The following is a 71,562-nucleotide window of genomic DNA, read 5'->3' as shown; positions in this document are numbered from 1 at the left end:
AACACGATGATTCAGACCAGAGCACTGACACTGGTACTGCATGATGAAGAAAATATCAATCCTTATTTACACTGCACCAGTTTGTATGTGGGCTCATTTCTGGGGTGTATAATCATTCTGTGAATTCTCATTACAGATATATTTCCATGTAGCCATATTACAGAACTGCTCTATCCCCCAAAGAGATACTCCAACCCCTGTAACCGCTGGTCTATTCACCACTGCCTTTTTAAAAAAAATTTCAGTACTGCTATATACATGGGATCATATAGTGACTGTAGCTTTAAAAAAATGAGTGTTAAACATTATGTGTAAGTTTTCATGATTCAAGACAGAGAGTATAGAGAGTAAAAATGAACATATACTACATAGCTTCTAGAAGGTTCTGTTGGATAACATGGCAACCTTTAAAAGAGGAAGTTCATATTGAATATGCCTATATTGGATATGAATTTACAACATCATGCAAACAATCCCTGCAAGTTCTCATTTTGTATAACCAATATTTTATACCCACTAAACAACTCTAGCCCCCTGGCAACTAACATTCTATCTTATTTTTCTCTAAGTTTTGCTACTTTGGGTATATCATATATGTGAAGGTTATATCTTCTCTGGATTGTTTTTTTCACTTAGCATAATTTTTTTTTGCTTTTTTTGGGTCACACCCGGGGATGCACAGGGGTTACTCCTGGCTTATGCACTCAGGAATTACTCCTGGTGGTGCTCGGGGGACCATATGGGATGCTGGGAATTGAACCCGGGTAGGCCGCATGCAAGGCTAACGCCCTACTCGCTGTGCTATCGCTCCAGCCCTAGCATGATATTTTAAAGGTATATCTATTTGTAGCATGTGTCAGAATTGCTTTTCTTATTTTTACTTGTGTTTGTTTGCTTTTGGGCCACATCTTACTGTGCTCAGGGCTTACTCCTGGCTCTGCACTCAGGAATCACTCCTCATTGGCTCAGAGGGATGTATGGGATACCAGGAATCAAACCTATTCAGCTATGTGCAAGGCAAGTGCCCTACCCACTGTGTTATTGCTCCATCCCTGCTTTAGGGTTTCTTTCCTTTCTATGGCTGAATAATATTCATAGATATATTATATATATTGCACTGTGCTTATCCATTTGGCCATCAATGAACACTGAGGTTGCTTTCACTATTTGGGTACTCTGAAAAAATTGCTATGCACATTGTGTTCGCATATCTCTGAGACCATGCTTTAGGTTTTGTTCACTTTTGTTTATTTTTAATTTTTAAAAGTTGTCTCCTTGATTTAAACACCGTGGTTTACAGTGCTGTTCATGATGTATTTGTCACAAGCATTTAATATTTCAGCACTAATCTCACCACCAGTGTGACCTTCCCTTTACCATTATCCCCATTTTCCAACCCCTGCCCAACCCAGATAGGCACAAAATAATTTATTTTATATTGCTTGTTACAACTAAATGGCTCATGCAATTATCAAAAAATATTGTAGTTACAGAAAATTTATGAAAATTGTTATATCTCACCAAGGGGTCATTAAGTTCTTGTCTGAGAGTTTACTGATCTGTTGTTGCTACTTGAACCTTTGTGTTAATGTTTTTGTTTATTAGCTTCTATTTTTCTTTTCCATCTGATTAGGTGTGTCCCCATAGGGATCTCAGTATTGTAGAGTTTGGAGGTATTGTGGGTTGCAAATATGATCCATGTGCTCCAGAAACTCCAGAATATTTGACTGGGAAGTGAGTTTATATTGTGGTAGTGGTGGAATGTAGGTGTGGTTGTTGGGGCTTCTGGAAGTACAGAGGGGTTAGGAGAGGTTGTTTGTCCCCCAATTTGAGAAGAACCCAGAGTTCTCAGCCTAGAGACCGGTGTACCTGAAGTTTCTGGCAGTTTGGCTTTTCTGCAGAGCTTAGTCATGAGGCAGTGGAGTCAGAGCTGGCAGCAGCTGTGGGAATGTGAGTGTGACTGCTGGGGCTTTGTCAGGGCTGGAATTCAGCTTGCCCCCTCCTTCCCAAAGGCACCCCAGAGTTTTCAGCCAGGAAGCTGTGGTCTCAGTGAATTTCTGTGGCTAGTTGATCTTCTCCAAGATGTAATCATGAATCTGTAAAGCTGAGGTCCTACTTTAGTTTATTTTGAATATCCATCCATAAATGAAATTGTTGGGTTGTATGGAAGATCAAGTTTTAGGTACTGCAATTCTGTTTTCCACTGTACATTTCCATTTTATGTTTCCACCAACTGCAAAGGATTATACAACCTCATAAACACATTGTTGTAATTATTATATTTTATTATTATTGCTAGTAGCTGTCCTCATGGTTCTTTACTCTTGTGGTCTAGGTTTGCATTACCTTAATGATTAACGATGTCGAACGTTTTATTATGTGGTGGTTCCAAAGCCTGAACTTTGAACACAGATTGATTTATTATTCTTATAATAATAATAATAATAATAATAATAATAATTAGTTTTGTTTTTGGGGCCACACCTGGTGGTGCTGCTGCTGCACGGAAGTCCTGAGTATACAAGGTTGCTGGGCTGACTTTGTCTTTTATTATAAACTAGTGATCCTTTATAGCTGCCATCTATGTGCCAGGAAACCTACCAGATGCTTCTATCATGTTATTTCTGATGCTCACACTCATTTCTCACATTAAAAATTTCTTCTAAGGAGAGATAGTACAGTGGCTGAGGTGCTTTCTTTGCACGCAGCCAACCTGATTTCAACCCCCTAGCTCCCCCCAATATGGTTCCTTGAGCCCAGCCAGGAGTGATCCCTAAGTGCAGAGCCAGGAATAATCCTTGATCACTGCTGGGCATGGCTGAAAAACCAATTACCCCAAATTTCTTTCAAGCACAAGAAAGGTGCTCCACCTCATTACTGAGTGACTCATCTCATGGTTTAGTAGCTAACAATAGGAACATTCAGAATTTTCCTTGAGGTCATCTAGGGTCCTTTGCCTTGCCTCTTTGTCTTTAGTTAGTCTCGTGTTCCCCCTCCTTTCTTTCTGTTACTCTCTCTAAATGGGGGTATGTTCTGTGGTGAATCCCCAAGTGCTCTGTGTCCCCCTACTTTGTTGGAGGGAGAGGAACATTCACTGCAGGCAGTGAAGTGGGTAGATTGGAAGATGTGCTCATCCAGGGCTCCCAAGTAGAGATGCTCTGAGATCTGCCCACTCTCAGATGGGTAGACTACTTAGTTGCTGATGTGGGGAGCTGGGTACCCTGCTTCCCGTCCCCCAAAGCCTGTTGTAGGGATCATGTACCTTCCTATTACAGTTTGGTTGTTCCACGTAGAGAGCTGGAGAAAGCCATCTCAAATGTGGGCTGCTTTGCCTGTTGAGGCAGCAACACAAATATTTTGATGGCTCAGCCCGGGGTCACTGCAACTTCCTCCTTTCCTGCCCACTTGTCCCTCTTGCTCAGGCTCCAGCAGCTCGCTGACTGATTCCAGCTCAGCTCTCTCCATCAGCGTCCAGCAAGCTCCTGCCCATGGGTTGTGAGAGAGATGGTTTTCAAGCATGGAGGCAGGGTGAGGGGATGTCACTAGGGATTGGTCACAGTGAGGAGCCATTCCAACCCTGGGCCTGATGAGAATATTTCTGTAGCCAGAGGGTGTGATCTCTTGAAGAGGGAGACTGGACAGGCCCACGGTCTTGGGATAGGGACCAGCTGCATTGTCCCTGGGAGAGAGCCCGAGGAAATAATGTCCCTGCCTTCTTTTCCCACTCCTCTCCCAGCCTGCTCTCCATGGCCTGAACAGAAGTCAGAGTGCATGGGAGTCTAGCCATGCAGTGCAGAGGGCTGAAGGTGGAGTGTGGATGCTGGAGAGGGACCCCTGGATACCACATCGCACCCTGTTCCTCTGGTGCTCTGTGGACATGGCTCTGATCCACTGTTCCTGTCTTTCCTGTCCCCCTGCTGTTCTGACATGGCGTGGAAGATTTGACCCAAGTCAGGCCTCCCCAGGCCAATTTGAAGGTGTGTGGTTGGGGGAAAAATAGAGATCAGCTTCGGAAAAGGACATGAGAGTTCAGAGAAATGCTGAGCAGACTTACAAGAGCCTCTGGGGCACCTCTCTCCTGTCCTTGGCACCTATCAAGGCTGTCTACTCCCGGGGCTTTGTTGCTTTCTAGAGTTCTGACTTGGTCCAGCCCTTTCCTCGCCATCAACATGGTTATCCATTACCCACAGAAACTCCCCGGCTTTCATTCACATCTGAGTCTAGACAAAACTTGCCAGAGGTGGTCCTGGGCCAAAGGATGCCATTTCTTCTGCCTCATAGAGTGTCATGATGGGGCCTGTGAGCTGGAACCTGTAGGGCAGAGGAGACCCCAGCTGCCCTGTAGGGCTGGCTTGTTGCGATGCTGGAGAGATGGGATATTGCTTGGTTTTTTGCTTCTCTGTGGTCAATCCTTTGGAGAAGGGACAGTGGTGGGCAAGGGCTTGGCAGTGGAGGGGGAGAAGAGGTGGGTATCTGAAAACCAGTCGGGCTGCTGGTTGCTCTGTGATGCCTTTGTTTCCCCAGGGATTCTCTTCACTCTCCCTAATTTTTGTATTTGGATCACCACAGTTGTGGGAGGAATTAGGAGCAGATGTGAGATTGACACAAATTCAAAAAATTATTGTTACTCTCTAAGCATCTGGCATGGTCTGGGAAATGCAAACATGATTTGAGTAAAAGGAATTTCATTTTGGGTCCTGGGTGTAGTTCTGGGACTGAGCACCTGTCTTGCAGGCATAAGGCCCTGAGTTCGATACCCAGTACTGCTCCTCATGCTGCTATTTCCACACAAAGTGGATGATTTCCTGCATTGCAGTCAAATACATGGGCACTGCAGTCCAAATTTTCAATACCCAAACACCCATATCAAACAGCAACAAAGGAGTAGCAGAAAATTTCAGTGGAAATTTTGTAAGTAAATATCGGCCCCCCTTCTATCTTCCCTTCCACCATCTCCTGTCCTCCCCTTTTCTCTCTCTCTTCCTTACTTCTCCCTCAGTTCCTTTTCTTCTTGCCTCCCTCCATTCCTCCTTTTAAAAATTCTTTGTATCAAGATTTTTTTTTATTTTGCTTTTTGGGTTACACCCAGCAATGCACAGGGGTTACTCCTGGATCTGCAGTCAGGAATTACTTCTGGCAGTGCTCGGGGGACCTTATGGGATGCTGGGAATCAAACCCGGGTTGGCCATGTGCAAGGCAAATGCCCTACCTGCTGTGCTATAGATCCAGCCCCTGTATCAAGACTTCTGAGGTGGCAGTCCTCTCCACCTCTGAGACCCATTTGTTACCTCCACTTGGAGCCCACATGGTAGGTATCATCTCAAAGAATCCTCAATTCCCTTCCCTAGAGTTTAGGCTGCACTTGCATACTCATGCTAATGAACAGAAATTTGGGAATGTGGCTCCCCAGATGAGACTGTGAAAAGAATGAGGTTTCCTTCTTGGGGAATCCCACTTGAGGGTGTGGGGAGGAAGCCCTGTGCTACTGTGAGGCAGTTCTTTGGGGAAGCCACTTGGGAAGGAACTGAGGACAGATTCAAATGAGTCAGTAATCAAAGGGGACCCAGGCACTTCCCACCCTAATGAAGCTCTCCATGGGCATCCCTTAATGTTTAGCCTGAACCGCTAGCTAATGTCTGTTCCACACCCGAGGAGCAGGGACCCACTTGGATATATCTGAAAACCCTTTTCCAATGGTGTTCAGATGCAGCCACAGTGCAGGCCACCAGTCTGATAAGAAGGACACCTCATGGGACACCAGAGATATCAGCCTGACCATGTCCAATGCCTGGCATTGAGGAACGAGGGTGAAATGCTGTTTTAAGCTGCTAAATTTGGGGATACTTTTAAATACAAAAATGGTAAGGGAGATGCGTTAAAACATGGAAAGGAGGGACTGACCCTGGGAATAAGTTAACAGTGGGGTTGGCTGGAAAAAGGTGCTTCTCTGGCTGCCCTCCCCCACGATCCCCCCCGCCCAAGGCTGGGGCCTTGACCCACAGTCTCACAATCTTGGAGTAGTTATCAGCTTGAGCTCAAGGCGAAGGTTTGAGGGATAATCATGGAGGACTTCATTGAGGCTGGGGAGCCCGGGGTCCCTTTGCCTTTTCTTATTGACTGAGCACAAAGTCTATTTTATTAATAATACATGCCTGGTGGTGATGTATGTGAATGAATGTTCATCTCCCAAGTCTAATTGTTCTGTCGGGCATCCCTCCCATAGATTTATCATTGCATCTCTGTTCTTTATTTAGTCGTTTTATTGCCAGTGATTAGTAATGGCATCAGTTGGAGTCCCTCTTTATGGGCAAAATTCATCTCTGTTTACTAGTTGGATGAATCTGGAATGAGAAGGCTTGTTGGGGTAGGAGCCTGGTCCCCCGCCAATGCCTCTGCTGCTGCTTCAGCTGCCCCCACTTCTGGCTGGGCCTCAGATGCCCTTGCAGGCTGAGCTGTGCCTCAATGCCCTCCAGAGGCAGGACTGGGCAAGTGGCTTCGTGCATGTTCCCTCCACCCGCACCCCTACCTCAGAGCCCCTAATTTGGGGAACTCAGGATCGTCATGCCACAAGCTTCCCTTCCTGGCCCACAGCCCAACATCATCTCCTAATGCTGCCTTCTTAGGGGACTTTTGTAGAACAGGACTGGGGGGTGGTTGCCATTAGCTGCTGCATGGTGCAGTCTCCACCCTCCCTGCCACAAATCTCCGCTCCCCGCCCCCCCCCCCCCCCCCCCCCCGCAACTCTATCACTGCTGCCTGTCCAGGCAGAGTTGCAGCTTTCTGCCTTAGAGTGAATCTGATCTTCCTTTGCAGCATTCTTTGATATTGGCTATGTCTTCGAGCCTGGCCTGTAGCAATAAAGCCAAGACCGTGGTCTAAGGCCTGGGGTACTCATCCCTTCACCCCTTCGTAACTTGCCTAGACTCAGTACATCTTTCCTGCTCCCAGTTAATTTTTAAGCAACGACCACAGCTATGAAGTGAACCACTCCTGTTCAGGCAGAGAAGGTGGGAGGAGGGCTGTTGGCGTGAGCAGGCTGGCAGCGAGGGGTTACGTGGGGAGGCGCATATTTCTGTGGGTGACTGGAATGACCTCTGCTTGGGAGAGGAAGAAGGAGGAGGAGCGAGGCAGGGGCGCTTCCAGCAGACTCCCCATCTGGCTTCTGATTACCTCTCAGGACCATACCTCAGTGCTCTCAGGTCACGTACCCTGGCCGGGCTCTCCTATGAGGGGTTGCAGAACCGGTGAAGCTGTGATTGGAACCCAGCTCCGTTCATGCGCACACTATACAGTATAAAACTCTTATCTTTTCTTCAACTCTTCAACGGAACAGAGATGAGAGTCATAGTCTTTCGGGGGACCTGAAAAGTGAACTCAGCCCTTTGAAGTAATGAGGAAGCTATTTTAGCCTTTCTTCCTGCTCACTCAGCTTCCCTGCCATGCAGCCCCGCCCTCCCCCTGTGCCCCGGCATGTTCCTCCTTTAACCCAAGCATAGACTCTTCCTCTTCCTCTTTCCTTGGAGAACTGTGGAATATTATGGAGAGCAAAAATATTTCATTGTTGTCGTAGTGTACTGTTGAGTGATGGATCACCTCAAAATTAGTAGCATGAGACATTGATGTCTTGTTTTCAAATTTTTAAAATTTTATTTAGTTCGATTGACTATCTGAGTGGTATTTGGGGGCCTCCCCTAACAGTACAGCCTGATGGGTCTGTGCTTAGGCCAACAGTGCTTGGGCCCACCACGGCCATGCCTGGTGGTATGTGGGTAGCATGGGCATGCAGTGTCAGGTTCAAACAGGGTACCATGTACATGCTAGGCCTCTTCTCTTCCGTTTGAGCTTGTATTGCATGCATGTCGCAGGAACACTTTATCATCTCCTACTGGCTTTAGTGGGTCAAGAAGTTGCTTACAGCTTGGCTCTGGCTCTGGGTGTCTCCTGTGGTTGCCCTGACACTGTGAGGGCTGAGACACAGTGTGTCCCCTGGTGGGGGGAGGGGTGCTACCTGAGCCAGCCCTCCTGCAGGCTCAGGATTCCTCCTCATCAGCTGCTTGCTCCCCCCTCACCACATGGTGGTCTCAGGCTCCTTGGCCACCCTGGGCTCCAGAACGCCCCCAGAGTGAGAGCTGGATAAAAGCTGTGTCACCTGTCTTGACTCAGCCACACAGGCTTATTCTTCGCAGAGAGCCAGAGAATCCTCTTGACTCGTGGCTCATGCCTGAGCCCTGGACACTGTCCCAGAGACAGGACTCTGCTGGCCAGCAGCGAACAGTGTCTCTGGTTGGGCTCCTGGAGGCCCTATCACTCCCACCTTGCCAGCTCTCTTACCCTCTGGGATTGCCACGAAGGAGGACACACCTGCCTCCTCTACCCCTAGTTAAGCTCCATTCACTTTGTTGTCTGAATTGAACTCCCTGCCAGTCCCCCAGTCTAGGAATTATCTTTTATTAAACCTAGGCTGCCCTGCCTGTGGAGGGCTTTGGGGCAGTGCAGCCGGGTTGGGGTGCCTGGGTACTGGCAGTCCTGAACTCTGGCAGGCTGACTCCCACAGCATTTTACCAGCTGGGGACAGTACAAGGAGCCCAGTGAACGGCCACTAAAAGGTGGCAGGCAGGACCCCCCGAACTCCTGGCCCAGACTCTTGATTAATTGGGCCTTTTATCATTATGAAATGTGCCTGTTTAAATTTTTTGTTCTAAATCAGAGTCACTGGGGTCGCCTGCAGTAAGGCCCCTCCTGGAGTCTTTGTCAACCCCAAGATGGCTATTGTCAGGGGAGCCAGGAGGCTGAATCATTTGTGGGGACTAGGCAAGGGGACAAGGCTCACTCACCCGCTAAACCTCATCACTATTCTTCGAGACTGGGATCTAGATAATCTCCTTTCGAAAGATGAAGATGCCAGAGTTGGGTCTCCTGAGGCTTCCCAGGAGGAGGAGTCTATGTGGGAGCAAGCTTAGCCCTGGAGACCTCCCAGATCTCTGGGTCAGCCTTGGGGGTCCCCAGGACCATGGGGCCTGATTAACACTGCATCCTTGGGTCCTAGCACTGAATTGCCACCTAGTTAGTCAAGTATTGCTGGGCATGGCCCTGAGGCCCCTGAGCATCACTTGGGAAGCCCCCATCTCCTTCACAAAGGAGAGCCTGAGGGTCAGAGTAGCCTACTCAAACCATGAGTAATGCCCACAGTGGGGGACTGTGAACCCAGGTAACCCCTTTAAGGCCTGGATCTTAGTTCCTCTTGGGGGATTGTTCTCAGTAGTGTCTGTAAGGTGCCTGTGTAGGGTGGGAGCAGTTGATTGTCTGGCATGCTTTGGTCACAGGGCCTCAGGGCTCTCCTTCTGGGCGTTGGCAGGGCACTTAGATGTTGTCTTAGACCTTTCAAATGGGAAGTCCATGTAAATGCAGTTCTAAAAGACATTCTGACTCAGTTTCAATACACTCCTGCATAGCTGGCCTGCACTCTGAGTAAATAAAGGCTTGATGTTTACAGCTGATGTGGAATTTCATTATGTATGTAGCAAGTAGACTGTTAGCACCAAGTTAGAGTCTCACACCCAGCATGCCAGAATTCCCATTGCTCTGTGTTCTGGCTAACACTCAGGAGCGGGTAAGACTCATTGCTTCGTCAATCTGATGGGTAGGCAATGCCATTTCATTTGACTTTGATTTGCTTTGTGTGCGTTAGAGCTCTGTGATTTGGAACATTGGCATTTCAGATTGCTATGTCTCTTGATTAATTGGGTTTTTCATCACTATGAAAGACGTCTATTTATTTTTGTGTCTTAAACCTAATTTGATGGATATTAATATGGTAAATTCACTTTTTACTTTTTTTCTTGAAAATTTTGTTTTCATGTCTTTATTTCAAAAATTGATTTATCATTGACTTATAATGTTATAGTATTTTGGGGTATAACTATCCCCCTCTGTGTGTGTCTAGTACTCTCTAACCATCCTCAAAGTTAAAGTGCCACCCAACCCCCAAAAGCCCCTCCACCTATTTCTCTTTTCTTCCCTTTACTCCAGTAACTGTCATAGCTTTTAACCCAATATTGAAATTAGCTTTGTTGTTTCTGAGAAATTTGTTGCATTCGTCACTTATAGTCCATACATGAGTGAAACCATCAGGTAATTATCTTTCAATTCCTATCTTATTTCACTTAGCCTTAGCACAATCATTTTATGTTCCATCCATTTTGGCACAAAAGACTTATTATCTTTCTTAATGGCAGGGTAGTTCCACTGAGTATATGTATTAATTTTCTTTCTTTGTTCGGTTTCCTGGGTGAGGGAATTAGGCCATACCTGGCAGTGCTAAGGGCATATTCCCAGCTCTGCACTCGACTTTGGGGACCAGATGAGGTACTGGGGATTGAACTAGGGTCAACCACATGCATGGTAATGTCTTACCCACTGTTTTATTGCTCTGCCCTTTATCTTATTTTTTTACTTAGAAAGATTTTTTGGGGAAGGCTGGAGGTTGGTCATTGGGCTATACTTGGCTATATTGGGGGTTATTCTTGGCTCTCTGCTTAGGGGTGAACCTTGGTAGTGCTTGAGTATCATATGTGGTTCTAGAAATTGAACCAGGGGTCGGTCTCAGGTAAAACATGTGTGCACTTTATCATTAAACCACATCTGTTTTTTAAAAACATTTACTTTTAAAAATGTAATTATTCTGCCTTAGGTTATATGGTTATAATAGTGATAATGCTTATGGTTTTGAGATATATAGTCATGGCACCTCACTACCAAAGTGCCTAAAACCCTTCACCAATTCAAAAATCTTTTCTTTACCCCATGTTTGACATTGTCAGTCTACACAGTTCTACATCTGTACCTCTGTAGCTATGTCCATACCTATTCGTTCACCTTCTATTTGCCTATCTAGATATTTTACTAACATAGAATTTGGTTTTGGGGAATAAATATCTAGAAATGGGATTTTTCAGTCATATGCCAAGTGTGTATTTATGTATATTTAAAGGGATTCAGAACAGCCCAAGTATTTTCCAAAGCATTTTGTATTCACTACCAGTGCTGAGCATGGGTGTCTTGTCTGTTCAGCAGCTCTTAGTTTGCCTTTTTATATTAGTCATTACAACAGGTGTGTGGAGATACCTAGTTCTCATCTTTGCATTTTCCTAGTGACTAATCAAGTTTTTCTCTTTGCATGTGTCCCTTTTGCTCTTTCCATAACTTCTTTAGTAATGTGTATTAAAATCTTTTACCAGTTTTTAAAAATTGAATTGCTTTCTCATTTTTTGGGGAAATTGAGCATGCAAGTAATTTGTCAGGTGTGCATTTTTTTGTGAATATTCCCCCTCTCCTTATTTTATTTATTCATTTTTTAATCTAGCCCACTACTAAGGTGATGCCTGGTAGAAGGTTTGGCCTAGATTCTGTGTCTTGGAAAGGATTTCCATCCACATTCAACTAACTGTGTGAGCTCTGAGAATGGTTTCGTTTATAATTTATAGTAATGCTTTTCACAGTATTGGTCATTTGCTCTCAAACAGATGCATATCATTACTCATCCATGCACCTGAGGGAACCCTTTTGGAGATTTTCTGAGTTTTCTAATGTACATGCCCTCCTGGCCAGTATTCTGCCATGAGAAGTTTTTATTTCCTGTTTTTTTTCCCAATCTCTAAGCTTTATCTTTACAAAGTGAGACCATCAGTCTATCTGGATCCCCCTTCCCTGATAATAATTTCCAGAGAAGCAGAAAAATTGGTAGGATTCACCTTGTTTTTTTCCTTCAGGATCCTTTTCCCAATCAACTTGTCTAATCAACTTGTTTTCTGTCAAAAAATTTCTATTGCTATGTGAGGATGCAGATGAAATATGCTTTTTACAATTTGTAGCTTTCATCACAGTGATGAAGCATTTGGTAAATTCAGTTACCAGTTTCTCATCCACAGTAAGAAAACTCTTAATTTAAAGAAAGATGACCAAGGTGCATGGTCACCTTTGATGACACATCTCATAAGGTTAGCTAGAGCCCCTGTGAGAGTATGCTGAGCTTTACACTGGACCTAGAAAATCTCACCATCTTGGAACGATTCTTTCCTTTAGCATCTTCTGTCAACAATGCTGGAGAACCAAGATTGGATTCAAATACATTGCAGTCATTTGTTGTTAACGTTTATTTTTGGTTTGGGGGGCCATACCCAGCTGTGATTGGTGAGTCCTGGTTTTTTTACTCAGGTGTGACCCCTTGTGGTGCTTCAGGGGACCATATATGGTCCAGGGATTCCAACCCAGGTGAGCTACAAGGAAGGCAAGCACTATAACCTCTGTTCTCACTCCATACTAGTGTAGTTGTTTCTGGAGGACAAATAATATTTTCTCTTCCTTCTTCCCTCTTGTCTTCTAGAGTCTACACTGTCGTCTCCAGCTTACTCACCTGACCTCCATTCAGAGTGTAAGAGGGAGAGGTTTCTCTGAGGCTTGGGTGGACTGGCTCCTGCAGAAGACAGTACTCTGGGCAGAGTGCAGTTAGTGTATTCTGAACAAATGTCTTAATTGGCATTAACTCATTTTAAGGAGTTATATTCGCAAGAACATGATGAAAGAGGCTATTGGAACTTTAGGGGATATTTGAAAAAATTTCAGTGACTGATTTCACTTCCTAAGAATCTTTGGTATCACCCTATTTCATAAATGTATAGAAAAATTAATTGAACTGTGAAGATGCCAAGTGATGTTCACCTTCCTCTAGAACTTTCAAAAGTTATTCTATGCTTCATAATATTTAAATTATAGTTTGAAAAATGATATTTTTGGACCACACCCAGTGGTGCTCAGGACTTTCTCCTGAATCTGAGCTCAAGGGTGACTTCTAGTGAACTCAAGGGACCCTCTGTGGTGTTGGGGATTGAACCTGGGTCAGCTGTATGCAAGGCAAGCACTTTATGTGCCATAGTATTGCTCCGGCACCTCAGATTCTACATTTAGAGTTAAATCTGGATGTGTGGACACCTCAGGTGGTGGTGCTATTTCTATTTTAGATTCATTTTCCTGGAAAAAATATTTTTCCATCTAGTAAAATTATAACTAACATTAGATAGCTTCATTGGATCAAGGGGAAATGAGGAAAATCATAACCAGTTTAATAGAATCTTCTTGTCCAGAAGGAGACCCTTGATTTTTTTTTAGTTGACTTTAGAGTTAAAAACCTTATCTATGCTAAACTGGCTTTCACACTTGGAAAAAAAACCAGGAACTTTTAAAGAAGACTGATATGATGCTTAGTCTCTCTGTGACAATTAATGTGGAATTCAGGTGAGTGCACCACATTTATTTAATACAATTTGCCTAATGGATTCTCATTTCATCACCACTAATAATTTGGTTCAAACTTGTTTTTTTGGATGCCATGAGTACTGGGCACAACTTTTGGCCTCCTTTTGTTGGCAAGCATGGGATATTTAATAAAAGAATATCAGTTAAATGTGAATGTGATCTTCTGGTTTACATCAGGGGATATCTGTTCTTGGACATCCATCAGGTTTCTGAGACCCCATTTGGGGGGCTCACCACACAGCTGCCTATCACTCGGGGCTAGGGGAGCAGAATGACCTCTCTGACTTGGATTAGGGTAGTTTTTTCCCATGTGGTGCCAACAACATGGTTAGGAAAATGAGAAATTAGATCAAAATGTAATTAGCTGTTCTCCAAAAAAAGTTTCTTATTTGCTGGCACCGACCCTGTAATCTGAATGAGAATGTTACTGAGTTTAGTGATGCTTACCTGTTTCCTACCTTGGCCCTGGCACAGTATTTGCCATAGGAGATGCAGTTCTTAAGTATGTTGGCAAGACCACTCTGTCTAAAACTGACCATTGTGTGGGTGAGGGAGACAGACAATGAAATAGGGCAACCACAATTGCCATGATGGGGAAGCTCACTGTGTTGGAGACTCAGAGAGCCAGTTATGTGGTCAGGAATGTGAGTTTGGGACTGCCTGCTAGGAGACAGGGTGTCCAAGGAGGAATGCTGGAAGGTACAGAGGAGTTAGTCAAGGCCTGGTAAAATTTGGATCTGGAGATGTTACCCAACACAAGTCTGCTAGGAGAGGGTAAGGGCCCAGTGATAAGGTTGAACACGGGGAACTGTTTAGAAATCCAGAATCTCAACCCATATTCTGATAGGCTGCCCCAGTGATTTGTTTGCATGTTAAACTTGAAAACAGGGTTCTATTCGCCTGGAAAAGAGGAAATTTAAGGGAGATGCATCAATTTCTTCATGTATCTGTAGCATCACTCTGTTCAGGGGAAGAGACTTAGGAGTCTAGGCAGGAGAGTTGCAGAGGGGTTGGTTGATACACACTCACTAGGAAAGGCACAGCTAGGGCCATGGATAATTCAAGTGGGAGAGAACAGAGGTAGCGCATGTGAGGTTCTCATTTTGATTCCCCCTACCACATGGCCTCCCAAACACCATGGGAGTGGCCCTGGTGACCCCAGAGCATTATTGAAGGGGTCCTGTACCCTGTATCCCCAGGACCACTGGGAAAACTCTTTGAAAAATAAAGAAAAGAAAAAGTTTTACTTTTTCTGAGATGGGCTAGAGAGATAGCTCAATGGGCAAGTGTGTGCTTTGCCTATGGAAGGTCTAGGTTCAATCCCCTGCACAGTATGGTCCCCTGAGTGCCACCAGGAGTGCTCCCTAAGCATAGAACTGGTAGTTACCCTTGAGTACTGCTAGTATGTCCAAACAAAAACCAAATTAAACTCCAAAACCCAAATCAAGACCAACACCCTCCCCCCAACTTTTTTTTAAAAGGTAGAAAAAGGAGAGAGAAAGGTATGTCTAATGATCACACTCTGTAGGAGTGAGTGATGACTGGGTGTGACCATCACTGGAGATGTAAAATTGAAGTGGATGTTTCTGCCCTGAGATGGGATGATTCAATGTCTAATGGGACCTACCTGCCTCTTTTGAGATCCCAGTGAAGAATTTCCACCGAGAAGTGAGAAAGACCTGAGTTTCTGGCTGGACCCTCACTTTACTGTGGGATCTGCCTTCTCAGCTTAGTATCTATGTTTCCCTTCCAGTGACATATGACTAAGAGGATGCCTCTCAGAGATGCGTTGTGAGGACTGAGACAGGTTCAAAGCCCCCCACTTAAAGATTGACACACCACACTTGGTCTGTACTTTGATCTCTTGGTACTTTACTGCTAAACAGCCTTATGATGTCTATTTTCTTGAGATATTATAATTCATTCCTCTTCCCTAGTGGACACTGAGAAGGGACATAACTCATAGAAAAAGGGTCAGTGAACTCAACAGAGGACATAGACATGGCCTTTACCTATAACTTTGCAGATGGCATGTTTTTGCAATTCTTATTCCCATCATATTCACTGCAATGATAGAAAGAGTGGTTTTCTGGGTACCTCAGATGAGTAGAATACAAGTGCAGAAACCATAAGGACATATAAAAAATAAAAGCTATTCTGGAAAGCAATAATGCTTCCAATCTTAAAATAATTGTTTATAAATAATTAGCTAAATCAATGTGCTCTGATAGGATGAGATGAATCTATAAGCTAAATTTATGTTTAATAAATGTCATCCTTATTTAGTAAACATACTAATACTGGGACATGAGGGCATAGAACAGCACACTACATTTGATGAACTGGAACGATAGCACAAGGGGTAGAGCATTTGCCTTGCATATGGCGGACCCGGGTTCGATTCCTCCATCCCTCTTGGAGAGCTCTTCAAGCTACTGAGAGTATTCTGCTCGCACGGCAGAGTCTGGCAATTTCCTTGTGGTGTATTTGATTGCCCAAAACAGTAACAACAAGTCTCACAATGGAGACGTTACTGGTGCCCACTCGAGCAAATCGATGAACAATGGGAGAACAGTGCTACCAATACTGGGAAAATTCTAGCTTCTTCATAAGCTGATGTGTTACTTTTTATTTCCTGACTTTAGTCGCATTCCATGTCCTTTGGGAAGCACTCCTTTCCCTCCATGCTGAAAAAAATGGACCTCAGGCTAACTTATGGATAATAACCTACAGTACTGCAGGGGATTGCAATTGTTTTCTTCTCTTTGGGTTTTAATTTCTAGGTGTAGATACCAGTTGTTATTATTACTATTATTATTGTTATTGTTATTATTATTATTGTTTTTTGGATACACACAGCTGTGCTTAGCACTTACTCCTGGCTCTGCACTCAGGGATCACTCCTAATGGGATCAGGGATTATGCAGGGCCTCAGGGATAGAAACTGGGTCAGCCAGGTGCAAGGCAAGTGTCTTGCTTGCTGTACATTTGCTTTGAACTGAGACTAGATCTTATTATTGTGGTATCTTCAGTCCCCAGTGAAGTGCCTGGCACAGAGAAGGAAATCTGAAAATGTTAGTAAAAGAAAGGGAGGGAGGAGTAAAAGAAGGAAAGGGTAGAAGAGGGGGATAAAAGAAGAGAAGAAGAGTGTGAGGGGAGGGAGGCGTGTATAAATGGTCCCCCTCTTTCCAGGGACAAACAAAAAATCATTTGCAAATGAGTTGGTCTTCACTGACTTTTGCCTCTAGAGTCATTTCCTGTTTCTTAGGGACCTAGGCACTGTGCTGTAAGTAACTCAGAACTTCATTCTGAGTAGCTGGGGACCAGGTGACTAAGGATCCTCACTTTCAAATGTGAGTGGATGAAACTTTCCTCCAGACACTCTGCTGCTCTTTTGCATTCACAGGGACTAAGCATCCTGGGAAGTTGACCTTGAGCTCCAAATATCTCTCTGATCTTTTCAGCTCTTTCAAGAGCTCTGCTTATGTTGCTTAAAGATAGAGATTGCTGTTTCCCCAAACACAAACCCTCCTTAAGCAAAACTATATTTTTCCTTGTGGGGGCCTGGCTAGTGTAATCCTGACTGTGTGTGTTGTGAGGGTTTGTGTGTTTGTTGTTGTTGTTGCTTGTTTTTACTTATTATGATTATTTGCTCTCACTCAGGGGTGCTCAGGGCTTAACCCTGGCTCTATGCTTAGAAATTACTCCTGCCTTGGGGTGGGCTTGGGCTGCTGGGAATCAAACCTGAGTTGGTCACATGCAAAGCAAGTAGACTATAAACTGTACTATCTCTCCACTCCTTCCTGAGTTTCTTTTCTGCAAGAATAGACAACAAATTGCAGAACCCGGAAGGAGGGGAGGACTCTCAGGAGCTCCTAGGCTCCCTGGACTTCACTGGCAAGGTTGCAGTGAGCCAAGCTTGGTCATGCCAGTGCGTAGTAGCACCACCTCCAGTTCTGTGCTCCTTACTCACTCTGCCGGCCACATAAGGTGGAGTCTGCATCCCTCTGCCCATTACACTACAAGGTTTGCTTGGCAGTTGGCAGATTCCCCTTCCAACACGCAGCTGCCCTCAGCGGGGTCTGCCCACAGGCTCTCGCTGCTCTCAGATGGACAGAGGGGCTTCTTGCATCCCATTTCACAAACTAAAGCATCTCTTTTCCTCTAATTCTCATAGATGTGAGGACGATGCAATTCCCCTTGACAAGCGGCACAGGTACCAGTTGCTAAATGGGCACACTTTCCCAGTTTATCCTTGAGAGCAGGCTGGGCCACCTCCCCCTTGCCATTGCTCTCTGGGCTAGTGAGAGGCTGGGGCTGGGGTGGAGGCAAGAGGAGTCAGGAGGCCACTGCAGGTGGGAGGCCCCTCGCGGTCAGGAGCTGATAGAGACCTGGTGGGCACACAGCCCTTCATGCAGAGATCCACCCATGCAATAGGAGAAAGACAGGAGCCGGGCACAGAATGACACCTGCACACTTGTTCACCTTTTGAAAGGTAGCCTTTCCTTTATCAGAAAAGAGCCTTCAGAGGAAAGTTTCCTCCAGTAAAGAAAAACCCATTCTCTTGGCCTAAAGGTTTCTGTAGAACTGCCTTGGGGGAACCATGCTCATGTCTACTGGAGGTGGTGGTGAAGCTGAGACTGGCCCCCAGGCCTGCCTGAGGCAGGTGTGTGGACCGGGTAGGGCTTAACTCAGGATTTCTGGGGGCTTCCGTAGGATGTTTGCTCATGGTGCCAGAAGTCTGTTGAGATGGAGGTGGGGGTGGGGAGAGGGCAGAAAATGCACAGCCCTTAGGAATGATGGGGGTGGGGATCTACCCTGGTAGCAGCGCCAGAGAAGGACTGGGGGGAAGTGGTGCTGGGTGGGTAGGGGTGGGGCAGAATCCAGCATTGTAGGGATGGGTTGAAGGGGTGAAGAAGGGACCAGTCATGCAAGCAGCACCTTTCTATGGGCGGGAGCCCTGAAGGTGGGAGTGTTCTTAGTGCCCCCACCTTCTTTGAGGCTTTGGGGGTATTAGAGGTCTGAGTAGGTCTCATGTGTGCTTATAGAAGGGATTCTGGAGGAGGAGGAAGTAAGCTTGCTAGGGTCACAGAGGACGGGGAGAGTTTGTGAGCTCTGGTACTCAGGAAATGCTGCCATCTGTGGCAAAGTCCTCCAGGTCATTGGTGGAGATGATGCTCAGGTTCCCAGCATCCCCTCCCACCTCCTCTGGGCCCCTGGGAGGCCCATCTGGGCACCTTCCCCCTGCAGAGGACTGGGCAGGATCGCCATGGGGTTCTGTGCTGGGCTGCAAGCCAGCGTGAGAGATCCTGTGGGGCCCAGGGCAGGCCCCCTCAGTGGCCAGAGGGCCCTGCCTGAGGAAGGTGGGGGCGGAGAGCTGCGAAGAGCAGCGCACGGGGGTCAAGGCTGTCACAGGCAGGGCCTGGAAGCCGGGGTACAGCACATAGGGAGCAGCGAGTGTATCTGGTGGGGTTGGCTCGGGAGAACCCCCCTCAGAAGAGGGGATGGGGACCCTGACGTATTTGCCCGTCTCTGGGTCGTAGAAGGTTTTCATTTTCACCTGGAGAGGCAGGTCGAAGAGAAAATATTCTCCCGACTGGGGGTCTTGGAGGAGCTTCTGAGTGGCTGGGTAAGGGGGCAGAGGGGTTAGGGACTGGGCCGCCCCAGGCTGGCCCCTGATGATGGGCTCCGAGAAGGCGGACACGGAGTGCCGGTGCACAGGAGGTGGCAGCGAGCGGACAGCTGGGAACCGGGGCCTTGGTCGGTCTCCTGGGCATAGTGGCCTCTCCTCCCGGCTGGCCCTGTCCTCGCAGGTTTCCCCATGCTTCTCCTGCATCTGGTCGAGCTTTCTCCTCTTGCTGGCCAGCTTCTTTGCCCGCCGCAGGGCCTTCTCTGTCTTGGGTGGCACTGCAGGGGGTTTGTTGGCTGCCCTCTCCTGCGGAGCGGTGGGTTCGGCTTTCTCGGGGAGACTGGTAGGCAAATCCAGCAGGGAGGTCCTTGGAGAGACTGTCCTGAGCTCTTCCACGTATGGCTCAACTTGGGGGTCACAGCCCGGCTCCCAGGTGAGGGCATGGGTCAGGTCCTCCCTGCGGGTGAGCCGTGCTGGGCCGGGGCTGGCCCAGGGGGTCTGCTCACTGGGGCCTTGGGAAGGGTCATCCCAAAGGCTGCACGAGGCAGGGGAGCAGGCGTTGCTCTCATCCAGGGAGCTGGCATTGGGGGACGCTGCCATCTCACTGGATACCAGTCTTCGCCCCTGTGACCCTGCTCTGGGCGTGGGCAAAAGGTGGCACTTGAAATCTTGTGTCTCTTCTTCTATGCAGGTTCCCAGGTGCTGAAGAGTAGACTGGTACTCAAGGTCACCTTTGGGCAAAGCAATGGTGGGGATGCTCCTGGTAGTGTCTGGCACCCCTTCTGTGGACCTGCTCTGGTCCTCACGCACCCCAATTCTATGAGTATCCTCTGGTGGTAGCCTCATCCCTTTGCTCTCTACCAGGAATGGAGGGGATGGGACATCGTCCTTTGGAGCTGGGTCCGTCCCGGCTGTACTGGGCCCCTGCCTCTGATCCTCATAGTTCTGGTACCTTGAGAATGGGCTTCGCACGCCTGCAGGTGTCATCTGCTTCTCTGGGGCACACAGACCAGCATCCTCACCCCGGCCTGGTCTTGGTGATCTCCTTTCCTTGTGACCCCCACTGCTGCCAAGCGGGTCCTCTGTGGACACAGTCCTCAGGAGTGGCAGCATAATGGGCTTAATCACTGGCGTGGCTCTGAGGGTGTTGTCCTTGATTGCAAACAGCAGGTGCTTACTTGAAGCAGCAGACGTTGATGGGGTAGGGACTTTGGCAGGTGGCAGGGTGGTGTCCTTACTTCCCCTCTTCCAACTGCCTCTGAAGTCGGCTTCCTCCCCTGATACCTTCCCGGGGCTGCCTCCAGACAAACTTTCCCTTTCTCTTTGCATCATATCCCTGCCCTGGCTGAGTTCCTCTGTGCATGCAGTTCCATCCTCCAACGCACCCTCCTGTAGCTCCTCTTCCTCCTTCCCACTGCCGCCTGAACCTACCTCATCCATCCCATCTTCCTGCTGACTCTCGACAAACCACACTTTCTGCTGATCCTCAAAGGATGCGAAGGACTGATCAGAGGAGCTGGTGCTGAACTTGGCCTTAGTTTTCAGGCCTGGCATGAAATCAGACTGGGTGTCGCTGTAGAAGACATCTTCCTCCTCGGGAGAGAGGGGCCCCGGGGAGAATTTCTGGCTGAAGTTGGGATTCTGAAGTCTTGCTTCCTCTCTCTGGGATTCTGTCTCTTGAGAGATAGACCTCAAGCATCCGTTCTCTTGTTGGCTGGGGGTCTTCCAATTCTCTGCTGCAGTCCTGAACATGGGTTGCTCACTACAGCCAAGCTGCAGTGACAGGCGCTTCCTGGGGCTTTGCTCCCTGCTGTCCAAACCCCAGCCGGAAGTGGTGGCTCCCACATCCGGTTCTCCATCGGAGTCATCCTTCTCAGAGCTGTTTCTGTCGGCAGTCTCACCGTTGACACAGAGGGGGTGCTGGGCCGGAGCTGGAGAAGAACTGGCAGTTAGGTGGTGGTCTGCTGAGGCAGCACAGGGCTCGGCCGGAGGGTCCTTCTGGGGACCAGTGTGTGGCACGGAGGGGGTGTCAGCTGCTCTGCCCCTCTCCTGCTCACCCAGACTGTCTTCAAGGCCATTAGGCAGGAGGACTCCATTGCTCATGGGCTCTTGCTGGCCCCTGGGCCTCTCCTCGAGGCCTTTTGAGAGAGGCGAGGGGCTGTATGTGCTCTTCACACACTTGCGCACGTCCTTGAGGATGAACAGCAGGCTCGGGGCTCTGGGCTTGTAGTTGTCCTGGGACTGATTCTCTTCGGGCTCCTTCTCTTCGTATCCATTTAGCTGTCCTGGTGGCGAGGGCAGGGGCTCCACCAGTCGGTTCTCGGCGGGCTCCAAGACATGCTTGGTGGGGATGATGGGGGTCAGAAGCTTACTGATATTAAAGGGGTGGTGGTAGTGATCCTGGGGCTCCCCGGGTATGTCCAGTGTGCCATTTTCTGGGAAGCACCCCTGGGGATTGTGCTTTGTATACAAGGCTGAGTCTCGTCTGTTATTGGTTTGCTGTTGCCTCTGATCGTCAGTGTCCTGTTGGCTGTCTCTCCCCCGAGGCCGGCCTCTGCCTGGCTTTGGTTTCCTCCAGGGAGCCTGAGTTGGCTTCCGTGGAGGGTCAGGCTGAGTGTCGGGAGCGTTCCCTTCTGGAGCAAATATCTGAGTTCCAGGATCCCTGGCGCCCCAGGGCCCAGATGTGGCAAGTGTGTCTCCTGTCAGCCTCTTCTCCTCCTGACCACAGCTGGCCCGCACTTGGCAGGGAGATACTCTCAGCTCAGGGCCATTGTGCTCACTTAGCAAGGATGTGTCCTCTGAGCATTGAGGGCCTTTGCTGTCAGATACAGTGTCAGTCACATCCTTTCTCTCCAGCAGCCGGGGCTGTCGTGCATTCCATGACTCGAAGGCACTGTTTTCACTGTGCAGAAAGGTCCCTTTGGGAACCCGGGTAGCTTCTCCTGGGACTGGTTGGTGGGGCGGAGGAGGGAAATTGCACTCGAATGAGCTGGTGGCATCCTCCGGAGCAGGGAGAAAGCTGCTGGAGCTGTGAGCGGCTGCTTCCTGGTGACTAGGGGTCTCCTGCTCTCCCAGATTCCTGCCGGGCTGAAGGCTATTGTGATGAGGGCCGGAGACTTCGGCAGGAACCCTCCGGACCGTCAGAAAGGCAGAATCAAAGCAGAAGTTGACACTGCTTTCTGGAAGTGGGGCGAATTTCGGGGGATGTTTGAAAGCTGGAGGCTTGCAGGTAGAAGGTCTACCTTCAGAGTGCTGGCTCTCGGCGCTGTCAAAAGATTTAATTAATGAGGAGACTTTGGAAATCGGCCTGTTGCTGTTCCTCAGGCCGGAAACGGGCACCTCGAGTCTCCTCTGGCCTGGCGTCAGAGGGGGGCTGCTCTTGGGATACCTTTCCTCCCCTTGCACGTACTTGGGCTGCTGTTGGAGTGTGGCCGCCCAGCCCGTGTGCTCCGTGCCCTGCGCGGGTAACTGGCTCCAGAGGCCACTTTTCCTCTGGGTGTGGCTCACGGTGCCCTGGTGAACATTCCCGAACACCTGGCGTGTGATGTCGGGGGACAGGGCCAGATCCGAGTCCTGGAAGGATGTGTCCTCTGAGATGCACAAGCTCCGGAAGGCCCGGTCGGTGAGGCTGCTCACTTCCCTGTCTGCATCGTCCAGCACGCTGCCGATACTGGAGGTGTCACTGAACCCATCTGTTCCCTTCTTATTCCCCTGCATGGTCTCAGCGGTGTCTCCGGTCAGCAAGTGGGTGTGGGTGCGGGTGCTTCTGGGTGGTGATTTCACTCTCTTCACACAAATTAGAGTTTCCTGTTGATCAGATGCAATTGCAAACTGGGATTTTATTTTATTTTTTCCCTCTGCAAAAGGAAGAGTGCAAGGTATAAACAGGATATTCAATTCAGCAGTCCCAAATAGGAGCTTATAGGCTGGTTCAGACTGGTACCTTGGTGCTTGTGATGGGTAATTTTGTGTCAACTTGGCTCAGCTAAGATGCCCAGTTTTTGGTGCAATGCCAGTCTAGAGGTCGTTATGATGGTATTCTTAAGATACATTAGTATTATAGTCAGTGAAGACTGAGGAAAGCAGATAACAAATCTCCAAATCTCAGAAGGCTGAGAAGAAGGAATTCAGCCTCTGACCTTTGGGCTGGAGCTGGGTTATCAGCTCCTCCCTGAGCTTTCTTTCAGTCTGTCCTGCAGACTGGCCAGTCCCTTAACATAATTTTTTTTTATTTTGGGAGGGGTCCAGGACGTGGTTTGGGGCCATACCTGGCAATGTTTAGGAGTTATTCTTGATTCGGTGCTCAGGAATCACTCCTGGCAGTGCTCATGACAATATGTAGGGTGCTGGGGATTCAAATCAGGGTTGACCTCATTTAAGGCAAGTGCCTTATCTCTTAAATTGTATCACTGGCCCCCAAATAAATATCTTGCTATAGATCTACATCTATTGGTTTCTTTCCACTAGAGAAGCTTGATCAATATTCAGACTTGTCTAGAGCTTGTCATGTTCTTGCAAGCTCTCCCAGAATATTTCCTGGGGTAAGCCAGGTTAAACCCTCAGAATGCCAGAGGGTTTTCTCTGTGGTCCTGAGCATGGTCTGCAATGGAGTTTACTTACTTTTTTGGTGTCTATCTTCTTGTTAGACTTGGGAGCTTGCTCTCTGATCATCCCAGGCCCACCCCAAGACGGCATAGTGCCCCAGAACCTGCATCTTTAAGTCTCTGGTTTGTCCTTGGGTGTGACCAATGGGTGGAGGTGTTTACTGGAGTCTGGAGGGTAGGATGGGAAAGCAGCTCTGGTATTTCTGCCTCTCCCTGTGCTTGGCTATGGTGTGGGCTCTGGGCACATCGTGGTCCCTGGTGTCTTACTCTTACTGGGCCAGAAATACTGTTCTTGCCTTTTAGACCATGGGAAGAGGACTCCCCTTCTCCCAAGAGTCTATAGGCCTGGGTTACTCTAACTCTAAAGCTGCCTTTGTTACATTTCTCTCTCTCTCTCTCTCTCTCTCTCCATATATATATATATGTACATATATATGTGTGTATATGACAAAAACTACAACAAAACAGTGAAATACACATGACATAACCTTTACTAGTTCTTGCCAATTTTCTCATGCACAGTTCTGAAACGTTACATATAATCATATTGTGGTGCAACCCTTACCACTGTTCATCTCCAGAACTCTTTCATCTTCCCAAACTGAAACTGTGCCACTGAGCCACTTCACATTTCCTCTTTCCTCAAGTTCTTGTAACCAGCTGACTAATGCTAGAAACTGCCTATGAATGCAGATATACAGTAATTGTCTTTCTGTAACTTGTTTATTCATGCAAATGGTGTCCTCATTATTCATCTTGGTTGTAATTTTTTTCTCAATTTAAAGGCCGAATAATTGTTTATTCTAGGGTTAGATCAATGTGGGTCTATAATAGTTTATTCTGAGTTTAGAATGCAGCGTAGGTGGCTTACACTTTTGTATTATCATTAATTATCTTGCTTTGACCAGCTTCAAGGAACTGTCTGAAATTTTGCTTTTAATTCTTTTGGAATATACCCAGAAATTAAATAGCTGGATCATGTGAAAATTATTATTTTTTGGCAAGGGGCACACATGGCGGTGCTCAGGGCTTACTCCTGGCCCTTTGCTCAGGGATCACTCTTGGCTGTGCTTGGGGGACCTCATGTGGTGTCAGGGATTGAACTGGGGTTAGCCACATGCAAGGAAAGTGCTTTAGCCCTGTATTATTTCTCTGGCCCATAATACTATTTTTAATATTTAGAGGAAACCCCACACTGAATCTATAGCCATTTTATTCGATCACATTCCTATCAATAGAATATTAGAACAAGAACTCCACATTCTTGTAGAAACTTACTGTTTATTCCCTTGGAGATTTCCAAAAGTTTTTACCCCTATTGATGATATTTGGATCTTTTCTGAGGATGCTGCTTTCTTCTGGACCCACCACAACTGAGGAACATAAATGAGTGCCTGGAAGGATAGACAATGGGATTTTCATTTCCAATCTCTTGAGCGTCGCACTCCAACTAGTTTCCAGTGAGTTTTTGATTCAGTAACAGGCAGGCTTATTTTATCTTTTTATTTATTTATTTTTTTGTGGGTGGTTTGGACCACATTTAATAGTTCTTGGGATTTACTCTGCATCTATGCTCAGGAATTGCTCCCAGAAGTGGTCGGAGACTCATACTTGGTGCCAGAAATTTGAACCCAAGTTGACCACATTCAAGGCAAGTACTTTAACTTCTGTATCTCTCTGGCCATTATTGGCAGTGCAGAATCCAAGGTCTCACACAAGAAAAGCAGTATCCTACTTTTGAGCCACATCTGAGTCCTGTTTGGCTAGCTTATTTTCATGAACAAAAGAACTAAGCTTGGACTTTTGTAGGAAGAAAAGGAGCCTCCTTCTAGCAAACTAAGGAAGGTATTAATGAGTAAAGCTGTATTTCTATAGTTCTTGACCCTCCCTTGGAAATCATAGTTGCTGCCTCCCCAGAAAACACCTACCTTTTGGATGGCCACAAGAAAAGGCAGAGAGTCAGCTTCAACCCTTCCGCCCAGCCTATCTCATTCCCTTCCTCAGCATCTTGCCTTCCCTGTTCTCCCAGCTGCCCACCAGAAGTCGTGAAAGCAGATATGCATGTCCTCAGAGTCACATTTGGGAGGCCATTACTACTCATTGGTGGGGAAGCATTGGGTGTTTGATAAGTTCTTTCCTCTCTCATCCAAGGAAAGATCCTGCCTGCACTCTGAGGCTGTCCTTTCTTCCTGCTGTGAACACAGACAGGAGCCTGAGTGTGCTTGATAGCCAGGGCTGCCCTAATTTGTTATCTCACAGTTCTGGAGGCTGCAAATTTCAAACCAAGGTGTTGGCAGGGCTGGTTATGTTCAAGGGTGGGCCTCTCTCTGGCTTGCAGCTGGCTGCCTTCTCCTTCTTCCTCTAAAATATACTTTATCCTGTGTTTCTATGCTCATATTTTCCCTCTTTTTAGGGACAACCTTCCTATTGAGTAGTGTCTGCCTTAAGGACCTTTTCTTAACTAATGACATCTGTAGTCTTTCAATATAAGCTCCCAGGCTGAGGTCCAGCAGACTAAAGGTTTAACAGATCAATGTGGGGGACATATAGTTACACTCATAACTCTAAGCTTCTTCCCTGCAACCCTAAGGAGCAAGTAACAGCTGGAAGCCAATCAACTCAGAATGGACAGGATGGGCCCAGATCCTAGATACTGTTGCTGAGCATGGATCCTGTGAGCAATGACCTTCTCTGGGATCTGGGTGATTGAGATGGGGGTGGGGCTTCCCTTAACAACAGTCAGTCAGGTTTCCTATATCTGAGGTCCACTCACCAATAAAATAAAATCTGGTACCCCGAATATAGAGGATTTTACTTTTGCTTAAATGGCAAGTTCTCAGTCCTATTGGGGTTCCTATAGTTCAATATCAATATAAAAATAGGGTAACTGAATACTAAATTTGGTCCTAGAGTTAAGGAAACAGTCTCCAGTCCTTTAAATATTCATGCTGATTAAAAGATATTTTATTTTTCAAACAAACAAAAACACCCTCTTAGTAAAGAAACAAACAGAAATGTTAAGTTTGGGGAAATTTACTTTCTCTATGTGATGGAGTTGAAGGTCAAGATGCAGAATGCAGATATGAGATCAGATCAGATCCATTGAACCCTTTTATCTGGAGTGATGGACGTGAAGATGGAAGCACCCCTGAGCATTCTTTCTAGAAGTGGTACCTTCTCACTTTCCCCTTTGCCTGGGCTTAGCCTTTACTTGAGTACACAAGAAATCCAATTTTATTTTGATCCATTTCTGCTTAATTTGTCCAGTTTCTGTTTTGAGTGGCAAAAAAACCCTACCCTTATCTTGGGTTTACCTTGTAATTCCAAATAGTAAAGGATAGTCATTGCTATTCAGAATATTCAAACAAATTAATACACAAACACCAAACAAAAATAAACAAAACCAATACATTCTCCTGCAAGAAAAAGAAAGACTTCATTTTGCTAGCTTGTTCTGATAATTTGTTAATGCCTAATTTTATTTACTTGGGTTCAAATAGGGCAGTCATGAACTTTGCTCCACTCCCAACCCTCTTCCTGCGACTCACTGGAATCTTTCAGCATAAGAGTTAGTGACTGATGGTATTAGTCTGTTGAGTCTGTTTCATACCTCTTACAGCAGCAGTGGGGACTGTAGGTTCCTGCTTCTCTGGGTTTTAGGATCTGTGGTTTTAAAGCTTATTTTCATGCTCACACTTTCTCTTATTTCTGCACATCTGGAAAGAAGAAGAGTACTTTTAGCAGCTGGTGAGAAAACAGAATGGTTGAGATATTTGCCTTGCATGCACTGACCTGGATCTGATCCTTAGCACTGCATACAGCTCCCTGAGGTCTTCCAGGGCTTGCTCTGAGCACAGAACCAGGAATAGCCCATGAGCACAACCAGATATGGCCCCACAAACTTCCCTACTTTAGCCACAAAATAAAAGAAAAAATACTTTCAGGGGAACCCAATGGATCCAAGGATTAAACACATGCTTAGTGCAAAGTCTGTCTTTAAATCTCAGAAATATAATTGGTATACAAAAAAATCTTTAATCCACACATGCTCAATAAGATTATAAACACAGGCTTTTTTTTTTTTTGCTTTTTGGGTCACACCCAGCGATGCTCAGGGGTTACTCCTGGCTCATGCACTCAGGAATTGCTCTTGGCGGTGCTCGGGGGACCATAGGGGGTGCTGGGAATCGAACCTGTGTCGGCCATGTTTGCTGTGTGCAAGGCAAATGCCCTATCAGCTGTGCTATCACTCCAGCCCCAACACAGGCATTTTTTTTTTGAAAAGGCTCAATTTATATTCTTTCCAATATTCATTAATTTATCTCTGGTCTAAGAAATAACAGGAGCCTATTTTAAACCATTGGGATTTCTAGAGTGGCCCATCTGTAAATTATTATTTATAAATCAAATCTGAACAAAGGCCCTTTTCCAGTGTGAATTAATAAGTCATACTTTGTACCAAGGAGAGCTGGAGTGCTGAATTTGAATCATTTCAGCAGGTCAGAGCAACATTGTTTGATTTATTATTGACAGATGACTTGACAATCTATTCAGACAGCTAAAATACCCAGAAACTTTTAAACATTTAAACTTTTCTGCTTAAAAGAAAAGTTTAAGAGTGCTCAGAATCAAGTATAAAAGTTAATAAAAATAGTTATTTACTGAACATAAGTCCACTACGCAAAATTTAAATGCAGATTACTGAAATTTCAGTATCCATATCCAAAAGGATTTCAGACATTCTTAGTTTGCAACTCCTCCATATCAATCTAGCGTATGGAAGTTCATTAGGAATCACTCCTATTTATGGTGTACTTGTTTTTGGGAGCCCTTTGAGACACTTTGTGTCCACAACATCCCGTGCCTGTCTGACTCTCAGGTTGTCCTCAAGTCCCCTTGGCAATATTGGGTTTTCCTTTTCCATACTTTGTGCTGGGTCATGATCAATCATGTATTACAATTCAGCTGTCTTAGGAATTGATAATTGATTCTTTCTCAACTTGAAAGAGAATTGTTTGAGCGTAGGGAGGGAATCTTATTTGATTTCATATACTGAGAATACCAACATAAAAAGCAAAGGCGTCAACCTGCGTCTTTTTTTTTAGATGGGGGTTGTTGCAATAGAATTTCCTCTTTCTTGTGATTTCTTTTTTATACCTTGGAGTGCCCTAAAAAACCAACCAACAAGTCAACGAGCAGACAAAAACTTCACAAAGATGTATTGCCACTAATATGTATTTGCTTCCTTTGGCGGCAGACACAAGTTGCCTTTGAAAATGCAAATTATCACATAAGGGGAACAGGGTCCCCTGGCAGGAAATCATGGATTTGACTGTCCAGTTTCCATCATATCGGAGATTTTCACATGCTTGGAACACACGGGGGACATGTTTGTGCCCTGTAGCCTGGGGCTAGGAGAATGAACCCAAGGGGGGGTGGTATTTTTTAAAAATCTATTTTTATTTATTTTGGGCCACACTGAGGCCTATAAAACTTGGAAAACTATGTGGTTCTTGGTGTCAAACCCAGACTTCCCATATGTGAAACACTTGCTCCAGCCCATTAAACTATCACCCAGGCATGCGTTTTGTTGTCTCATCATCTGAATCAGCTTTTTGAGTGAGAATCTACCACACCAACCTGGACATGGAGCCCAGGGCCCTATTCACAGAAGGCCTATGCTCTACACTGAAGTCACAACCCTGTCTGTCCTATATTTTGAATGGACTCACTCAGAAAAGCTGAATGTGCAAAGCTTTACCCCTACCTCCTTCCCTGACTGACAGCCAGCCCAGTCCTGAAAGGTCCTGCAGCTCAGCTTCTGCTGGTCAGCTTCAAACTGGAGGGACAAGAAGTGACCGGGGTGGGGCCTCCTCCACACCAACCAAATCTGAATCAGCATCTTTAGAAATTAACATTTTCCTCATGATAAGTGAGCAAAACCCCTTTGCATAGTTCATCACTAAATTCTTACTCCTTCAAATATTTTCTCACAGGACACTTTGGTTCATATGATGCTACATGATGCTGTTGAACTATGGACCAGAACTGCTGCCTGTTGCAGATACACATTTTTTTCTCTATTTCCCCAGCCTTCTGATGTACTTCTTCAGGATGCTGAAGGCCCTCTCTGTGGGGGAGTTGGAGTCACCTCCTCTGGATCAGAGCTGCAGATTCTGGTGGCTCCTGGCTTGGGTCCTTGGAGTGGAAGCCCTTCCAGAATGTTTCTGTGTTCCATGGCTATTTTCTCCTGTTCTCTTATTCATTGTAGAATAAAGGAAAGTAATTTGCCCCATTTTTTAAAATTTATTTTTATTTTTTAATTTTATTTATTTATTCATTTTTTAATTTTTATTAGTGAGACACCATGAGGTGCAGTTGTAGACTTACAAATTTTGTGCTTGGGTTTCAATTATACAGTGATCAAATACCCATCCCTCCACCAGTGCCCATTTCCCTCCACCACGGATCCCAGTATCCCTCCCACCCTCCATCCCCCCCATCCCACCCTGCTTCTGTGGCAGAATTTACCTAGTTTTGCACATGTTATCTGCTGCCAATTTGTCCATCTAGCAAGATATTCTACTCCATGCTGTGAGGTCCCAGGCCCGGCTCGCCTGTGACTCACAAGAGGCCGAGGTCACCTGTCATTGTTTTCAGCTGCTGCTGAGTAGGCTTCTTGGGCTACAAGGATGTGATGACAGAGGTTTGCCTGAGTGTGTGGCGCACAGATGAAGGGCTAAAAGCTCTGCTGTCCCTTATCCTTCTTGTCTCCCTCAGGGCTCCTGGCTGACAGCCAGCCCAGTCCTGAGAGGTCCTGCAGCTTAGCTTCTGCTGGTCAGCTTCAGGCTGGAGGGACAAGAAGTGGCCAGGGTGGGGCCTCCTGCACTTGTTCCCTCACAGGCCTAGTCCCTGATTTCTCTCTGCTTACAACAGTATGAGATATTCACAGAACCTGCATATCCGTGGGGGCCCTTGGAGGCCTCAGCTCTGTCACCATCATTATCCACGAGGCAGTATACTCCTGCTTCCTTCCTTCCTTCCTTCCTTCCTTCCTTCCTTCCTTCCTTCCTTCCTTCCTTCCTTCCTTCCTTCCTTTTTTCTTTTCTTTTTTTCTTTTTTTTTGCTTTTTGGGTTACACTGGCAATGCACAAGGTTACTCTTGGCTCATGCACTCAGGAATTACTCCTGGCAGTGCTCAGGGGACCACATGGGATGCTGGGAATCGAACCCGGGTTGGCCGTATGCAAAGCAAGTGCCCTACCTGCTCCAGCCTCAACCTGCTTCATTTCTGAGGTGCAGTCAACTTCCTTGTATGTAGACAACAAGTGAGAGAGCTGGGATAGGACCCTGATCTGGGGTCCCAGAATCTGGACACAGGGAAGGAGGTAGGGGTAGCAGCTTTGCCTATTCAGCTTTCCAGAGTGAGTCCATTCAAAATATAGGACAGACTGGGTTGTGGCTTCAGTGACAGAGCATAGGCCTTCTGTGAATAGGGCCCTGGGCTCCAGGTCCAGGACCAGGCTTCCCTTGAGCACCACTGGGTGTGGCCCTGCCCACCAAAGCATTAGCAGCAGCAATAATAGCAGCAAATATAGTCTGTGGAATTCAAATTCCAAAGAACAATAATTTTTTTTGTTGGCTGGAGTGATAGCACAGCGGGTAGGGCGTTCGCCTTACAAGCGGCCAACATGGCCGACCCGAGTTCGATTCCTCCGCCCCTCTTGGAGAGCCCGGCAAGCTACCGAGAGTATTCGATATGCCAGACACAGTAACAACAAAGTCTCCAATGGAGACGTTACTGGGCCCGCTCGAGCAAATCGACGATCAACGGGAGGGCCTTTACCTTTACCTTTTGTTTTTAGTGTAAGTACGTCCCATGCAGTTTTTGGGATACACTTCGCATTAGAATTTTCTATAAGATTAACCATAATGTGCTTATACTAGAAAGAAGTATTCACTGTTTACCTGGAATGCATTCAGTGCCCTGGTTTTGTGTTTCGTTTTTTCTGATTTTTGGTTTTACTTGGAAACTTAAAGATGTTACTAACATTTAGGATCCCAAGTGGATTCCAACCAGAGGAAGTCTGTACGAGGAGAATCCCAGACCCTATCCTCCTGAGTTCATGATACACTACAGCATCTACTGCCCTGTTTGATCCTCTGAGGTTACCTCTGAGGTAGAGGAAGTCGACCCAGAGGGGTGCAGAATGTCACATAGCATGATAAAAAGCAAAGTGGGAGTGCTGGGATTCTGTTCACTTGATCATCCTGTGTTTTGCAGGAGGAAACCCTGACAGGTTCTCGGGTACTCTAGATGGGTATGTCCGGGGCACATGGACTGGGGCTCAAGGGAGACTTGAAGGCTGAGAAGAACAGAAGAGAGCTCATTTCATTCACACCCTGATCATCTTTCAGCTCAGCTTCTTGTGACAAGCCCAGGCATGGAGCTGCCAACGCAGCTGGCAAGCATGGGGTCCCTTCTGTTTGGGGGCACAGCCATGGAGGGAGGAGCAGAGGACCTTGCAGAGGCAGAAGGCATGTTCCCTGGCCAGAGATCTCTCCTGAGCTGCTAACGAGGCAGTTTCATCTTCCCTCATCCCTTCCCCTCTTTGCACAGGAAGCCATTGGGTTTGCTTTGCTGCTGGACCTGACCACTTGCCTGTGTGTGGTTTTTGAGCCCAAGCTGTTTGGGTGGATTTAATTACCTTAATTGAATGGTCTTTTCACTTCTCAGTGAAGGGGAAGCCGGAAGTCAGTGGAGATGACAGAGGTTGGCTTTATCACACCCAGAAGGCCCTCACAAATAGGAATTGATTCTTCTTGCTCCTCTTTCTGGGTGTTTTTTTGAGACATTGACGCTGGCAAGCCTTAAGGAGCTGTTCAATGTAGTGAACCATGACAGCCCCCATCTGATCTGCCCATGGAAGTGCAGAGGTTGCATAAGAAGCCTCCACCACTTCAGCCCATTCTGGCACCTTGCTCTGGCCGCATGCCCTGCTGTTCACTCACCTGTGCCAACTGCCCCTTTTTGATTGTATGAGACCAGGTGCCAGCACCCTCCCGCCTGGGGAACTTTGACTGCCTTCCTTATGGGGGGACACCAGTCTCTAACCATCCACGGGCCCTGAGTGTAGGCTGTTATCAGAGGCCTCTGCTCCAGCCAGAATGGAGATTCTGGCCAAATTGAACTCTCAGAAGAAAGTATTTGCACACCCCTCCCCCCAACCTCTGCACCCCAGTCCTCAACGGAACACCCACAGTGGCTGAAACCCCCATTCAACCCACTCTCTCATTCCCAGGAACATTGCGGTGTCCATGTGGGATGTGATTTAGGGAGGACTCCAAATGGGCCAGACCAGTTCTTTGGGGCCCCAGTATCAACCACACTATCTTCTTAAAGCCCCATGAAACCAGTCTTAGCCTTTTCTGGGAGATGGAACCCTTGTTTTCCCAGTCTAGCCCTCAGAACAGGGCCATGAAGCCAGTCAGGCCACTGCAGGGTGCTGGGAATCAGACCAATAGAGTCAAATGACCAACCTAATTGGTAGGTGACTCCTGGGCACACCAGTGCTGTGTTTGACACTCATCCTAAGAGACCCTGCCTGGTGAGAACCAAGCCAAGCCAGTGTAAGACCATTATGACCTCTGACCTCCAGCTATTATTTCAATCCCCAGGGAGAGGGCCCGGACCCCGCTGCCCTATTTGCTGTACTGCAGGAGGAAAGACAAGAAGCAAGGCTTGGAGGGGAGAAGAAAGAGGAGGAAAAGAAGGAAGAGAAAGAAGATGAGGAGGAGGTCGAGGAGGAAGAGGAGGAAGAGGAAGAAAAGGAGGAGAGAGAAAAGTTGTTTTCTGGTTTCTCCCAGAAACCACTTGGCTCAGTTCTTTTCTCTGATTAAGTGACTGGGGGCACTGAGCAAGGTTTCACAGCTGACACTCTGGGGCAGATATCTGGCACCAACTGATTTCCATGGCCAATTTCCCAACCTGGTATCAGAGGCAGAATTAGGGGAGGCAGCCAGGTGGGCCCTCAGGAGATGGACCCAGTGCAGGGGCTGCCAGGGTCTCTGAACCCACGGGTTCTAACTGTACTTGCAGCTGCTCCCGGAAGGACACTTGGGCAGATCTCAACTCACAGAGCCTGTCGGCAGCCTACCTTCGGCTCTCCTTCATTTCTGGCAGCTGGGCCTTAAGGGGGATCAGACAGGCCAGCACTGATTCTGGGTGCTCCCCTCAGCTGGAAAGGAGCTCAGATCTGACTGTGCCCTGCCTTTGAGCCCTTCCGAGCATCTTAGCCTCAGGGATCATCATGTCCCAGCACCAGGGGCCCTCTGCGCTTGACCTTTATAGTAGTGAAGAGAAGAGTTGACCCCAAGCCACACTTCCTCTTCTCCCAAGTCTGCCCAGAGCCTTGGTGTGTGTGTGTGTGTGTGTGTGTGTGTGTGTGTGTGTGTGTGTGTGTGTGTGTGAAATACTACTCTTGCTCACTGCCCAGGGACAGTCCCATGAGGAATTGACTGTGAAGGGAAAGCTGGTAAGTAAGAGGGGACAGAAACGGTTTTGCTGTTCAGTCTTTTGCTGCTTTGTCCTCCAGGTCCACACCCACTGCCAGGTCAGTACAGAGTTGCTACTGTGAGAAAGATGTGCGACGCTTAGAGAAGTACTGGAGGTGTCTATAGGTGCTACTTGACACTCATTGGCTGTCATCTTTGGCTAAGTGGCACTAGGTCTGTGGGCCTCAGGCTCCTCATCTGTTGGGTAGCTCTATGCTACACACCGATGTGTTCCTCCTAGGGTTTCTCAATCTCGGTACCAGTGTCTTTCTCTGTGTCCCCCTGGGTGAGAACTGCTGTCCTCCAAATAAGACAGCATTATCCCAACACCTAAAACATCCTTTGTTCATTTATGCATTTATATATTCATTCACTCATTCTTTGCTTTTGAATCTCCCAGCATCATCTTGACCTGGGGTTCTGGAAATGATAAAACATGAGTGAGAATAAAAGAGACAGTTCTGGGCAGTGGAAAAAACAAACAAACTAGAGAGCTAGGCTGAAATCCTACTTCCAAAGTAGCAGCATTGTGGACCTGTCACTTAACCTCTGCTACACCTTCAAAACGGGACAATGAGAAGAAGTCTTGACTCGCTGTCTCACCACCCTGGATCACTCCCACACTAGAGGAAAGGAATTGTCATGAAGTTGTTCCCAAGGCAGTTGCTGTTTGAGTGCTTCCAGATGCCCAGAGCCACCTACCAAATAGTTTCTGTTCCATCACCAAGCCAGGGTAATGTCAGGGCCAGAGGAAGCCCAGTGAGTCCTGGTAACTAATCTTGTGCTTTGTTTGCAGGATGCTGGTCTGTAAGTAAATTTGTGCATGTCCTTTGATTCTGCCCATCAGCCAGAATCAGAGGGCTTAGACTTGTCTGTTTTTTGTTTAACACACAGTGAGAAATATGTTTCCATCATAGCAAGGGCTATGTTCAGATACACACACACATACACATTTGCATATATATATATATATATATATATACACACATGAATTTTCAAGGAAAATTCATGAAGTCAAATTGGCTCTGCTTAAATGTACCATTCTGATGTTTTTATTCTATTCTATTTTCCATTAAAAAACATTTGCAATTTAATTAAGAATTTCAGGGCCTAACAATGAGTTGTAGTCTGTACTGCTGTTCCTTTATAAAACTGTCCTGATCAGATACTCCAGCATGGTCCTGATTAAGTTCATTCTTCTGCTGTCCTATTTACAGTTGATGATTGGTTTTCATCTGGAAGAAGAAATGGAAACCCGAGGCCCAAACACAGTAACTGACAGGTCTGACGAGATTCACATGGGAGGAGGAGACGACAGAGGGAAGGTCAGCCCTTACCTTTCAACTTAGGTTCTTGATTTCTGTCTTGACACTGCCTGGCTTACCGAAGTCATTAATTTGTTAAATAAATAAATAAACGAGTGAGTGAATAAATGAATAAGGGGACCTGCCTCCTCTTATGGAGTATCTGGCAAGAGACAGGTACTTTATATAATCCAAAATTATGAGCTCATATTTAGGACTATGTAACTCACACTGGGAACAGATTGTGAAGTGGACATTGCTCTTGCTTTTCACAGCAGAGGAACATAGAGTCCGAATAAGTTTAATGCCCAGCGGTGCGAGGCCTCAGCCTGCAGCTGCTGGAGAAGTAGAGGGCCCCTGTGAACTGTGATTATAAGAGCATCCTCAAGGAACATCTGAAATGCCGGCACAGCTCAGTGTAATACTAAACTCCTGGGGAGCCATCTCTCCCGGGTTTTCTGTACCCCTACATTCCAGTTTATAATCCCAAAGTCTCCTTAAAAATCATCTTACTACTCAGTCACAGGATGTCTTGGTCCCTGCACTCATTACACCTGGAGAGCACATTCACCATGCAAGTCCTTTTTTTTTAAATTTTTATTAGTGAAACACCATGAGGTACAGTTGTAGACTTACAAATTTTTGTGCTTGGGTTTCAGTTATACAATGATTGAGTACTCATCCCTCCACCAGTGCCCATTCTTCACCCCCACTGATCCTAGTATCCCTCCCACCCCCCATTCCCCCCATGCCACCCTTCCTCTGTGGCAGGGCATTCCCTTTTGTTCTCTCTCTCCTTTTGGGTGCTGTGGTTTGCAAAAGAGGCATTGAGTGGAGATCATGTTCGGTCTATAGTCTACTTTCAGCATGCATCTTCCATCCTGGGAGGATCCTCTCAACACCCTTTACTTGGTACTCCCTTCTCTATTTGAGCTGCCTTTTTCCCTAGCATGTGCAGCTGGCCTCCAAGCCATGGAATGAACCTCCTGGTACTTATCTCGGCTATTCTGTCACCATGCAAGTCTTAAACACTGCCTTGCTCCTGAAGGCCAGGCTCTCCTGTTATAAGATGTGGAATCAGACAGGTTTTCGGCAAGTTCCACAATTTTCCCAAGTTTCACTATTATTCTATGGAACATGCAGCTAACGGGAAGGCAGAACCAGCTGTCTGGTACTGGTACTTCCTGGATAGAACCTACAGATCAGGAAGGAAATGGGTGCTGTAGGGACTATTAGAGCTTATGGAGAGACTCATCTAGGGCTCTTGAGCAGAGGCCTTGAGTTTTGTGTCCAGATTTATTTTCCTCCCATTTGTATCCCTTGGAAAGAATTGGATAGCAGAATCTGCAGGTCAGACTGCACCACAGCAGGGCTAACTGATAAACAGAAGTGGCTGGGGAAGAGTAGCCAGAGGCACCGGTCTGGAGGAGAGGAAGGTAGCAGATCAAGTCCCTTGGTTGATTTGATTTTGTGCTGTCCTTGAACAGTAACATCTCTGCTTCCCACTGCCTCGGCAATGCCATAGCCTCCTGTGAAGACACCAGATCTCCAATCTAAATAGGTGCAGGAGACCCAAGAGGAGAGAGAGAACAAAATAGAATGACCTGCCACAGCGGCAGGATGGTATGGGGGGGGGAGTGGAGGATGGGAGAGATACTGGGATCAGTGGTGGTAGAGAATGGGCACTGGTGGAGGGATGGGTATTCAATCATTGTATAACTGAAACCCAAGCACAAAAAATTTGTAAGTCTACAACTGTACCTCATGGTGTTTCACTAATAAAAATTTAAAAAAATAGGTGCAGGAGAGTCAAAATGTAAAGCAACGAACAGCACAGTTTCCCAAGGAGATGTCCTTAGGTTACATCCTGTAGCTTATATTTCTACTACAAGGTCTACAGAGCAGGCCAAGGGAAAAATAACTGTTCATCTCAACACATAGTGGCTGAAAAGTGATATTCAAGCAAGTGAGGAAGCAGAGGAATTTGTTGCTTCTAATGGTGGAGCCGTCAAAGAGGAAAGTAAGAGGCAGATGGGAGGTAACTGCTGAAAGAGAGGAGTCAGGGGCCCCTGGCACATTGATGGCATAGAAGTGGCACTAAACCAGTGCCAAAACTGTAAGCATGAGACCCAGACTACAATATCCACACTTAAATTTTTGCCTGTCAAAGAGTCAGACTGAGGAGTGAGAGGGAACCTGAGGACATTGGTGGAAGAAAGCTGACACTGGTGGTGGGGTTGGTGTTCTCAGATTATATTTCTGAAACTCTATTATGAATAGCTTTATAAATATGGTGCCCCAGTAAAAAAGCCCTAAAGTTGCTTTTTACCCTCTGGAGAAGATCCATTCTGTCTTGAACACCCCCCCTCCCTCCCACCTTCCCCCCTCACATTTCCTCTAAATTTCTTACAATAAAAACTATTTTGTTTCAATAAAAAAAACAAGACATCAACAAAAAATAAAGTTCAAATGTAGAGGAACTGAATAGCCTGCTTGAATAAAAAGTTAAAACAACAGAACATTGCTAAATGAAATGAGAAAACCTACCAATAGTATGATTTATAACAACAACAGAGAAATGGTTAAAAAGCTTTAAATAGACTGAAACCTAATCATAAACAGCTTTGTAAGGGTCTATCTCACAGTTATTCAATTAAAACAAATGAACACACAAACAAAAGCTTCAAATAGAAATAGTGGACCTTAAGATATACAGTAGTTGGGGACAGACTTATAGTACAACAGGTAGGGAAGTTGCCTTGCACATGGTCAACCTGGGTTCCATCCCTGGCATCCAATATCATCCCCTGAACCCTGCTGGGAGTGGTCCCTGAACACAGAGCCAGGAGTAAGCCCTGAGCAGAGCAGGGTATGGCCCCAAACCAAAATCAAAACAATAGTCAAATATATATATATATATATATATATATATATGATATAGTAGTCAAGCTAAACCCTACAATAGAGAATTGTAATTAGTAAACAAGGAGAGATAGTCAGTAGAATTGGTGGATGGAAAATACGGCAGTGAATATAGCACAACAGAAAAATTAGAAAAAAGGATGGTAAAGTATGAAAACAATCTAAGAGCCTTGTGAGACTATATCAACAGAAGTAATAACACATTATAGGACTCCCAGAAGAAGAGAAAATAATGGAAATCCCATTGAAGAAATAATAGATTTAAATATAATAGAATATGTAATAGAGCTTCCTTATTTTGGGAAAAGAACTAAACATCCATAAACAAGAGACTCAAGAAGTCCCAAACCGACACACTCCAAGATGTAGTATAATTACAGTGTGAACAAATAAGTATTGGGAGGGAGATCCCTCAAGAGGCTAAGTACTTGCTTTGTAGGTACTCTGGGTTTTATCCCTGTCACTGAATGGACCCCTGGACACTGAGCTGGGAGTAGCCTCTGACCACCCCTAGCCACCACTCCAAAAAACAAACAAAAAACCCCCACCAGAATGCTATAAGCATAAATGGATAAAAAAAATTGTAACCAAACTCCCTTAAGATTATCTAGACTATAGGAATCATAAAGGCCCTCCAGTTGATCGTCGATTTGCTCGAGCGGGCCCAGTAACGTCTCCATTGGAGACTTTGTTGTTACTGTGTCTGGCATGTCGAATACTCTCGGTAGCTTGCCGGGCTCTCCGAGAGGGGCGGAGGAATCGAACTCGGGTCGGCCATGTTGGCCGCTTGTAAGGCGAATGCCCTACCCACTGTGCTATCGCTCCAGCTCCATAGGAATCATATAAGACATAAAGACAGAAGATACAAGATATTTAAGGCAAAATATTTAAAGTTTTGAAGGAAAAGTATTTTCAACCAATAATACTTTATCCTGTCAGATTATCACAGTGTCCAGGATGGATGGTTTTTACAGAGAAACAAAAATTGAAATAACTTACCACCACCAAATTGACCTTTCAAGAAATAGTAGAGAGTTTTATAAAATAAAATGCATGGCTAGAGAAATAGGATAGGGACAAAGGGCATGCCTTGCACCTGACTGACCCAGATTCAATCGACAGAAACTCACGTATTCCCCTGAGTCCAGCGGGAGTGATGCCTGAACACAGAGAAACAAATAAGCCTTGAGCAAAACTGGGTGTGGTGCCACCTTCCTCCCCAAAGACTTAGAAATGAAAGGAAAAATTACAACAGAATTAGAGTAGAAATACAAGGGATTATAAGAGGCTACCACAAACACAAAATAGCAATAAATTTGATAATGCAGAAGAAAGAGATATTAAATGTTTTTATTTATTTAGTAAGTAAAGGCCCTCCCGTTGATCATCGATTTGCTCGAGCGGGCCCAGTAACGTCTCCATTGGAGACTTTGTTGTTACTGTGTCTGGCATATCGAATACTCTCGGTAGCTTGCCGGGCTCTCCGAGAGGGGCGGAGGAATCGAACTCGGGTCGGCCATGTTGGCTGCGTGCAAGGCAAACGCCCTACCCGCTGTGCTATTTAGGGCTAGAAAGATAGTATAGGAGACTAAGGTGCTTGCTTTGCATGTAGCCAACCCATTTGATCCCCAGCAACACATAGTTTCCTGACAACTGCCAGGAGTGACTCCTAAGCACAAAGCCAGGGGTAATCCATGAACACTGCTGGGCATAGCCACAAAACAAAAAGAAGTATTTATTTATTTAGAATTTTTAGCCATTGATATTTACTATAGGTAACATGGTTACAATAGTGTTAATGGTTATGCTTTTGGTGTACAAAGTTATCTTTCTCCTTATTGCTTGGTAATCTAAATTTTGTAAACCAAGGGCAAATGCTTGTTATTATTTAATACTGTCTATTTCTTCTACCGAGAGTATTCGATATGCCAGACACAGTAACAACAAATCTCCAATGGAGACGTTACTGGGCCCGCTCGAGCAAATCAACGATCAACGGGAGGGCCTTTACCTTTTACCTTTACATTACAGATGAATAATATTGGCATTCATCTTTCTCCCTCTGACTTATTTTGCTTAACATGACACCTCTATTCTCACCCACTTTGAGTAGAACTGTAGTAAAAAGTGGTTAAATTTTAGATAAATATAATTAGAAACAAAGATATATAGAACACTTAAATTGCTATCACAACTATGAAAATTGAGATAGTAATAAACTCCCTCAAACCAAAAGTCCTAAATAAGTTGGCTTCACCAATGAATTTTACAAAAATTTTGAAGAAGAGTCTAAGCTTATTCTCCTAAGATGTCTCAAAAATATTAAAGAAAAGTAATACTTCCAAATACAGTTTATAAGACTAACAATATTCTGATATTCAAAATAGAAAGGTACATCACCCCCCAAATAAATAGAAGTCATAGATTAACCTATCTGATGAGTGCAGACACAAAAATTCACAATGAAATACTAGCATATTGAATTCATCTATGTTTTAAAAGGTTCATACATCATGACCAATGACCAAACCCTATTTTAATCATGAGATAGTTGGTTTAACATATGTAAGTCAATCAATGCAGTATACTATATCAGTAGAGGAAAGATGAAAATCTTAATGCTATCAATAAATATGAAAAAAGTATTCAACAAGATTCACCACCCCCAAACTCAATAAAATAGAAGGAGTATATCTCAGTTAATAAAAGTCCCATGCAACAAACCCATAGATAATTTCATACTCGGTGGTGAAAAGCTGAAAACTTTTTCTTTAAAACCGGACAAGGCCATTCACTATCTATTTACCACATCTATTGAAATTCATGAAATTTTAGAGGTTTTATCCAGGACAATTAGGCAACAAGAAATAAAAGAAATCTTGATGGTATTATAATATATGTATATAACTCTAAAGATTTCTTACATCAAAAACTGTTAGAAATCATTAATGGGTACTGCAAAATGGCTGGTTACAAAATTAACATGCAAAATATGTTTCAGGGCTGGGCCTGGAGCGCAGCAGTAAAATGCATGCTTTGTGTGAATGGCAACCTGGTTCAATCAGTAGCAAAACACACACACACACACACACACACCACACCACACCACACACACACAGATGCACACATACACACAGTTGATTTCCTATATGCAAATAATGAAGGAGAAGAATAAACCTAATTGTATCCAAAAGAATCAACTACTGAAGTATAAATTTATCAAGGGAGGTGAATACCTGTATAACAAAAGCTACACGGTCCTCCCATTGTTCATTGATTTGCTCAAGCAGGCCCAGTAACGTCTCTGTCGTGAGACTTGTTGTTACCGTGTTTGGCATATTGAATACGTCATGGGTAGCTTGCCAGGCTCTGCCATGCGGGTGAGATACTCTCGGTAGCTTGCTGGGCTCTCTGAGAGGGGTGGAGGAATCGAACTCGGGTTGGCCATGTTGGCTGCATGCAAGGCAAATGCCCTACCGCTGTGCTATCGCTCCAGCCCAATAAAAACTACAAGACATGTTAAAAGACACGAACCAGACAGAAAAAGGTAGATGTACAAGTAGAATGAACATGTTGATGTACATGTACGTTAGTGGGGAGAATTAATATACTCAAATGTCCATTTTACCAGAGTAACATGCATTTTAATGAAACCCAATAAAAATTTCAATGAATTTAAGGAAATAGAGCATAAAAGATTGAAGTTTCTATAAAATCTTGAAAGACCTTGATCAACTACTGCAGTCTTGAGGAAGAAAAAGAAAAATGAAGTCATCATGTTAACTGTTTCAAATTATAACCCAAAGCAAAATAATTAAAACTATATGGTATTGGAATAAAAATTGATGCACAGATAAAATGACATGCTTCTGAGAGCCCAGAAATATACTCATAAATTTATCGATATTTAATTTCCAATCTGAGGAAATAGCTGAGGAGATAGCTCGGGGGGTCAGGAGGGCATGTCTTGCAAGCTCAAGGTCCTGAGTTGAACCCTGACTCAATGTTCTCGTACAGTGGTTGTTTAATAAAACGGGGGTGGGGTGGGAATATTGGCAGTGAAACTGAAAAAGCATCTTTGGGGAATCCCAACTTGGGCAGAGAGGAGAGGTTCCAGGCTGGACTTTCAGAACAGTGGGGTGAGGAGGCTTTGCAGAGTTCTCCCTCTCAGTGGACCCAATGTCTACACTACAATGGCATCTCAAGGCTGGGAGGCAAAGACTGAGAACCAGGGTCACTGGAGCCATCCTGAGCGTCCACATCCTGCTGGAAAGTTACTATTTACTTCCCTCCCCCTACCTGTTACAAGCTTTATAGCCTTTTCTCTTAATGTTCCCAACCACCAGCAAGTCAGATAGGGTTGGTGCCTAGGAAATCTGAGGGAGGGGAAATGAGGATCACTCCAGGACCCAGAGCAGGAAGTGGCAGAGCTGGAAGTCACATGCAGTGTTTTGGGGCTCTAAGAATCTCTCCCCACCCCAGACAGTCAAAGCAAATAGGTACCAGGGGTGGGGTTGGGGTCGGGGTGGTCTCCTATGCCAGGCTGGGGAGGGCTGCCCCTCACTTTTCTTTCTCATGGCCCTTCTCTTCCTACCAGGGAACAGAGCCGAGCTTGAGAAGACAGTGGGGACCTGGCAGAGTTTTTATTTATTTATTTATTTGCTTCTTGGGTCACACCTGGCAATGCTCAAGGGATACTCCTGGTTCTGCACTCAGGAATTACTCCTGGCAGTGCTCAGGGGACCATATGGGATGCTGGAAATCAAAACCTGGTCAGCCGTGTGCAAGGCAAACACCCTACACGCTGTGCTATTGCTCTAGCCCTGATCTGGTAGAGTTGTGGGGAGTGAAATAAAGGAGGCCGTCATCATGGCTCCAGCTCACTAGGCTGGCATGCATCCGGGATGGAGGAATCTGTGCTCCTCTTCTTCTCTAAACAGGTGCTCCTCAGTATCCAGGGCCCTTGCAGATCTTGTTAGACAGATTGCTGGGCCCCACTGCAGAGATGTGCCTTTGGGAGGTCAGAGTCTGGGGAAACAATTGCAGGCTTACTCCTGCCCTCAGCCTGGCACTATTAGAGATTGCAATTTTCTAGGTGGATGTGCTGGCAAGTCATGGGCTCGTGGGCCACTTGGGCCACGTGGTTGTCCATGATAATGTTCGTGGCTATGTCTGACTTGTTCTAGGCTTTGCTAAACATGTATAGGGTATGGAGAGGAGTCAGAAATTCCCCCTTCTCCAAAGGTGGTCACCGATGAGAGTGGAAGAGGCAGAGGTCAGTGGAAGATGCGAGGGCCCTGGGCTGCAAGAAGAGGGTCTTATTGCTCAGAGTTTGCTAGAGGACAAAGGCCCAAGAGCTGTGAATTGCTGACCATGCACAGGGAGAAGGACTGGAAAGAGCTCAAAGTCAGACCAGGGTCTCCCAGTTTCTGTCTCTGAGCTCAGCAAGTTACTGTACTTCTCCCAGCCTCTGTTCCTTCACCTGTTTTCTGGGTGTTTGTGTAGGGAGAGGTAGAACACAGATCTCAGAAGAGACTCAGAAGAGATCAGAGTCATGATGGAACTTTCAACACAAGGGGTGTTGAATTTGTGAAACAGGTAGCAAGGGAAGGAATCCCTTTATCTACCGTAGTAGGATTAAGAAGTGCCTTAAAAGAACACATGCATGTGTGCATGCATGCGTGTGTGTGTGTGTGTGTGTGTGACACACATGTGAATGTGTGAAAAGCACATAGTAGGTGCTCACTAAATACCAGCTTGCACTATTGCTTCTGATCCCCAGATGGGGGCAGTATAACATTGTGGGAAGGGCAATCAGGCACCCTCGAGAGTGCTTTCGGTTGTAAGGGCTGTGATTGGCTGTTAACCAATTGGTAAACCTCTTTGAGTTTGGGTTTTTTCATCTGTAAAGTGGGCTGGAGCAATAGCACAGCGGTAGGGCGTTTGACTTACAGGCAGTCAACATGGCCAACCCGAGTTCGATTCCTCCGCCTCTCTCAGAGAGCCTGGCAAGATACCGAGAGTATCTCACCCGCACGGCAGAGCCTGGCGAGCTACCCGTGATGTATTCTATATGCCAAACACAGTAACAAGTCTCACAATGGAGACTTTTTACTGGGCCAGCTAGAGGACCGTGACCGTGACATCTGTAAAGTGGGACTAATGATTGTCTCTGGCTCAAGAACCCTGTGAGAACTCAAGTATGTCAAGGCATCTAACAACCACCTGGTGAAAGACATATGATCCTCATTCCCCTCCTGTAACCTGTTTAACCCAGGATGGGGGCGAGGGTTAGGAGGGTGAGAAGTAGCAGCGAGATTTTAGTGATGGGCCCCAGGCTGTCTTCACTTTTCTCTAACTTAGGAGGGAGAGAGGGAGGAAGAGGTGACCAGAGGCCCCTCCCCCTCAATGGGCTCCCATCATTTGCTCTCTTTGTCCAGGTTCTCAGGAAACCAGCTCCTTAGGACTGTGTCCCCTCAAATAATTTGCCTCTTCTGGGCCAGCACCCTGACAGATGTGACAAAACTTGGCTGCTCAGTCCAGTTCATATTTCTACTTTTTTTTTTTTGCTTTTTTGGGTCACACCTGGTGATGCACAGGGGTTACTCCTGGCTCTGAACTCAGGAGTCACTCCTGGCGGTGCTCAAGGGACCATATGGGATGCTGGGAATCGAACCCGAGTTGGCCGCGTGCAAAGCAAACGCCCTACCCACTGTGCTCTCTCTCCAGCCCCTCCAGTTCATATTTCTGCCCTCACCCTTCACACTTTGGGTTAGAGTCAGATAAATGTGCTCCAACATGAAACTTCTCTTCCTTGGCAGGGGAGAGTGTGTGTGTGAGAGAGAGCAGGTCATCCCAGCTAATGCTGCAGTGCTCTGTGTTGCCCAGAAAACTGCCCATGATCTCATAAGAATGGAATCATTACTTTCCCCTCAGGGTTGGCCCACCACCCAAGGCGCCACCCTTTTGTCTTTCTTGGGCACAAAGGTGAGAGTAATATCGAAGGGAGAATGCCCAGCAGTAGCCCTCAACTGGGATCTGTCCTCCAAGGTTCCAACTGCTGTTTTCAACCGAGCAAAGGACATACCTCAGCTTAGATCAGGAGCACTGAGCTTTCTCTTGGGGCACCTCTGGAAGAAAAAGCCTCAAAGTGGAGTTTAAGCAGAACATGAAAAAATAAGTCCACCTACAAGGCTGTTGAGAGAAGAAAGCATTTGGTGCAATTCCATTATACACCTGGTGCTTTGCATGGATTTATTCCTCTATTGCATGAAGGACCCTTTGAGATGCAATTCTATTGTTTGGCAGTCAATAAGTGGTGTTGATGTTCCCCATTTTAGAGAAAAGGATGTGGAGGTTCAGGAACTGGCTGAGAAGGGCAAAGTGGGCTCCTGAATCCTCTATTTCCTCGTGTCTGGAGATTGAGGCTCAGCTTGGTGCACTAAGGGACTAGCCTGCCTAAGCTGATGCCTTTCCCAGCCAAAGTTCGGACTGCAGGAATTTTATTGGAGCTCTAGGTCTAGGAGATTGGGGGAAGTGCCAGAAGGGCATGGCTTTGGGGCTGGAGAGATAGTACGGGGGTGGGGGTAGATCCTGGCACTATATACCCTCCTGAGCATCACTCAGCCTTTGCGGTCCCTGGCACTGCAGAGCCCAAGGAGCATCTCATCCTTGGCCCATGCACTGAATTGATGATCTTGTTGGTGGAATATAGCTGTGTCTGCCCCCAAGTCCCCTGAGCAATGCTTGTGATTGCACTTCCTCTCCCCCACCCCAATACACACATACACACACACACACACACACACACACACACACGGGATTTGGACTCAGGTCTCAGGCCCTTGGAGGCTGTGCGTTCTGGAGTCAGTGATGGTCCTCTTGGAGTTTCAGAAAGCATAAGTGCCACCATGCCCGACTGTGAGACTAAAGCAAGCACGCAAGTACACTGCACACAAGAGTAATGCTGCTGGGGGTGGCTGCCCGGAGAGCATATCTTACCCCATGGGGCTGTGTTCTGACCCCTTGACCTCTATGAGCCCGCTGTTCTGACCTTCCTCAGTGAGGGGCTGACGGGGCAGACTTGGAGTCTGACTAGGACAGGGCAAGCCAGCATGACCAGACATTGTCTGGAGAGCTCAGAGCACGAGGCATGAGGCCAGCCTCCTGGGGGCGGAGAGCACTGGGATGTTCAAGCCAGTCCAGATACTCCTCCCTCAGGCCAGGGCCTCCGTAAACTGCAGAGGAAAATGTCGGGGGTGGGACTTAGCTGAGACAAACCTCTCCTTTAGCTCAGCCCCGGGGCATGTAGCAGCGCCAGGTCCTCCAAGGGCCTCCTCTGGAATAGGAGACTATTGAGGTCAGCGGTCAGTGCCCAGGGATACTTCTGCTGTCCCACAGATACCTCTGGGGCTTGGTCATGGATTCAGAAGCCTTCCCTAGCTCTGGCTGCCTGCTTGGTGCTCACATCCTTTTCCAGGTAGGGCTGTGTCCAGGTGGGCCCTACTGAGAACAGGGCCCTCCTCAGCTCATGTACAAGGCCCAAGGGCCCCGTCCCCTTTCTCCCTAGTAAGATAGGTCTGGCCAGTTCTGTAGAGGCAGCCTGGGTGCGTGCTTGGCTCTCCAGATGCACTGACAGTCACGTCCCAAACTCTGACTCTGGGCCCCAGAGCTGAGAGGCTGAGGACTGTGAGCTGGGATCGAACGCACCTCACCCCATTAGTCTCATCTGTCTCACCCCCTTTGAGAACCCACCTTAACCTCCATCAACACATAGGAGGCCAGGGATGACTCACACACAGCCCCCTCTAGGGAATGTTCCAGAACAATTTGGATGACTTGTGCCGGAGGTGATACATCTCAGTAATGTTCCACAAGCTCCTTTTGGGGAGCTCTGATCTATACACCTTGGCTCCTAGTCCCACCACCCCACGTCCTCATGACATGGGAAGTAAATCAAAAATAAGACGACTCTGGGGTTTTCCTGACCTAGAAAGCGATAAAGCGCGATTGGTGAAATTAGAAATCAGGTTGGATTTTGCTCAAAGGTGCTTTAACCCTTCCCATGGAGACCACGAAAGGCCCTGCTAGTGGCTATGTGAGAGTCGTCTCCTCTCAACACTCTGCTTCTCTCTGATAACCTGGGCTGATGGCATGAACTCCTGAGAGACAGCAAGGGATGGTCCCAGGCTGCAGTGACTGAGATTTCTGGCATCCACTGGAGCGATAGGGCTATTTCCAGACATGGGTCTTCCCCTTTTCTGTAGGGGTCTCCAGGACTTCCCAAGAGTCAAGTGCCAAGAGACAGAAAACACCAAGCTGGTGGTTTGCATCCTGGGCTGAAGAATCCAGGGGTGGCCACGTTCTCCCTTCCAGGACTCTTGGTTCTCTCGGCCCTCCCTGTCCCCTTCCCGCACCTCTCTCTGCTGTGTGTCTGGAGGATTAGAGGCCCTCTGGATCAAGGATCCTATATTGAAGAATCTCCTTTCTTCCCAGTGGGCACAAGAGCCCCCTTCTCAAAGAGGAGGCACACTTGTTGTCCCCAAGACCCAAAAGCAACTGCATGCTGGACTGGGGTCACCCGCAGATGTCTATTTATACCCACCCCGATAAGCACAATCTGCCCTGCTCAGCCCAGGCCTCACTCCACAGCAGAGCGACCCTCACAGTGGCAAAGGAAATGTCTTCTCTGCCAGCCAGATGCAATAAACCAATCCCGAGGATGCCAGGGGTTCCCAGGGCCAGCTTGTTTTGAGGGGTAGCCCATAGGCAGTCAATATCTTAAACTGAGAGAGAGAGGGAGGGAGAGAGAGAGAGAGAGAGAGAGAGAGAGAGAGAGGTGTGCTAAATTGACACATCCCAAGGAGTGTTCTTTTACAACAGGGGCCAGTGAACTTTTTCAGAAGGATCATATTGTAGATTTTATTTTGCTCTCTGCTGACTATATGGCCTACACTATTTGGGCATGAAAGCAGCCACAGACTGCTTTCATATGGATATGGATGGATGTAGCTATGTGTCAGTAAAACTTTATTTATACAGTTGGGTGCTCAACTCAGAGTCATATACTTTACTAGCCACTCAAGTAAAGGAATTCAAATGCTGGAAAATAGGATCTTCCTTAACACAAACATTTATTTAATAAGCTCTCCATGGTTCTTAGAATTACAGCTTTTAAAAATATGGCTGCAAATATTTATAAATAATCCTGATAAGCCCAATTATTCCAATAAATGCAATTGAATTAGATGCATTAAAAATATTAAAAAAAAACTTTGCATGAACTGGACCTGGGTTCAATCCCTGACATCTCATGTGGTCTCCCAAGCCCAGATAGAAATGATCCCTGAGTGCAGAGCCAGGAGTAATTCCTGAGCACTGCTGGGTGTGGTCCCCAAGAGCTTTTGTTGGGTGAAGGAGAGAGCTTGATGAGGTACAGCAAATACTCCACATATGGAAGTCCTGGTTTTAATTCCTGGCTCTGCATGGCCCCAAGGTTTCTCAAGCATGGCCAGGAATGACCCTGAGCACCAAGCCGGAAGTAACCCCTGAGTGCTGCTGGGTATGGCAATTAAACAAAATAAAAAATAGTATTTGTTTCCTAACCACTTTGAGTGAGATGCAATGATGGAGTGAAAGAATAGGAAGTTCCCATTTACCTCTCTGTCCCTGCCCCCCACCTCCCCGAATAGCTTCCTAAGTAATCAGCATTCAAGGGTGCATTTTAAAGCCTTAAAAAAAATCAAACATTTTAAAGTCTATTCAGCTTTCTACACAGATTCACAATTGTTCTATTAAAAGATCAACTTGGGGTGGGGTGGGATTTCAGATTTGGCCAAGCCCTCTTCCGTGGGGTTCTGATCAAAGATTATTCCTTCCGGGGACCTGGGGCACAGTGTTGAGGACACACAGGCTCTGGAAACCAGGGGTCAGGATTTCCCAGTGAGCAGCCCTGGGAGACTGCCTGTCCCTTCACTGGCCCAGCCAGTCTCCTGCCATAGCCCCCGAGCTCCCGGGATGTACCTCATTGGCAGTGTAGTGACCTGAACAGACTAGTGACCCCAGCAGCCATGTGGTCTCAGAGTCGAATGGATGGAAGAAGGAAATCATGCATACTTGTATATACACTATGTGTTATACAGCTCACTCTTATTGTCTACACAGCAATCTGCATCCACAGCACAACTGCCCGCTGGGAACCTCAGACCCCCACCTTTGCCTGGCGACTCACACCCCTTTTGCACAAGGCCCCGGCACACCACACAGCTCCATCTCACAAGCCCTCCCAGAGCAGCCCTGTGGAGCCGGAGCTCCTGGCCTCTGGCCTCCGCTGAGAGGCCAGACACGATTCTGCATCCTACCTTCCACTCGCCAGTGTCCCGGCTGCTTGCTCTTCAGTCCTCCCCAGAAACAAGCGAGAACCCCAACTCTTCCACGCGTTCAGCAACTTGGCTCTTCCCAGCAGCCGAAACTTCCCCAAACTCTCACATCTGACAAATCATCCCGCTGGAGAGAAATCGGTGGCCAGAAACGGACCGGACCCTGGACGTTCACGAAGCGTCCCTAAAGACAGACCTAGCAGGGGGAAACCAAATGGTGTTCTTGGTGGGGAAGAGGCAAACAGTACGCTCTGCAACACCCGCGTGGTGTCAAGTAACAGTCAGATTAAACAAACAGCCTCAGCAGCTATTTTTACATCCAGATCAGCCACGGGTAATAGATAACTTGGGGAGTGAGAAATTGCTCGCCACTACCCTAACCCGGGTCCCAACTTCCACCCCGAAAGGATTTCTAAAGATATTCCCACACCTAGACACAAATCAAAGCGTTCCAAGGTGTGAAGGAAAACATTTGTGTAGGGAAACATCACAGACATCAGAGCTTGTGCCTGGGAGCCAGCGCCTGCCCGGAGGCCTGCTGATGTCCCGGGGCAGAAATAGCCCGTTTCATCATCGGCTGCGAGGACCTCAGGCTGCATTCCTCGAGTAAGGAGTGTAGTCTGCTGAGCTCGGGTAGCAAAATAACATGCCCTGCTGCAGGTTGGGGGCCATGGGAGGTGGGTGGGGGGTGGGGGGAGCGAGCTAGGCTGGGACTGGGAGTGAGAGGTGCAAGAATGTTGCAGAAGGACATGAAATAATCTGAGAAGAGGCAAATGTGCAAAAGGGCCCTGGCGAGTCTGGCTGTCCAAATCCTCATTTGCAAATTTCCAGTCCCAATAGGTAAGTGGGTCTCTGCAATCTCTCTCCTCTCAGAGGGACTGCCCTCCCCCCTCCACACCCCCATGCCCCCTGCTAGTGCCTGGGTACCCTCTTTCTCCTTCCCAAGTTGGTCCTCTGAGAACCTGCTCATAGGCAGGAGGTAACACAAAGGATTTTTCCTTTCTTTCTCATGCTCCTCCAGTCCCTGGTTTGGGCAAAACAGAGTTAGTTGTATGTTCCTTGGCAGGTGCTCTCTTTGGTGGCACTAAAATCTCCCTGCAGGTCTGTGTCTGACTGTGTCTCTGTCTCTATTCAGAACTTTTCGTCCTCCTCATGGACTCCTCACAACCAGCTAACTCTGATGTAGGCAGGCAGGCAGATAGGGAAGGCCCCCTCCCAAGGCAGTGGCAGTAGATTTCCTGGGAAATAATAGCCCTGACCTCATGGAGAACTGGTGCCAGTGCCAGTCCAGGAACAGAGTAACAGACCCTGAGGAGGTTGGACCCCCTTTCGACAGAAGCTCCATCAGGAACAAAAGGCCAGGAAAGGAATTTCAAAGAAGACCATCACCACTCCCAACTCTACCCCCTTGACAACTTCCCTAGCAACAACTTTGACCTAGGTAGAAGCCCCATGTGGGGGGCAGGTTGGAAGAACCCTATAAAGGCCACCTTGAACAGAGGCAGGACGTGCATATGCTGCCCTAGCCCATGTGCTGCTTGTGCCCACGTGGCTGAGTACATGCAGTGCCTGGGCACATGTGTCGCCCGCATCTCCCCTCTTGAGATATGTACTTTCATGCTTTCCTGCCTAGTGCTGGGAAGTGTGTAGGGGCTCTCGCTGCCCTTGGAGAAGACCGGGTTCTCTCTTGAACGCGTTACTCTGCACTCTCTGCCACTTTCTCACCCTCCTTCCCTTCATAAACTTCCAAATAAAAACTGTAATTTCACTGCTCCTCTTCTCCTGAAATTCCTTTCTGAGAGGCAAGGCAAGAGGGTGGCAGAGGCAGATCGGGAGGAAGTGACCGTCTTTTTCCTCCCCGTTTCACATGAGCCACCCATGGGACCCACCGACATCACCTTGATTCTAGCCCTTCCTTGGGGTGTGGCTTCACCTCAGTCTGGGGTCTGCCAGTAGCATGGTCACAAGAAGGAGTCAAAGCACCTCGGTTGGAACTGAGGCAGAGAGAGTGTCTTGTGACCTGCTGCTGGGGATGAGACTCCAATAGCAGAAGTATCCAGCTGCTTTTCTTCCCTTTACCTTTTGTCCTGAAAACTTAGGGTCTGGCTGTGGGGTTCCTAGCCACTGCTCAGCAAGATAAGCACTCTGAGATGGTTCCAAGGAGGCCCAAACTGAACCACTTAATTTTACTCACCCTATCTGCCCCACTTTCTTGTTGAAACTAGCTAGTCAAATTGAGATGTGAACTAGCACTAAAACAATAAAACAAAAATTAGGGCCCAGAGCTCTGGTCCTTCCTAATTTTTTGACTCCTGTCAAATCTGGGGGTGTTCTGTCCCTTGACGTGTCCACCTCCCCAGATGGACTGAAGATGGAAGAGTCACGGTTCATTATGTATTTGTGCTTGTATATTGCAAAGTTCCTCAAATGTGAGTTATTTGGCATTTTCTTGTGATTATATATGTCAATCTTGAGTCAATTTACTATCAAAATTTTATGTCAAGAGAATTTAAAATGACTTAATTAAAGTAAAACAAAGCTATAGATTAAACAAAGCTTTCTTTTTTTTTATTTGTTTCCCTCCCTCCCTCCCTCCCTCCCTCCCTTACCTTCCTCCCTCCCTCCCTTCTTCCTTCTTCCTTCCTTCCTTCCTTCCTTCCTTCCTTCCTTCCTTCCTTCCTTCCCTCTTTCTTCTTGCTTGCTTTTTGCTAGCTTGTTTGCTTTCCTTTCCCATACCTGATGGGGGTCTCTCCTGGAACTCATAAGGGTGAGGACCATGCTGTCTCAGGACCTGAACCAGGGTTTCCCATACGCAAAGTGTGAGATACAATATAGCTAGGTTTTTTTTTTTTTTTTTTTGCTTTCTTTGGGTCATACCTGGCAATGCACAGGGGTTACTCCTGGCTCTGCACTCAGGAATTACCCCTGGTGGTGCTCAGGGGACCATATGGGATGCTGGGAATAGAACCCGGATTGGCCGCGTGCAAGGCAAATGCTCTACCTGCTGTGCTATTGCTCCAGCCCCCAATATAGCTAGTTTTTATGTTATTGTCACGAGTCAAATAATTCTGCTACGGATTTTAGCAAACATTGAGGAAACTGAATCTCACTTTATGGAAGAGTTGGCTTTGGAGCACTGGCCACAGGAACTGAAGGGATTCAGCAGAAAGGTCCCTGGCTTTCCGAACTTGCTTTCCTCCTGCTGTCCACAGTGTTTCTTCCCCGGCTTACTTTTAATTCTTCACAGGTGGAGAACATGAGCTCATGTCTGGCTTAAGATCCTCGAAGTGGCGAGCTCTGCCGTGTGTCAGTTTTGCTTGAAGTGGCTGACTGAGAAGAGCACCGTGGGTGGCCCAGAGACTGTGCAGAGGGCAGGGCAGTGGCCAGAGGAGTTGGGAGAGAACAGTCAGGCCTGGTCAAGAACCTGTCCAGGGTGCAGGAGCAGGCGCAGAGCCAAAGCCCAGGCCCCTTGCAGTGAGCCTGACCACAGTGACGGTTGTGAGTCTGATTTCTCCAAGAGTGTGCCTCCCCCTGCCCAGTGCCAGGGACCCCATGTCTGTTCAGGTCTGGGTGGGTGCTCTAGCCTGAAGGGCCCTGACACAAAGCCTGGCTCCAGTATGTAGTACCCACACGAGCTCCAGGTCTGCCTGGGACAGAGCTGGCATCTCTCCGGGGGACGGCCCGGCAAAGTGGCCACTCTCTTCCAGTCCAGGAGCCGTGAGCTGCGTGGAAAGAATGTGAATGAAGACACGATTCTAAATGTGGAATCACAGACGCTATGTGAGCCGGCTCCTTAATCATCCAGAAAAAACAAGGCCCACTTGTCCATTCTGCAGGAGCGTAAATAAAGCTGTCCTCAGGTGGCGTGCTCCCCGTCTCTCCTGGTAGGGCCTCGCCGGCCACTGTGCTGGTCAGCAGAACCTCTGCAAAGCTCTGGGGGCAGCTGCGCTCGGCCTAACTTTGGAGAGATCAAAAGGCCTGGGACCCGTGGTGGTGGAAAATGGGCACTGGTGAAGGAATGGGTACTTGATCATTGTATAACTGAAACCCAAGCACAAAAATTTGTAAGTCTACAACTGTATCTCATGGTGTTTCACTAATAAAATTTTTTTTAAGAAAAGGCCTCTTCTTCTGCTTAATTTTACAGCGGATTTGCTGGATTTGATGCCTGTGCTCCTTAGGGCGGTTTAAAAACTGTTCATGAGGACCCTATAAGGAGGCCTTTGGACCAGGGTCTGGTTTCCGGGGTTCTCCGGGGCACATGACAGGAGATGACATCCCTGATCCTTTCACCCTTGTGACATGGTTAGGGGCACTGCTTAGGCAAGGACCCTGGGTCACTTGTCCACAAGTGCCCCACCTTCCTGAGGAGTGCTTTCCCTAACCAACACCAGGCTGGTGCATTTCCTCGGCCACCACCAGAGTAAAACAATCATAGCTAGTACTCACCTGAGCTTCCCTCTGCTTCCAGAACTCTCCTGAGTCCTTGTTCCCATAAATTTACACACTTTCTGGGGAGATTGGAGAGATAACCCAACAGGCTGAACATGTGCTCTGCGTGCAGAAGTCTGGGGTTGATATCAGGTGCCACATGGTCCCCTAAGCACCCCTGGAGTGACTTTTGAGAACAGAGCTAGGAGTAGCTTCCTTACTGGGTGGCCAGGTGTGTCCCTTTAAAAAAAAAGAAAAAAAGACCCAAACCACACTGCACGCTTTCTCTTCAGGCCTGGCACCTTTTGTTCTACTCCACGGAACTGGCCCTTTAAGGGGGTTGGGGAAAGGGAAGTTGGAGAAACTGGTACTTCCTATAAGGACACAAACACTGCTTGTGTTGGCTTTCACTAAATTTCCACTGTGTGATGGCTGGGTCTGCCTCTTCTTTACCGCTGGAAAAAAGCTGAGGCTTGCAGAGTTCCCGATGTGGCACTGAGGATGCAGATGGAGCTTATCTGTCCCCCTGCCTATCCTCCCACCATCTCCAGGCCAGGGAACAGGGCCTCCTTCCACCCACCTGTTCTCCTGGCCTCTCCTGGCTAGAGGGCAGAGTCTGGCCAGGACAACGCCTTAGCTACTGGTTTGTTTTGGGAACTAAGGGGATTCTGTACCTTAGCGTTGGCACAGGGAAAGTATTTCCTCGGGGTTAATCAGGGTTGAAGGCAGGATATAGGGGGAACACTGCAGGAGAGTACTTCTGAATTCAACATTATTGTTTATTTGTTAAGGTCACATCCAGCTGTGCCTGGGACCGCTCCCCAGTGGTGCTCAGGGGACCAGGTGGTTGGTGCTGGGGATTGAACCTGGGGCTCCAGCATGCAAGGCTTGTGTTCTAGCCTTCTGAGCCCTCTCCCCTGTTCAGGAGAATTACACTGCAGGACTTCTTCCCTAATGGGTGGCCAGGGCAACTGAACTCTCATTCCCATGAATTTCTTTACCAGAAATGGTGTGAAGCGCTTCTGGTGGCAGAAAAGGGAGGTTTCCTGATGTTGTGTCCAGTGCTAAGCTCAGAGGGGCTGGCTTTATAGGATGAAGGAGGAGAAGGTGGTCTGCAGCTATCTCACCCAGGTGATTGAGCCCCCAGCCCTCCAGGATTGCTGGTCTCTCACATATTGCTGACCTGGTGACAGAAGGGCACCTGTCACAGTGGACTGAAGGCCACCCTGCCAGGGTTTCTCCTGAGACACTTTCCCTCAGGATGGTTTAATCAGCTGGTACAAGGAGAGGTTTACATGAAAGAAACCACCTGTGCTACCACAGGGAAATGAAACAGTTTACTAAGGAGCAACCAAACACCAACACACTGGTGAGAACCAGAGAATACCTTCTACCTCAGCACATTTGGGCTCCATGTAAGCCATCTTACACGGAGGATCTGGGAATCTGGAAATCCTGGGTAAGGAGGAGTCTGGACAGGAGTTGGTGAGTAAAGGGTCTCCTGTCTGGAGCATGTATCAGCAAGCTTTTTCTGTAAGAGGCTAGATGGTGAATGTTTTCAGCTTTGTAGATGAGATGGCCTTTGTCATGACCATGGCTTCTCTCTGCTAGGGAAGCAAGCAGAGACAGTCTCTGAGCCAATGGGAGTGGCTAGGTTGTAATGAAAGTATTGATGGACAAAACGGGGGCACCTGGGCCCTGGGTCAGTTTCATCCAAGTGGCAAGGAACTGTGTGATTTCATCCTTCCTTATAACTGTGTTGTATTTCATTATGTCTATATTGCAACTTCTTTATCCATTCATGGGCATTAGGTAGTTTCCAGATCCTGACTAGTGTATTAAGCACTGCAATGAACATAGGTATGCATATATCTTTTTGAATTAGTGTTTTTGTGTTTGTGGCATAGAAATGTAATCTTGGGGACCTAGTGAATTTCAAACAAAAACAAGCTCTTAGGAGAGGTCAGGGACATCTGGGGAGAAGAAAAACAATGATACCCTGATCTGGCTCAGAAAATATATGAGCTCCTTGTCAGACTCTAAAGGAGGCCAGCTAAGAAAATCTCCAGGGAGGATATTGAAAAGACAAAGGAGTCAATCTGAAGAGGTTTCCACCAGTGAAAGCTGGAGCAGTTTGTACATCAGTAAGAAGAAAATACACCATGAACTGAAACACATTGCATGTGTTTATGATAATACTAAAACAAATCATGGTAATTCAAGCAGTCGTAAATAGATGGTCTCCTTCAGAGGATGGAGGGAGAAGTCACTTTGGAAAAGTGGAACTGGGTTGAGGAGTTAACCTGCTTTTTTTTGTGTGAGCTATACCATCAGTCCAAGGAACCCAGTCATGGACATAGGGAAGTTTTTGTAAAAGGAAGCTGAGTAAAAGCAGAATATTCCCATTTAAACATTGTGACCAAAGAGCAAGATGATGAAAACCTATGGGCCTTCTATGTGAATAGATAGTGCCTCAGAGGTGTTCTGGCCCCAAATGCAAACCTAAAGTAAAACAAATCTCCAACTCTGGATTCAACTACCACATCATAGGAATAACAGGGATAGAGGAAACCATGAAATTACACCATGAGGAAGTAAAGAGCAAAATCTAGGATGTGCAGAACTCAGCATGAACCACCAAATTCTTTGACAAACAAACCCTTGAACTGGAATCATGTGGGGCCAACTGATTAAAAGATACTGCAGTGACACATGGATTAAATGCCAGCTTCAGACTCTCTTCAGAATGTGAAAAACCATCTATAAGAAAGAAAACCTTAAAAAAAAAGAAAGAAAGAAAGGAAGAAAGGAAGGAAGGAAGGAAGGGAAGAAAAGAAAGAAAGAAAGAAAGAAAGAAGAAAGAAAGGAAGGATGGAAGGAAGGAAGGAAGGAAGGACGGGAGGGAGGGAGAGAGATGGAAGGAAGGAAGGAAGGAAGGAAGAGAGGGAGGGAGGGAGGGAGGAAGGGAAAGGAAGGAAGGAAGGAAGGGAGGGAGGGAGGGAGGGAGGGAGGGAGAGAACGAGGGAAAGAAAAAAGGAAGGGAGAGAGGAGGTAGAGAGGGAGGAAATGAAGAAAAAAAGGAAGAAGGAAGGAAGGAAGGGAAGAAAAGAAAGAAAGAAAGAAAGAAAGAAAGAAGAAAGGAAGGAAGGATGGAAGGAAGGAAGGAAGGGAGGGAGGGAGAGAGATGGAAGGAAGGAAGGAAGGAAGGAGGAAGAGAGGGAGGGGGGAGGGAGGAAGGGAAAGGAAGGAAGGAAGGGAGGGAGGGAGGGAGGGAGGGAGGGAGGGAGAGAACGAGGGAAAGAAAAAAGGAAGGGAGAGAGGAGGTAGAGAGGGAGGAAATGAAGAAAAAAAGGAAGAAGGAAGGAAGGAAGGGAAGAAAAGAAAGAAAGAAAGAAGAAAGGAAGGAAGGATGGAAGGAAGGAAGGAAGGGAGGGAGGGAGAGAGATGGAAGGAAGGAAGGAAGGAAGGAAGAGAGGGAGGGAGGGAGGAAGGGAGGAAGGGAGGGAGGGAAAGGAAGGAAGGAAGGAAGGAAGGAAGGAAGGAAGGAAGGAAGAGAGGGAGGGAGGAGGAAGGGAGGAAGGGAGGGAGGGAAAGGAAGGAAGGAAGGAAGGAAGGAAGGGAGGGAGGGAGGGAGAAAGGGAGGGAGGGAGGGAGGGAAAGGAAGGAAGGAAGGAAGGAAGGAAGGAAGGGAGGGAGGGAGGGAGGGAGGGAGGGAGGGAGAGAAAGGAAGGAAAGGAAAGGAAAGGAAAGGAAAGGAAAGAAAGAAAGAAAGAAAGAAAACCTTGGTCTGGTAAATAGGGGACCTAATGCTGCAGAATCTCTGCTGCAGCTCATGCACGTCAATTACTTACGAAAAAAGGGAGCTTGATTATTTAGCAAGACACACAATAGCATCCATGAGACAATTGACATGACATCTGCCCTTTACTTCTCAGTGGTGCAGGGTGTGGAGAAGTAAGTTGGCCCTTACACATGAAACAGGAGTTTGGGAGATGGGCGTTTGTTATACTATCTTCTTAAGTTTTCCATCTGCTCCTAATTTAATTGTTCCACAATTAAACACACACAACATTCTTTTGGGAAGAGAGGAGGGAGTAGGAAGATGAGAAGGAGCTGAGTGGGAGGTGGGGCTCTGGGAAGGAGTGAGAAGCTCTAGGGAATATGAACACTTGGGCAGCCTGGGCTGAAGCCAGGTCAGGATCTCAGACTACCCCTTGGGCCACATGAAGGAGGTGGCACCTGGGACTGCCTGGCTTGTCCCCTAGACTCCAGTCTGTCTGGTAACCCCATTTAGGGCTATTCAGAGTGGCTTTCAAGAGGCCAACATCTCAAAAAATGTTGGCAGGTCCAAAGAGATTTTCAGATCTAGTTAACTATCCAATTTTTGAGATTGGCAGGCTAAGGCTCCATTGAAAAATCAAAAAGAAAAATGTATTTATGGTAGATTAATAAACAAACAGAGGCAGAGCTTCTGTATTAATGTAGAACTTGCTTATTTATGAAAAGAAAAATATGTACTTATGTAAAATAAATCTCAAATAATGTATTGTTAATAATCAAGCTCAAAGATATCCTCATATCAACAGTGCTTTGTAAACAGAGTGGCAAGTGTGTTTGGATTAAAAACCAAAAATAACCATGCATTTTTCATTGGAATGATTTACAGCGGGGTGAAGAAAAGCTGTTTCTACTTTTGACATGAGATTAGAGTTGGGCCAACTTGTAGGAAACTTGAGTCCGGAGTTTTTTTGAGACACTTTCCGCACCCCGATCCGATACAGCTCCCCCTGTTTTTATCTGCCACAGCCAGGTGAAGGTGAACAGCAAATTTCACCAGGGATGTCAACACCCCTCAAATAGGGTGGTGGGGTTAAAAATACCTAGTGTCAGAGGGTTCTCTAGAAAACTTTCTCCTGAGGGCTAGGAAGGTCACTTCCTAGTGGCTGATACTATGTCTTGGGGTCCCTGTCTGGGCTTGAACCCTTGCATGTCCCAAAGCCCCTTTCTAACTTTAGCTTTGCTTCTGAGTCACCTTGGGTCCCAGGAAGAGGATGGTAAGTCACAGACAGACGGCTGCCAAGAGCATGGGGGTTCTGTTAGGAAATGCAGGACATCAAGATCCCTTCATCCACCTCAGCCCTACCTGGGGTATTTATCTGCAACCTGCTTCTACCATTCAGTTTCAGAGCATTGAGAGAAAATAACAACTCATGGTGACAACAGGATTACCCTCGTGAGGCTGGGACAGTCAGCTGTGCTCATTGAATAGCTTTGTAGGCCACCATCTCCTCTCTGGGTCTGAGATCATTCTGAATCCAATTCCTCTTGATTATTCCTGATTTCTGAATCTTCCAGAAGCTTCCAGAAGCTTCCAAAGGTAACAGTGACCAGAATTCAGGGAGCTCTGAATTTAATCACTTTCACATGACTTCCTGGACATCTACCAGTTGCTATTTGTTTAACATGAGTGGTACTATTTGACACACAGGGGACTCCCTGGTACTTGATAGACATTAGTTCTCAGTGTAGCCTTTTGAGAGTAGTTCCAAAGCCTCAACACCCCCTATTTTCCAGTAGAGAGAGTGGATATAGAAATATGCAGAAGCCTGCATTCATCAGGGCCTATGCCAGACCCAGAGCATGGAGTCCTCAGACAGGTGATTTTTCCTGCTCTTTCTGGTTTTAGCACAAGGATCAGCACACACAGGAGCCTCTGGCAGTCCATGACCAAAAGTTTCAAAGTGAATTTGGATTGGCCAGTAGCTTTTATTTGTTTATATTGTTTATATTTTTAAATGTTATTTTCCCATTACACCTTACATAAACACTGTGGTTCACAAAGGTTTGTTCATGATGATTTGTTATAGATATTCAATATACCAACATAAATCCCATCATCATTGCACCTTCCCACCACCATTATCTTCAATTTTCCCAACTACCTCTGAAGCCTGTCCCCATAGCAGGTTCTCAATAATTTATTTTATATTTATATTTATATTGCTTGTTATAATTTGCTAAAAGAATGATCAAAAAATATTTCCTCAGGGGCTGGAGCAATAGCACAACAGGTAAGGCATTTGCCTTGCACACAGCCAAACCAGATTCAATTCCCAGGATCCCATATGATGCCCTGAGCATCGCCAGGAGTAATTCCTGAGTGTAGAGTGAGGAGTAACCCCTGTGCATAGCCAGGTGTGACCCCTCCCCCCAAAAAAAGTTTCCTCTGAAGAAAGCTAGTGAAGATTATGTATCTCACCTTGGAGCTATTAAGCCCTTGTATAAGAGATTACTAGAATGTTGTTACAGTTAAGCCTTCTGTGTTGATATTTTGTTAATCAAGATTAGATGCCTTCCACATTACATCCCATCCAAACTGGTATGCTACTCTTGTTTTACCAGTGTTGTAGAGTTTGAGGTATCCTGTGGCCACGCACCCCAGGAAGTCCAGAATTTTTAACAAGGTGATAGAGCTGGAGTTAAATTTTTAACTTGGTGGCATTTTGGTGTGTGTGTGTGTGTGTATGTGTGTGTGTATGTGTGTGTGTGTATGTGTGTGTGTATGTTACTGCTGTAGCTTCAAGAAGTGCAGGGAGACGAGGTGAGGCAGGCCATCCCTGACTCCATAAAAGTCTGGAGATTTCAGTCACAAAACCCTCATACCTGAGTTTTTCAACAAATTAATTTCTGGATGAGGCTCGTCCCAGAAAGGAGCATGGCCACAACTGTGGATCGTGGAGGGTTTTGGCTTCTGCAGCTCTGTTTGAGCCTGGGATACCCTGGTGACCCACTTTTGTGCAGGGCCCAGAAGAATCCCTGCATCTTGTTGATCTCTCTCGAAATTCATTTGAATCTCTGGATCACAGCTGGTGAAAGAATTTACATGGCACAAAGGTGGTTTGTAGATGGTCAATAGCTTTTAAAATTGGATTTTCTGGCTCTTTTTAATTTTGTTCATTATATTGGGGGTGGGGGGGCACAGCAGCATTGCTCAGGGCTTACTCTTGGCTCTGCATTCAGGCATCTCTCCTGGCAGGGCTCAGGGAACCATATATGGTGCCAGGGATTGAACCTGGGTTGGCGCTGTACAAAACAAGGACCCTATCACTGTACTTTACATTCAAAGGAGACCCTTTGGCTCTTTTTAATAAAATGCCAGACACTTCTAGGTGGTGTTCCTGCAAGGGGAGCGGGATTTGGGGCTGAGTGGGGTTGCCCCTTCAGACAGGCCCCACGGCTTCCTGCTGGCACTATTTAACTTTATGTTACCTGTCAGGACCTGACTTTTGTGCTTACAAGTCTAAGCATGGGACGGCTTAGCACAGAGATAGCTTATCACAACCATGTTAACCTGCTTTAATGTCTTTCATAAAGACTTACTGGTCCCCAAATTCCCAGTTGGACCCCAAACACCAAGTCTCATCATGTTCCTTAACATAAGACATCCTTGAATGCTCAGAGAACTGGGTACACATTGAGTTGAATTAAGCCTTCGAGAGCCTATAAAACAGGACACCAGGAAGTGTTCTGCCAGCATTAATACTAAATAAGGCTTATCTTCAGGAACATTTACCTGCTGTGAGCAGATATGTCTTCATGAAATATGAAATCCACCCAAATTTATTAACACCGCCTGCGTCGTAGTGGGAACTCAAACCGAGCAGCCCTCCGTTAGAGCCTCATTATTATTATGGCATTATTTATTTATATCCTACCCTAAGACAGACATGATGTAATCCAGTAATTAAGATTGTTATGATTGAATATTTATTAAGCACCTACAATAAGCCAGTCACTGATCCACATAAAATGAGTCTTTACCCTCCAGAGGTCCCATCTGACTGGCACGGGGAGCTCAGCGCCTCTCATAGGGGAACAGGGGGCGTTTAATGGATTTTGTCTTCCCTGAGCAAGCTTGAGAAATGACACTGATCAGAAATTGGACCCAGTTTAGTCTCACTGTTCAATCCGACTGAAATGAAAACCATTCATCGTTGGCATAGGAAAGAGATGGGTGCTCGGAGAGACTGTCCCTAAAAATGCCTCTGATGAGATTTGGGGATCCCCAACACCCAACATGGGGCTAGACAACCTGGTGTGAGAGGTATGGGCAGTGAGCTTTGTGTTCTAAACTCATCTCTGGGGCCTCGAGTGGATGGCACTTTTGTACTTTCTGAATGAACCACAAACCAACATAGTATTAATGCTGAGTCCTGGGGCTGCATCATCGTGTTTTAGGTCCCCCAAATACCAGTCCCCAGGTAGAGACCCTGAAGACAGCTTTCTCCATCTGCTCCCTGTCCTTCAACTGCTCCTAAGTAGTTTGCCCTGGGTTTCCTGGCCTCTCCTCTGGTTCTTCCTCCCTTTCTTCATCCTTCTTTCCCTGGAGACTGAGCCTCCCCTCCCTAAAGGGACCTACTCACCCGGAGTTTTGCCAAGTCACAGCGACATTTTGGATACCCTGGGCTTCTCCCGGCCCCAGTGTGAACGAGTCAGCAAAGGGACGGTGCAGGGGTCAGTGAATGAAACACAATCGTGAACGTGCACCTGGCGTGGAGACAGACAACTCCGGGAGTAGCTCACCCCATGGATCGCTTCTGCCTCGAAGATTCTTGCTGTGTTTGGGAAGAGTGTGGAATGTCCCCTGGGATTCTTGGGCGCCTTTGGTCAGAGATGTTTTGAAAACTGACCCTGGCAGTGCCTTGCTTCCCTGAGCATGCGCCCCGACTCCTAGCTTTGGCTCAGATCAAATCTACTCTCTCTGGAAAGAGAAGCCTTCTCACTCCCACAGATTATGTATCTTTTTTGGTCTATTTATTATTATTTTTAATGTCTTTTTCACAAGTCTGAGGTAAAATCTAAGTCACATAAAATTGACCATCTGAGCTGGTTTTAAGTGTACAATTCTGTGGTGTTAGGAACATTCATCATGAGGGGGTTACTCACCACCATGCAGCAGGAGAACTTGTTCACACTCCCCAAATGGTAACCATTCAGGCCCTCCCACACCCCCTTCTCCTGCCCTAGCAGCCACCCTTCCACTTCCTGTCTCTGTAGGATCAGCTGCTCAGGCCACTTCTAGGATGGATTCGTGCCGTTTGTCTGTTGGTTATCAGTTTCCTTCACTTGGCATAACGTCCTCTAGGGAGCATGTGCTGGAATTTCCTTCCTTTTTGAGGTGAATGAAATTCCCTAGTCTGAATCGACTTCATGTGGTGCATCCACTCAGTGGTGACCACTGAGACTGCTTCCAGCATCCAGCTATTGTGAATAGTGCTGATATGCACGCAGGGACCCAAATATTCACTCAAACCCTTGCTTTCAATGTGTTGGGGTCTAATCTCAGAAGTGGAATTGATGGATTCTATTGCAATTCTATTTTTGATAAATGGTTGCACATTTTGAAAGGGAATAGGTGGGAAGTTTACCCCCCCACCCGGCAGTGCTCAGGGCTCACTCTGAGCTCTATGTTCAGGGATCACTCCTGACAGCGTCATATATGGTGCTGGAGATGGAAATGAGTTGGTAAAATGCAATTCTGGATGCAAAACTGTTTTTCTTAGGGGTTGTAGCATTCCTACTGACAACTTCAAATCCCCAAAATCTTCACCAACACAAGTCCTTTTCTATTCATAATTTTGTATACTGACCATCTTGGTATATGTGGGCTCTCATTGTGGGTGTAATGCCATTTCCGGAATAATTAGTGGCAGGGAGAACCTTTTCCAAAGTATCAGTTTGTTTTTCCTTCTTTTTTATTTCTCATTTTGCTGTTGCTAATTATGGACAACAGAAGGTGGGCTGTAGTGTTCCTACATCCTATCGTGATCCTGGCTGGTGATTGCACACCTTTAGGTGAGGGCAACATCCTTGCAAACATGTGAGTAGTGTTGGGGATAGGACTTATGACCTCAGACCTGTAAGACAGGCACCTTTACTCACCATACTATCCCCTGCAGGTGCAAAAATATCAGTTTTAAAAGAACCATTGAAGCCTGTCTTAAGGAAGTTTCATTTCAAAGAGAGCTCTTCTATTGGAAATGCTCTGTGGTCTGTAACTCTGTCTTTGAACAGACCCACAGGTGATCTAGGATAAGACCCTGGGGGAACTACATGAGTGGCAGAATACCTGGTGCACCACTTCCCTCTAATGCAGGGCCAGCTGCACCCATCGGTGGCTGTGGATGACAAACACTGAGATGCTGTGTCTTACTCTTATGGGTCCGTTTAAGTGTGTCAGGGGTGCTGCTCAGCTGTTCCCAGATGAGGGTTACAAAGTTTCCCATAATAATGGGCTCTACAACCTGTTTCTTCAAGCTGTGCTATTGTTTCCTACAGCCAGAGCTGGGATGTGGCCCCCATGTAAAGTGGATGAGCTGCTTGTTTGGGGAGGAGTTTCCTGATGCGTTGATGAGGGTCACCTTAAAGTCCCCCCAGACCTCCCTCCTTCTTTGACACTTGTCATGGTGCCACAGGACACCCTCTTATTCCCTAAGATGCTGGTTCTTCTGCTGGAAGAGACACTATTCCTTATTATGACTCATATCCCCACTTGCAAAGGACACAGACAACTTTAATTTAAAGTTTTTGCAATCTGGAACTAGTGGTGAAGGTGCTCTACTACCAAATCATCTCTGATGATAAGACTGGCCCAGACATTTCCCAGTACACATTAGACCTATCTCTTAGGATTTCTCATTTGATAAGGCTGGGTCCTGCCAAAGAATCTGAATAGTTAATAGATACTACTTTCCTACATCTCTAAAGTTAGGAGACACTTCTCTGAAGGGTGATGACTTGCCTTGGGTTCAGAGCTCTGTCCTGCCTCAGGATAACATTCGTTCTTTCTTTTCCATTCTTCTCTGTTTCCCTACCACATCCCTGAACCAGCAGCATCAGCATTAGAAGCTTTTTAGAAGTCCAGAATCTCAGTCCCACTGATTCTGAGACTCTGGGGAGGCGGGACCATAAAGCTCTATTTTCACATGCACGCCCCTCAAGGGAATCCACTTAGAATTGTTGGTCTTGAAGCATTTTTATACCTTACCTCTTAGAGCTCTTACCATTCTCAGTTGGGAAACATAGGTCCAGAGAACAGTGAACCAGGACAGAACTAGAGCTCAAGACCACCATCTCAGACTTTGGATCTAAAAACCTCCCAAGTCCTCTCTCTGGAGAGTAGGGGAGGGGGGTCTGGGTAGACAGAGCCTGGAGCCTGGACCAGCTCTTCAGAAGATTCTTATACCACATTCTAGCTTTAAGGCAAAAATGTGGAGAGACATCTTCAAAGATGCCATTCATCTTTGACCTCATTGTCAAAGAAAACAAAAGCAGAGGCAGTGTCTAAGACATGTGCTTTAAGTGCAGCTGACCCAGGTTTACTTCTCAGCACCCATTATGTTTCCTCGAACCCCACCTGACCGAAGACCCAGGAGTAAGCCCTGAGCACTGCTTGGTGTAGCTTCAAAACAAACACAAATCCGAAGAAGACAAAAGTAGAAAAATCAACGGAACTATATTAAACTAAAAAACTTGCACACTGCAAAGGAAATGAGGTCTAAAACAAAAGGACACCATACTGATAGTGAGAAAATATTTGCACACCATATATCAGACCAAGGTGTTATATCCAAAATACATAAAGCACTCTTAACACTCAACAAACAACAATGTCTTCAAAAAATGGGGGAGAGAAGATGAACAGACATTTCCTCAAAGAAAATATAAAGATAGCCAACAGGCATATGAAAAGATGTTCATCACTGATTGTCAGGGAAATAAAAATCAAAACAACAATGAGATATCACATCACAGCAGCAAGACCGGTCTTTATGAAAAGAACAGAAATAATAAATGCTCTTGGAGATGCGGTAAAAAGGACATTTCTATTAACTATGGGTGGGGCTGTTGCATGGTTTTGACACTTTGGTAAACTGGGTGGAGACTTTTTAGCACATTACGAATCAAACTTCCATGTGGCCTAGCAATTCTACTCCTGGGCATCTATCCCAGGAACACAAAACCACTCATCCAAAAAGACATATGAACATCAATGTTCATCTCAGCACCTTTTACAAAAGCCAAGCTCGGAAAACAATCCTAGTGTCCAACAACAGGTAAGTGCTTTAAGAAACAATGGAATGTGGATCAACAATGTGTGGATCAACTCAGCTATAAAAAAAATATGAGGAAGCCTTAAGCATAAGAGAAAGAACACATGGAGGGTGCGGGATCCCGGAGGAAAAAAAAAAAAGAAAAAACAGGTTCCAAAAAGAGCCGAGTTCACCCGCAAGTTCCAGATGGAGTAGGCCGCATCCCGCCTCCCCCAGATGGAACCCCGGTGACCAGAAGCCTCTACAAACACAGCTCGAGTATGCGGGAACGAGGACTTTTTCTCAAAACCGCGCGGCCGCTTATGCGGCCGCGCGACATCTCTCTATATACAAAGTGATCAATGAGAAGTAAACCACCCAATCTTTCTCCCTGAATGTCAGAGTTAAGTTTGGAGCACGGCCACAGCCCCAGAAACACAAGGACTTAATGCAGAACCCAGCAGCTTAGAGCAGAAAAGTGAAAGGACTATGCATTAATCCAGGCCATCAAGTCTGCCGGAGGGGAAAGGGTGTTGCCCCATTCACCCTCTCTTCTCTGGAAAGAAGGATGGCGGCCGCATGGGAGCCTTGTGGACAGCAGGTATGAGCCGGGGATGTGGGGGCGACTAAAACCTCATGGGAAGGGGGGCGTTCCGGTCTGTCCTTCACGCCCTACCGAGGTCACCAGTTGCCCCCCACGAGCGGCTCTCCAGCAAGGCCACAGCCCCAGAAGCACAAGGGCTTAATGCAGAACCCAGCAGCTTGGAGCAGAAAAGTGAAAGGACTATGCGTTAATCCAGGCAATCATTTCTGCCCAGAGGGGAAAGGGTGTTGCTCCCTTCCGCCCTCCTCCCTCTGGAAAGAAAGATGGCGGCCACATGGGAGCCTTGTGGACAGCAGGTATGAGCCGGGGGTGTGGGGGCGACTAAAACCTCATGGGAAGGGGGGCGTTCCGGTCCGTCCTTCACGCCCTATCGAGGTCACCAGTCACCCCCCACGAGCGGCTCTCCAGCACAGCCACGGCCCCAGAAGCACAAGGACTTAATGCAGAACCCAGCAGCTTGGAGCAGAAAAGTGAACGGACTATGCATTGACCCAGGCCATCAAGTCTGCCGGAGGGGAAAGGGTGTTGCTCCATTCGCCCTCTCCTCTCTGGAAAGAAAGATGGCGGCCACATGGGAGCCTTGTGGACAGCAGGTATGAGCCGGGGGTGTGGGGGCGACTAAAACCTCATGGGAAGGGGGGCGTTCCGGTCCGTCCTTCACGCCCTACCGAGGTCACCAGTTGCCCCCCACGAGCGGCTCTCCAGCACGGCCACAGCCCCAGAAGCACAAGGGCTTAATGCAGAACCCAGCAGCTTGGAGCAGAAAAGTGAAAGGACTATGCGTTAATCCAGGCAATCATTTCTGCCCAGAGGGGAAAGGGTGTTGCTCCCTTCCGCCCTCCTCCCTCTGGAAAGAAAGATGGCGGCCACATGGGAGCCTTGTGGACAGCAGGTATGAGCCGGGGGTGTGGGGGCGACTAAAACCTCATGGGAAGGGGGGCGTTCCGGTCCGTACTTCACGCCCTACCGAGGTCACCAGTTGCCCCCCACGAGCGGCTCTCCAGCACAGCCACGGCCCCAGAAGCACAAGGACTTAATGCAGAACCCAGCAGCTTGGAGCAGAAAAGTGAACGGACTATGCATTGACCCAGGCCATCAAGTCTGCCGGAGGGGAAAGGGTGTTGCTCCATTCGCCCTCTCCTCTCTGGAAAGAAAGATGGCGGCCACATGGGAGCCTTGTGGACAGCAGGTATGAGCTGGGGGTGTGGGGGCGACTAAAACCTCATGGGAAGGGGGGCGTTCCGGTCCATCCTTCACGCCCTACCGAGGTCACCAGTTGCCCCCCACGAGCGGCTCTCCAGCACGGCCACAGCCCCAGAAGCACAAGGGCTTAATGCAGAACCCAGCAGCTTGGAGCAGAAAAGTGAAAGGACTATGCGTTAATCCAGGCAATCATTTCTGCCCAGAGGGGAAAGGGTGTTGCTCCCTTCCGCCCTCCTCCCTCTGGAAAGAAAGATGGCGGCCACATGGGAGCCTTGTGGACAGCAGGTATGAGCCGGGGGTGTGGGGGCGACTAAAACCTCATGGGAAGGGGGGCGTTCCGGTCCGTACTTCACGCCCTACCGAGGTCACCAGTTGCCCCCCACGAGCGGCTCTCCAGCACAGCCACGGCCCCAGAAGCACAAGGACTTAATGCAGAACCCAGCAGCTTGGAGCAGAAAAGTGAACGGACTATGCATTGATCCAGGCCATCAAGTCTGCCGGAGGGGAAAGGGTGTTGCCCCATTCGCCCTCTCCTCTCTGGAAAGAAAGATGGCGGCCACATGGGAGCCTTGTGGACAGCAGGTATGAGCCGGGGGAGTGGGGGCGACTAAAACCTCATGGGTCGGGGGGCGTTCCGGTCCGTCCTTCACGCCCTACCGAGGTCACAAGTCGCCCCCCGCGAGCGGCTCTCCAGCACGGCCATGGCCCCAGAAGCACAAGGACTTAATGCAGAACCCAGCAGCTTGGAGCAGAAAAGTGAACGGACTATGCGTTGATCCAGCCCATCAAGTCTGCCGGAGGGGAAAGGGTGTTGCCCCATTCGCCCTCTCCTCTCTGGAAAGAAAGATGGCGGCCACATGGGAGCCTTGTGGACAGCAGGTATGAGCCGGGAGTGTGGGGGCGACTAAAACCTCTGGGAAGGGGGGCGTTTCGCTTCGCCCTTCACGCCCTACCGAGGCCACCAGTTGCCCCCCACGAGCGGCTCTCCAGCACGGCCACGACTCCAGAACACAGAAACCAATTTCTTAACTATCTGACTTTCAGTAGAAATACTTCCAGGGTCAATAGGTAAAATAGCAGAAATCCAAAACCAACATTTAATTCTTGAACCCAGCTGTAGAAAGCAAATCACTTCACAATGCTTTTTCAGCATGTCTGATTGGGGGGGGGGTAAACTCTAAATAATAGTGGTGAATCTTTTATTGAAACAATCTAATCAAAGCGGATAGAGTGTTAACTAGAATTCATCTGCCTCACAGGGACGGGGAGGGGAGGGGGGTGGGGTTTTATTGGGGTTCTTCATGGGAAAAAATAAGTATTGGTAAAGGGAAATGTGTTTGATATTTGCATGACTGAGACATAAACCTGAAAGCTTTGTAACCTTTCCCACAGTGATTCAATAAATAAAAAAAAAAAATTTAAAAAAAAAAAAAAGGGAAAAAAAATATGAAATTTTGCCATTTGCTGAAACTTGGATGGAACTGGAGAGTGTCACACTAATTAAAGAGTCAGGAATTAAAAGATAAATACTAGATAATTTTGCTCATATGTGGAATATAAAGCAATATAAAAAAGGATTAAATAATCCCTAATGCAAACAAACCCTGAGACATGATCAATAGAACTAGGTGTTGAGGAGGATAGGGGAGGAGGGAAGGGGAAGGAACTATGGGATACAGGTGTGGGGGAGGGATGGATGGTGGAGAGATTGGTGTCATAGTTCTACAACTATAAATCAAAGACTTACATGGTATTGTAAATAATGATAAAAGCTAATTAAAAGAAAAAGGATGGAATGAATGCAGAACACGTTCTAAGGATACTACTTTCACATAAATTAGAGTATTTGGAGCCCATCAACCTATATGCAAACACTCATTAAAGATACTTTTCTCCACCCAATGCAAAATGACCCACCAGTCAGAGCCTAGAAATCTAAATTATTACAAAATGAAAGAATGCTTTAAAACAAAAGATTGCATAACCAGGCAAGTCAGACATAAATAGCATGCCATGCCCAGGGCTTCAGTGAGAAATGTGTCCCCAGAAACCAGGACTGCCATTCATCACAGTTTTAACCCGGAGAAAGAGCCAACCACCAGACCCAGACCACACCCTTCAGGAATTATTTTAAAATAGATTCTTGTGGAAAGGCCAGGTCAGCCCAGAGTTGAGAGTGAGCCTGAGTGAAGTGCAAGACTTAAAGGCAGAGCTGTGACCTCGGGGAATGTTTCCACCTCCTGCAGGAATGTCAGCCTCCTGTCCCCAGCTCCTAGCCCTTCCATAAAAAGGCACTGAAAGGCAGGGAAAAGAGCTGGAGTCTGGCTTCCACATCCAGTATGACCTATTAGTAGTCACATGGGTGCGGACAAGTCATCTTTCCACCTGTCAAGGAGGCATGCCGCTATCAACCTGGTGGGCTTTGTGCTGATTAGAGAAAATAATGTAGAGTCAATCCTTAGTGCCCTCCTGAAATCTAGGCTGGAGCTTAATGAGAAGCAGCAGATTAACTTTCATGTATTCTGGGGCCTCAGATGAGTCTCCTTGAGCAAATTCCGCCTCTGTAGTCTAGGCTGAAGGGACAAGGACAGAAGGCATAGTCAGGACGTGTCTTTGTCTTTAGTAAGTGCACTGGGCCAGAATCAGCTCTATCACCCCTCTTGCTTTCCTCCCCAGAGAAATTAAAGTAGCCCAGGCTTTGATCTTTTTAAGTTCCCACAGAGACCTTGATGCCTGTATTTGCCTCAGACTCATTTCCTTCCTAGACCCAAGTTTCATCTTTCCCTCTTACAGTACCATTGGGTAGGTGGTGTCATTCTTAAAAATTTTCCCCAGTGCACTTAACATATAATCCTTTGGGGTGAAGATACGAACAGGGTGTGTGAATGTGTAAGTTTGTGTGTGTGTGTGTGTGTGTGTGTGTGTGTGTGTGTGACTGTTTTGTGGCTTTAGAATTTGTATTAATTTTTTGACAAAAGGTAATGAAAGGCCAGTTTCCACTACTATGTTTTTCTAATGCTCTTACGGGGATTCTTTATAAATGTTATATATCCCTCCAAACATCTCAGATTTGAAACAGTTTTTCAACATTAATATATAAATGATAAATTCCAGTGATCCTTAAAGGACTCAGAGGCCAGCACTGTGGAGGGGCCCTGGAGTGTATCCCTGTTTCTTCCTTTGATACCGGGTAAATCAAGTGGAGGTGGGAGGGGAAGGAGCCTGGTCCAAATTTATGTTACATATAGATGGCAAGTTCCAGTCTTGGTCTCTTTCCTCTGCAGTACAATTGGGTAGAACAGGTCTTTAGAATGATCTGGTAGAGACCAAAGCAGGCTTTATATTAACTGTTTTCCCATGAGGGTGACTTACCCATGTATTTTATCTCCTGAAAAAAAAACCTACTCCCCAATTTAAAGCTCCAACATAGCTGAAATAAGCATAGTTATGTATCCTCCCAAGGTACCTGGTGCTTTCTGGTTCTGGGTACTGGAGACCCTAAGACAGGCCAGGCTCTCGCCCAGGCTTAG

General features: G+C 46.8%; 1 protein-coding gene and 1 long non-coding RNA gene across 2 annotated transcripts; both read right to left on the bottom strand.

Annotated features, from left to right (window-relative positions):
* Nucleotides 1-17,804: 17,804 nt before the first annotated feature.
* Nucleotides 17,805-22,657, bottom strand: CUNH10orf71 (chromosome unknown C10orf71 homolog). The gene has a single exon (XM_056130509.1). The coding sequence runs from the start codon at nucleotides 22,655-22,657 to the stop codon at nucleotides 18,434-18,436; it is 4,224 nt and encodes a 1,407-aa protein (XP_055986484.1). The 3' UTR covers nucleotides 17,805-18,433.
* Nucleotides 22,658-24,819: 2,162 nt separating this feature from the next.
* LOC130038678 (uncharacterized) lies at nucleotides 24,820-49,919 on the bottom strand. The gene is made up of 3 exons (XR_008794753.1): nucleotides 49,685-49,919; nucleotides 27,155-27,260; nucleotides 24,820-24,938 (listed from the first exon to the last, which is right to left on the bottom strand). It is a non-coding gene; the product is annotated as an uncharacterized LOC130038678 (long non-coding RNA).
* Between the last annotated feature and the right edge of the window lie 21,643 nt (nucleotides 49,920-71,562).

Source organism: Sorex fumeus, unplaced genomic scaffold (genome assembly GCF_029834395.1).
Source record: "Sorex fumeus unplaced genomic scaffold, SorFum_2.1 ptg000078l, whole genome shotgun sequence".
In the NCBI taxonomy this organism is placed as follows: Eukaryota; Metazoa; Chordata; class Mammalia; order Eulipotyphla; family Soricidae; genus Sorex; species Sorex fumeus.
This window is presented reverse-complemented; position numbering and strand designations above follow the sequence as displayed.

Bases quoted from the DNA above. Each gene is read 5' to 3' on its own strand.
- CUNH10orf71 (XM_056130509.1), bottom strand. From the start codon at position 22,657: ATGCAGGGGAATAAGAAGGGAACAGATGGGTTCAGTGACACCTCCAGT.